This window comes from Neltuma alba, unplaced genomic scaffold (genome assembly GCF_004799145.2).
Source record: "Neltuma alba isolate B1F8T4 unplaced genomic scaffold, ASM479914v2 tig00012919_pilon, whole genome shotgun sequence".
Taxonomy (NCBI): domain Eukaryota; kingdom Viridiplantae; phylum Streptophyta; class Magnoliopsida; order Fabales; family Fabaceae; genus Neltuma; species Neltuma alba.
This window is the reverse complement of record NW_021637286.1, coordinates 1-68349: the sequence shown is the minus strand read 5'-3', so window position 1 is coordinate 68349 and position 68349 is coordinate 1. Positions and strand designations below refer to the sequence as shown.

The 68349-nt window shown below is 38.9% G+C and overlaps 11 protein-coding genes and 2 pseudogenes across 14 annotated transcripts in view; 4 read left to right on the top strand and 9 right to left on the bottom strand.

Moving 5' to 3' along the window:
• LOC114732581 (uncharacterized) overlaps nt 1-1339 on the top strand; it is a 10066-nt gene extending 8727 nt beyond the window's left edge. Inside the window, exon 3 of the mRNA XM_028919877.1 lies at nt 1-1339. This exon is cut by the window's left edge and continues 1010 nt beyond it. Coding sequence (XP_028775710.1) covers nt 1-1063 — 1063 coding nt within the window. The 3' untranslated portion in view covers nt 1064-1339.
• Nucleotides 1340-1568: 229 nt separating this feature from the next.
• Nucleotides 1569-3568, bottom strand: LOC114732578 (uncharacterized). Its single transcript, XM_028919874.1, has 5 exons — nt 3439-3568; nt 3166-3266; nt 2351-2432; nt 2172-2257; nt 1569-1962 (listed from the first exon to the last, which is right to left on the bottom strand). The coding sequence occupies exons 1-5, from the start codon at nt 3478-3480 to the stop codon at nt 1728-1730; spliced, it is 546 nt and encodes a 181-aa protein (XP_028775707.1). The 5' UTR covers nt 3481-3568; the 3' UTR covers nt 1569-1727.
• Nucleotides 3569-7204: 3636 nt separating this feature from the next.
• LOC114732583 (abscisic acid 8'-hydroxylase 2) lies at nt 7205-11061 on the bottom strand. Of its 2 annotated transcripts, XM_028919878.1 has the most exons (8): nt 10827-11061; nt 10412-10730; nt 10160-10309; nt 9812-10060; nt 9621-9710; nt 9359-9544; nt 8790-8908; nt 7205-7564 (listed from the first exon to the last, which is right to left on the bottom strand). In XM_028919878.1, the coding sequence occupies exons 1-8, from the start codon at nt 11003-11005 to the stop codon at nt 7459-7461; spliced, it is 1398 nt and encodes a 465-aa protein (XP_028775711.1). In that variant the 5' UTR covers nt 11006-11061; the 3' UTR covers nt 7205-7458. The 2 variants fall into 2 exon arrangements, with proteins under 2 accessions (XP_028775711.1, XP_028775712.1); XM_028919879.1 differs by lacking the exon at nt 8790-8908.
• Nucleotides 11062-19883: 8822 nt separating this feature from the next.
• Nucleotides 19884-20451, top strand: LOC114732572 (vitellogenin-2-like). Its single transcript, XM_028919869.1, has one exon. It carries the CDS (start codon nt 19965-19967, stop codon nt 20301-20303), a length of 339 nt encoding a protein of 112 aa, XP_028775702.1. The 5' UTR covers nt 19884-19964; the 3' UTR covers nt 20304-20451.
• A 1439-nt stretch (nt 20452-21890) lies between these two features.
• Nucleotides 21891-24509, bottom strand: LOC114732580 (laccase-2). The gene is made up of 5 exons (XM_028919876.1): nt 24366-24509; nt 24088-24239; nt 23577-23950; nt 22491-23456; nt 21891-22360 (listed from the first exon to the last, which is right to left on the bottom strand). Exons 1-5 carry the CDS (start codon nt 24507-24509, stop codon nt 22230-22232), a joined length of 1767 nt encoding a protein of 588 aa, XP_028775709.1. The 3' UTR covers nt 21891-22229.
• Nucleotides 24510-28512: 4003 nt separating this feature from the next.
• LOC114732576 (zinc transporter 1) lies at nt 28513-30459 on the bottom strand. Its single transcript, XM_028919872.1, has 2 exons — nt 29823-30459; nt 28513-29128 (listed from the first exon to the last, which is right to left on the bottom strand). Exons 1-2 carry the CDS (start codon nt 30415-30417, stop codon nt 28737-28739), a joined length of 987 nt encoding a protein of 328 aa, XP_028775705.1. The 5' UTR covers nt 30418-30459; the 3' UTR covers nt 28513-28736.
• A 3348-nt stretch (nt 30460-33807) lies between these two features.
• LOC114732577 (E3 ubiquitin-protein ligase SDIR1-like) lies at nt 33808-37234 on the bottom strand (annotated as a pseudogene).
• A 4376-nt stretch (nt 37235-41610) lies between these two features.
• On the bottom strand, nt 41611-42943 carry LOC114732575 (E3 ubiquitin-protein ligase RDUF2-like). Its single transcript, XM_028919871.1, has one exon. It carries the CDS (start codon nt 42866-42868, stop codon nt 41729-41731), a length of 1140 nt encoding a protein of 379 aa, XP_028775704.1. The 5' UTR covers nt 42869-42943; the 3' UTR covers nt 41611-41728.
• A 4743-nt stretch (nt 42944-47686) lies between these two features.
• LOC114732585 (uncharacterized) lies at nt 47687-48571 on the bottom strand. Its single transcript, XM_028919880.1, has 2 exons — nt 48156-48571; nt 47687-48085 (listed from the first exon to the last, which is right to left on the bottom strand). The coding sequence occupies exons 1-2, from the start codon at nt 48474-48476 to the stop codon at nt 47918-47920; spliced, it is 489 nt and encodes a 162-aa protein (XP_028775713.1). The 5' UTR covers nt 48477-48571; the 3' UTR covers nt 47687-47917.
• A 909-nt stretch (nt 48572-49480) lies between these two features.
• LOC114732586 (transcription factor PCL1-like) lies at nt 49481-52662 on the top strand. 3 transcript variants are annotated; one of them, XR_003739001.1, is made up of 4 exons: nt 49481-50802; nt 51797-52042; nt 52129-52167; nt 52309-52662. XR_003739001.1 is itself a non-coding variant. In XM_028919881.1 (2 exons), exon 1 carries the CDS (start codon nt 49813-49815, stop codon nt 50764-50766), a length of 954 nt encoding a protein of 317 aa, XP_028775714.1. In that variant the 5' UTR covers nt 49481-49812; the 3' UTR covers nt 50767-50802; nt 51797-52240. The 3 variants fall into 3 exon arrangements, 1 of the variants encoding a protein (XP_028775714.1); XR_003739000.1 differs by lacking the exon at nt 52309-52662 and having other exon boundaries at nt 52129-52240; XM_028919881.1 differs by lacking the exon at nt 52309-52662 and having other exon boundaries at nt 51797-52240.
• A 1368-nt stretch (nt 52663-54030) lies between these two features.
• Nucleotides 54031-55916, top strand: LOC114732579 (low-temperature-induced 65 kDa protein-like). The gene is made up of 5 exons (XM_028919875.1): nt 54031-54367; nt 54459-54580; nt 54613-54934; nt 55236-55664; nt 55786-55916. The coding sequence occupies exons 1-5, from the start codon at nt 54292-54294 to the stop codon at nt 55827-55829; spliced, it is 993 nt and encodes a 330-aa protein (XP_028775708.1). The 5' UTR covers nt 54031-54291; the 3' UTR covers nt 55830-55916.
• A 201-nt stretch (nt 55917-56117) lies between these two features.
• LOC114732574 (D-xylose-proton symporter-like 3, chloroplastic) lies at nt 56118-59853 on the bottom strand. The gene is made up of 14 exons (XM_028919870.1): nt 59566-59853; nt 59377-59477; nt 58846-58924; nt 58693-58752; nt 58527-58593; nt 58315-58439; nt 58135-58236; nt 57680-58060; nt 57495-57542; nt 57333-57395; nt 57165-57245; nt 56929-57027; nt 56686-56823; nt 56118-56538 (listed from the first exon to the last, which is right to left on the bottom strand). The coding sequence occupies exons 1-14, from the start codon at nt 59767-59769 to the stop codon at nt 56404-56406; spliced, it is 1683 nt and encodes a 560-aa protein (XP_028775703.1). The 5' UTR covers nt 59770-59853; the 3' UTR covers nt 56118-56403.
• Nucleotides 59854-63253: 3400 nt separating this feature from the next.
• LOC114732582 (transcription initiation factor IIA large subunit-like) lies at nt 63254-68320 on the bottom strand (annotated as a pseudogene).
• Between the last annotated feature and the right edge of the window lie 29 nt (nt 68321-68349).

Here is a 68349-nt window from a genome sequence, read left to right as displayed (position 1 = left end):
CAATGAACTTCTCAAGCAGATCAGGCAGCATTGTTCCCCTTTTGGCGATGGGCTCGAACGGTTGGCTCATTACTTTGCCAATGGTCTTGAGACCCGTTTGGCTGCTGGGACACCATCATATAACCCCCTCAATGGCAACGAAGCAACTGCTGCTGAGATGTTAAAAGCTTACAAACTATACATCACAGCGTCTCCTTTCCTCAGGATCTCAAATTTCTTGGCCAACAGAACAATTCTGCAGCTGGTAGAGGGTGAAAATAACCTTCACATTATTGATTTTGGCATTTGCTATGGTTTTCAATGGCCCTGCCTTATCCAGCGTCTTTCAGAAAGACAAGGTAGTCCTCCCAAGCTTCGTATCACAGGAATTGAGTTTCCTCAATCAGGGTTTCGGCCTGCAGAGAGGATTGAGGAGACAGGACGAAGGTTAGCAAACTACTGCAGGAGGTTCAACGTCCCTTTCGAATACAACTGCTTGGCACAGAATTGGGAAACCATCCGACTGGAGGATCTGAAGATCGACAGAACCGAAATAACTGTGGTTAACTGTTTATACAGATTGAAGAACCTGCCTGATGAAACTGTGTCTGTGAACAGTCCAAGGGATGCTGTCTTGAAGCTGATAAGGAAGATCAATCCAAATATTTTCATACATGGCGTTGTCAATGGCACCTTCAATGCCCCATTTTTTGTCACTCGGTTCAGGGAGGCATTGTTCCACTTCTCATCTTTGTTTGACATGTTTGAAGCCAATGTGCCCCGGGAAGATGCAGAGAGGTTGTGGTTTGAGAAGGGGATCTTTGGAAGGGACGCCATGAATGTTATAGCGTGCGAGGGGACAGAAAGGGTTGAGAGGCCAGAGACTTACAAGCAGTGGCAGGTTAGGAATCGTAGAGCTGGATTCAAGCAACTCCGCATTAACGCGCAACTCGTTAGTAAAGCTCAAGAAATGGTGAGGACCGAATATCACAAGGACTTTGCGCTGGATAAGGATAGCAGGTGGGTTTTGCAGGGATGGAAAGGGCGTATCATTCATGCTCTTTCTATCTGGAAACCTGCTTAGACAATCACGAGAGAGCATCGTAGTGCGCTCTTGACCTGTTTTTCACCTCGTCCATTGGAGCATGGAGTAGATACTAGATGGTGTTTTAGTGTTTCCTAGCTAGTGTAGCATGGCATTCTCTTGATATGTAACGATTTCTCGGGAAGCTTAGAAAACATACATCTGTCGTTAACTTTCCCGCTGGAAGACCTCCAATGTAAAGAGTTATACTTATATCATTGAAACGCTTCATCATCACAAGACGAACTCTATAAAAATAGCCTTGTTTGTACGTAACAATGTAGCATTATGTTACATATTTCTTCGTGTCTACCGTCTCTCGAGCATCTGGTCGCTCTGCTACTTGGTACAATAATTAATAGACCAAAACCACCCATCCCGCTACCCAGAAGACAGCAAATGTTAAAAGGGCCAATACCCCCCGATTATAATGACGAAAAAGAATAACAAACACGCCATAAGGTCTACAGTATCTCATCCATACCGGTCCTAAACACATCACATGTAAAACTGTAAAAGGCAGCACTTGCAACTATAACAAGCTGCTCGATTGAATTACACTCAGAAAATAACTTTTGGATATACAAAATCCAATAACACAAACAATAGAGAACTCAATTAAGCATGATTACACTGCCTTAACAATGAACTCATCTTATTTTGGTTAACATTTGGGTGGTCTAAGAACATTCCAGTCCAACTTATCTCCCTTTGGTTTTTTGAAAGACCCCAAACTGTTTTTTGGCGACGTATGACGATCGCTTTTATCATTCTTGGGTGACTTATTTGGAAATTGTGCCTCAGACATGTCTTCAGGCTGTTTTCTTTTGAGGTCGGCGTTAACCTCATTAATAGTCGGGTTTGCACAACCTGGACCATCTACCGGAGCTCCATTCTCTCTGAATCAAACGTGAAAACATTTGTCAGTTTACCAGAGTCAAAATCTAGAGATGTAATGATTATCCGGATTTCGGAATGAAATCAAAACCACTGGTGGAGAACCATTTGCCCCTAATTTCCCCCAGGCATGGGGTAAAGCACACCAACGCAAGTTAAATACGATAAAAGATCATATATTCACCCAGAATTATTGGAAACGAGAACCAACCTGGTAGAAATATTTACACTATGATTCCTAGAAATAGATGCTTCAGCTGCTGGCTGATGGAGCCTTGGTTCTCGTTCATTCAATCTCTAAAGGCAAGAATTCGCTATTAGAAAATGAAATAGACGAAAAAGACACAAAGTTAAACAGGGGAGCTTCACAATCTTGATCTTCCGACTCACATCAATACGTGGATTAAAACTCTGAAATGACATCCGACCTTTAATTGCTCCTGGATGGGGATCGCCTTCCATTATGACGATACTGCATATATTTTTAGAGAGAAATGTCCAGTTAATAAGCTAAAAACTAAAACAGGATAAGGGAATATGCATAACCTAGCATCAGATCAGAGGCAATTATGTAATCGAGTTGCAAAATTAAACTCGGCATACACAGTGCTTATATCGTTATGCTCTTTGAAACGAGGTATAGGTAAAATGCCACAGCATATTTCACTAGTGATAACAGGATCTCAAATTTCACAAAGAATTTTCAAAGTCACTCATTTGCCAAAGATGATAAGATATAAGGTAAAACAGATGTCCCACAGTTGGTAATAGAAAAACAGAGAAAAAATTAGCCAATGGTAGACACCCGATAGATAAGACTTGGACGACTTAGCAACAGAAGACTAGAATCAGTTCAGTAATTTGTAAAACCTATTATATTCACTCTGCCAACCCTTGATCAGTTTGGATTGTTTTGGTTCGTATGATCAGAAGTAATGGCTGGATCTCTCGACAAGACTGATATTTATTGTTAAGAAGAAAAGCAGATTTAAGACACGTGAAAACCTAATGAGAAATAAGGGGCCCTAATTTGATGTATATACAACAAAGCCCCAGCTGACCATCAATCCAATACCCATTACGCTAATTAAAGAGGTGAAAATTGTATCAGAAAATTTTGATACCATGTCAGCACAATCAACACGTTTTTTGCAAGACTGAAGTTCAAATTAGCATTTGGAAGGATGAAAGAAAATGAAAATTACCATTTTCTACTTATTGTAGCAGTTTCAAAAATATTTCCATCAGGTTTCACTTCATCCTCTTTCTTGAACTTATCATCTCTCAGAGCTGCCCTTTGCATGAACTGTCGAAACAGAAATATTATCCCAGTAACAAGTCAAAAAAAGAATGCAAATATGAAATCTTGAACCGAAAAATAATCAGGAGAAGCCGAAGAAATAAATCTCATCAGAATCTAATTTGAACAATTATACATGAAAAGCCAAAAGGAGCGCGTTAAATTCCTAGTTTCTTACCTTCAAGTTCTTGAGTGTGCTGGAAAGCTCTCGCTTTGCCATTATGATTTCCGAACCTCCACCAGACTGGCCAAGATCGAAGCTTCACCTCCACTCGAAATTATATCTTCTCAGCGGGAACCAAAATTAGGGCTTGTTAAGGGCAATTTTATTTTCAATTTTTTATTTATCTTGCAAGATCATGACTTCATTCTTCAAATTTCCTTAAATGACTATTATGTCCTCGTATCGGATTTGGGTCGGGTGCCCAAGTACAGTTTAGAAGCCCGTGTCACCAAAAAAAATTTCTGCATGGTACAGTTCTTCTATATGCTTTTATAGAAAGGACAAACTTTTTGTGGGGCAGCTACATATAGTAAATTTCTGGTGAAAAAAAAAATTACATATGGTAAATTTTTAGATTTCTTTTTTTTGCCAACAAATTTTTAGAAGTTCTTGAGTTTGCAATATCTACTATGCTATCAGACTTAGGTGTTCATTTATTTCTTGAGCCATCAGACTATTATTGTTTTTTTTTGTAACAAAAAGTTTAGGTGAGTTGAGTCCCGGGACTCACCAGGGCCAAGGCATACCTCCAGATTCAGAAAACACTTACAAAGGTACTTACAGATCGCCCACCAACAAGGTTTTTACATCAGCAGCGGGATTCGAACTCACGACCTTATGAGTTATGAGCCGACTTCTTACTAATTAGACCAACTCTTGTTGGTATCAGACTATTATTGTTAACCTTCGAGCCTGTGGAAACTTCTTGCGAACCCCCTTACAATGGGGTACGTCAACGGGTTATTTCTAGCTTCTCCTTTGCATCTAATGGCGCAATTTAAAAATAAAAAAAGAAAAGAAAAAAATCAGTGATCAATCATTTATAAGTGTTGCAAATAACTTATCTACTCGCAGTTTTCCCTATCCTTGTTGTAATTGTAAAAGTGCCCAGTTTGTAATCTTTTACAATGTAATTTGTTTTGGCTTTGCAGCCTTAAAGATAATTAGGAGCAAACTTGAAACAGATTCATGTCTGGCTGAACTTATGCATATTTTACTTGGATTAAGTATGGCGAGATTGTTCAATAGAGTCATCACTATTAATGGTCAGAATAATGCAGCTTTTCCTCGTGTGTGTATTGAGGCTGGCATTTCCTTGAGTTGTTTTTTGATGCAAACTAGTTTTAACTTCTCCATGTTATCTACAGTACATCTTGAGGAGGGCTATAAAAGCATGTGTGCGAATTCTTAATGTTCTGTTTCTATGATACGAATGTCTATTAAATCTCAATGACTTTGGGTGGCTGTAAATTTGCTTGAGATTTTCTTTTGCCTCCCATCATCATGCCCCCTTCAGCCCTTGATCATTTTGGTAAGCTCATAAATATTTTATCTGGGTTAATATAATTTTTGGTCGTTCAAATTTAATTTAATTTTGATATTGGTTTTTCAAGAAGTAGTCATTGTGAGTGAGAAACATATAAGCCTTTCTAAGGGAAAATATGTGAAACTGCGGCCTCACTCTGAGATATCTTCAATCTTGAAGATCTGTTAGTAATGTTTCACTCATGGTAACTTTGATGATAAATGCTTCTGGTACTGTGACTGTCAATATTTTCTCTCTCTTCCTCAATCGCTTGCAGCTTAGGGACTTTGTAAGGAGCTACACGTTTGCAACCGGTGACACCACAATGGCTGCTTATAGCAACAGGAAGTGTTACACCGATGCAGTTGAAACTAAATCCTCACCTGCAAGAAGAATAATTTAATGTTAAGACAGACTGAGAGTTGATTTTGCCCAATCTTTAGATTACAAAGAATCTGAGAAACCAGCATCATCTGCTTTATTTGACGGAAAACGGAAGTCAGAAGCTTGTCAACCTATTGTTTCGAACATGCTGGTGAAAATTTCCCCAAATTAACACTATCTCCTCTTGAGTTCGTTTGACTTCTATTTTAGATTTAAATATAAAACTCTAATATGTTTTATTTCTCATATTTATCTCACTTTAAATAAAATGAATTGTGATTTTATACCTAGGACTAAAATAAAAATCTAAGTTTTTATATTAGATAATGGAGGTAGTGGTATATTCTAACGCAAGGTTCTATAGGGAGGTATCCATATACTCTGTCTTCCAGCTGAAGCATAGAACATGAAGCAATGGATTATTGACACGCTTTCTGGGACATATTTATCTTTCTGTCTGGAAGGTCATCTAACCTGAACCCTCTGCGTCTCATTAGGCTCTTGTCAAGAGAGTCAGACGTGACGAATGAAGAGTCATATTTTCAAGCTTTCACAGGAAAGAAGTTCTCGTTAAAACATACTACCTCCTGCTCTTAATGTAAGATATTATTTGATTTTTATTTTGATTCTGAATATAAGATTCTAATCTATTTTGTCTCTAATATTTATGTATTTGTTTCTAAGGTAGTCTTTCTAATAATAGTAGTTCTAACCAACACACTTAAATAACAATGATATTTTAGTAAAGAAAACGTCTATTTATTATAAATAACTAATTTAATTTATTTTTTTTTAACATTTTCAAATTAGTCAACTAACTCTTATAATTATAGACGGTTAGTATCTCTTGTCCAGAGTTGTACGTGTTGATTTATTTCTGTTGAATGGCGAAAATCGGCGCAGGATGCCGCAGAGCTTAACCAGTATGCCACTCTTTCTTTTATTTTCCCCCTGTGTCTCATTTATTCTCCCGTGAAACCCGAAATTATTACCGCACGCAACAATTAAAAGGCTTTCTCAATACAAGAATTAGTTATCATTTGACCCCCAATCCAGATCAAAGGCAGGATCAGTCATTTGTGAAAGACAAATGGGGACTAACAAACAAACCCTTGGTGACCTCCACCTTGGAGGGTAGTAAACCTTGGGCGTGATGGTCAGTGTAAGAACAAAATATATAATTCAAATATCGGATTTAGTCAGAAAATGATTATTGAGGAAAAGAGGCGAGCTTGTGGGAAAGGCATGGATCTTTCATTGCTTATCATGATTGTTAGCACGAGACAGAGCACTCCACCTCGTCAGAAAAATGGACAATGATTTGTGACCATACATTATGCTTGTGGGGGGATTGATTTTGGTTGGGAAATATTGACTTTTCCCACCTTCGAGTGACAAGTAATTTTTGGAGATTCCAGGTTTTGTCTTCTATGTTATAAGGATTGACAAAATATGTTAAGTTTTTGTCTTCGATCTCTGCTCGCAACAAATCCAATACGGCATGGTCAGTCAGCCACGTAGGGCTTCATTTGGGTGCTGAAACACTGCCCGCGTGGAGATTTATCATCAACACCCCACTCATGCCACGTGCCATGCAACGGGTTTCCTGGTTGTCAACATTGTGCGGCCATGTCCAGTCTCATTTCTGCTTCATTCAATCAATCAATAAGAAACTATGGATTGAGTTCGCCGTGACAGAAGATATATAGATAAGTTAGACTTGGGTCTCACTAAATTATGTGTACACCATATTATTCCCTTCTTAGGACTTGATGTATCAGTTAATTTCCTGTTTTTTTTTTGGTCAAATCAGTTAATTTCTGTTAAAGAATAAAATCTCTTCCAGCGATACCATGTCTCAGTTATAAAGGTTTCACACACAGGTAGGGCGGTTGAAGGATGTGTACGGACCAGCAGGCTCCCTTATGACCTTACCCATATTAAAATCACCCTCACATTGATCCTTGAGATTCACGAACTTCATTCCACACTCACATATGCTTATTTCCATTTGGTAATTTTTTTTTTTAAAAAAAATTGTATATATTTTTCTTCGGAAACACAGTTTACAATTCTATGTAGATAGGTACGCACTGTAATCAGTGCTAAATCCATCCCAAGAGTCTTTCATGTTGGGAGGACGAAAGAAAATTGAAAAAAAAAAAAAAAGGGAAGAAGATAGATCTTGATTGGGGTGGGAATGCATTGGTTAGGCCCCACCGGTTTGGACGTGTTTGTTGAGTCAAGGTCTTAACTCCCAAGCCTGAAATGAAATCTGCAGCGTCTCAGGTAACTGTCTTGTTCCTCGGGGTTATCCTTACTGGTAATCCATGTTTAGGCACAGGAAAAGGACCATACTGAATACCATCTTCATTTCCCACGACTTGCCACCTAAAGCACCAATCAAAAGAGCGTCAGTACAAAATTGACCAAATCTGTCTGGGAAGAAATTGACATTTTTGGCAAATTAAAACATCCAAACTCCTCGGTTTTCCCCCTACATCACTTGATTATCAGGATACCAAAAATGTATATGCGTCTTGTCAATTTGGGACTAATGGCAGGCACGGGGTATGCTTATCTTTTAAGATAAAGTCCAGGATCCTTTGAAGCAGATTAAAAGGGAAAATTGAGCAGGTGGGGTCGGCTTTCAGAATGAATATCTGAGACAGACGACAGTGTGAAAAAATGGTGTGGTGCCTATTTGTGCAGAGGTACGTGTGGTGTCAAGTAAAGCTTGGTTGTTTCAATTTGACTGCTAACAACATGGGACTTTGTCTTGGTTTTCACAGCTGGCTCTCAACATGTGTTTCTGCCATTTGATCAAGACTCGGCAGCTGGCAATTTGAGTGGACTCATTTTACTGTTATTTCTGCTCCATTCGAAAGTTTTTTAAGTGATATAATTTGTAAATTTTAAGGACCATATTCTGATTCACCAAGATAGTAATACAGATGTCGTCAAACGCCATACGTTGATCAAGTGGCATACACAGTGACATGTCTCGTTCTATTTTAAGCCTCTTGCTCAGGCTGCATGATGTCCATGCATCACAATAATTATCGATATAGACATGTAAATAAGTGAATCTAATTGGTAATGATTGACCCGCCCACTTACAATACTTTTTTATGGATAGAATTGTAAATATCCCAAGTTTACATAACTACAATATATTCTGCATGTTAGCCACGTATACGGATTGAATACAGGAACGTTAAATTCTAAACAGCCTTTCGGTGGTGTTCAGTTGCGATGGAAATCTTATATTGTTTATCACACCTTAACGCGAAGGACCACTTCCAAGGCCCAAGGAACACCATTGCAAGGACCACCATTAACAATCACCTTTACATAGTCAACTAAGATCTAGGGTGGTAGACAAAACTACTTTTGTAAAGCTTCGTAAAAGATCTATTCTCTAGCAATGGACTATGGACCCATCTACATTTAGAACTGATGTTATGGATGGGCAGGGCGAGACTCATCACCAGCCAAGCCTAAGCAGTGAGGGATCAGAGATATCTGTGTGCTTGTTGGTTTCATGAGGCATCGTCGTGTTTAATTTGGCTTGTGAAATCAATTTGGGTTCAGAAAGAGAGGTGAGGAAAAATACCTGTAAGAAATGGCGAGGTGGTGGAGGAGGACGAGAATCTCGAGCTTAGCCAGGTCACTGCCTGGACAAGAGTGGACTCCTTTCCCGAATGGCATGTACGTGTTTGGTCTCGGTGGCACCTTCATCATCACATAAACGTCAAACCCCATTTCTCTGTTGTACTTAATTTCTTAATTACTACTGTACCAGCTAGCTACTCGCGTAAATTAAATGAACAGAAAAGCCACTGTGGGAATTATTTGTACTAGCCTACAAAACTGGATCACGTGCTCTCAAAACCCGAAAGATTTCAACACAAGAATCACCAAAATAGGGGAGAAGATTCATAGAGGACATGAAAAGGACCTCACCACAGGATAATCTAGCCATTGATAACCTTGTGTTTCTGACATAACCAGATAACACATAATAACACTCCCCTATCCCCTGGCTTTATAGCTCTTGGTCACAAATCCTTTTCGCCACTCCCACTCGATATATGTAGAAACAGGTTTTGGGGTTATATTTGGAAATCATCGTTATCGTCTCTCTTGTATACTGTGGTGCATGTAACGTTCATTATTAATTACCTCAAATCTGGAAGGGTCGAATTTGTCGGGTTGAGGGAAGAAATCAGCAGAGTGATGAATGCTTCTGAAGAGGGGAAGCACCTTCCAACCCTTAGGAATTGAATACCCTTCCAGCTCAACATCTCTCACCGCTTCTCTGAATGTGAATGACAGTATGCTTGCACTTCTCAGCGTTTCTTGAATTACCTGAGAATTCCATTCTCATTTCAGCAAACCAAACCACAACCTTTGCTCATATGTTTAAATTAATTAATAAAATTACCCGGCTGGTGAATGGCATGCGCCTGGTATCATCCCACGTAAGGCCCCGATTTTCCTCAACAAGTTTGCTTCTAATCTCTTCCTGTTCTTTCTGAAACATTTGGAAGCATATGCGCTGACAGTGAACACGAAGCATATTTAAGGGGAAAAAATTGGTAAAATTAATGTGGAGGAGATTTGAGATGATTCTACCGTCACGGATTCTAGAAGATGGACATTATCGTGCAGATACTTGAGAACCCATGTTATGGCACTAGCAGTGGTATCGTGGGCAGCAAATATGACGCCTATGAGATTATCAGCTATCTGAGAATCAGTGAGTTGATACATCTTTTGATTCCTCGCTCGCAATAGAATTCCCAATAACCCTCGTTCATGCTTCTCACTTTCCGTTCTCCTACGTATCAGCGTCCTTATGGTCTCATTCAGAAGCTTCCTCGCCTTTATATAATATAAAAGGGATATTATCAGAAAGACAGTGGGAGAGAGATTAGTTAAGATGGGGTAGAAACAGGGCGCAAGTCCAAAACTTGACAGTACCTTCATTGCCTTTCTGTAGGAAGTTCCAGGAAGATCCCAAGGCAAGGAATTGTAGCCTTTCTCCAAGCACCGATACAAGTCTTTGATTTCTGCCATCTCGACTTCCTTGGTTTCGCCGAAGGCCGAGATAACCGCCACCTCGAAAGCATACTAAAACAAACCACAAGAACAACAGAATCCGCTGAGTATGCTGAAGCACATGTTGTTGGTAACCGACCGACATATACAAACGGAAAGGCGAAAGGGACGTACCCTTTTCATTTCTTGGAGGGTGTTGATGGTGGCGTGGTTCCAAGAGGGGAGCAATCTGAGAACGATGTGCTCAATCTCAGAGACAGAGTTCTTAAGAGCAGAGGGTAAAAAAGAGGCCTGAACCAGCTTCTTGAGCATGGAGTGGTAAGCACCCTGCTGAAAGAAGACGGCCTCGGGGCCGATCAATTTCTCTTTGCTTGGGGGGAAGGTGGGCTTAAACAGGTGCGCATGAGTGACGAGCACAGTCCTGGCCGCCTCGGGGCTTGATATCATCACGCATGGACATCCCAATATATGTGTCTTGAATATGTCACCGTACCTGATAAAGTGTTAAGTACACACACACACACATACTGTCATATCAAATCATGGGGCAAAGGCGGGAGAGAATTAATATATATGGGAAAGTGGTTACCGTTTTTGACGGTTGGAGAAGAAGTAGTTCGGGTTCTCCGTGTAGAGCTTGAGGGTCTCGCCTATATAGGGCCAACCAACGGAACCGGGGGGCAAGCGTTTGTGGCGGGAGCGACGCCATTGGACGAAGAGGAGTCGAAGAAGGAAGAAGGAAAGGAAGAGGAGGAGGAAGAGGTGCATGGCCGGAGTACGATAATAAATAGAGAGCGGAAGATAGGAAGAGGGCGGCGTGAAAAGGGGAGGGTTGAGCTCTTTTATAGAGCTCAAGTGCCCCTCCAGAGTCGACTCTGCGCATATGGCTGTGGGGTTCCGTTCTGGGACAGCCGTCACCACCACTGTCATGGAAACGTCTGCCTACATATATTGCCCGTTAAGATGATGCTATACGTCCAAGAAATTAGAAAGTAACAACACGATGAAACAAGCTGACAAGTGCATCTGCATGAAAATGTTTAAAATAAATAAAACATACCGAGTTTGGGAGACGGAGACTAAGATCGGTGATATCGATGTAAAGATGATTAATTACTATGCGCCCCCCTCTTTCTTCGACCTTCACCCTTTAAAAGGTTATTGTGTGAATGTATCCATCATTTATAAGGTGAATACTAACTAGTATTTTGTGACGATAGCGGGGTAAAATAAGACAGCATTAGTGATATGAGTATTTACTTCGTCATTAATCATAGAATTAGAGGTAACATGATAGAGAGAACGAAGTTGGTGGGGTTGAGGACGCGCGGGGCAGAGGGCGTGAGGAAATGGGAGGAGGGAAGCAGACACGTGTGAGCAGGGGAGGAGGCCACAGAGGGAGGAGGGGAGGGTCATCCTCGGAAATCAAACTCGGAATTTTAAAAGAGGAAATGTTAGGGAGGGGAGGAGGGCCACGAAAGAGAAGGCGTTGGGGATATGGGTTCACGACTTGCGAGATGAGAATTGAGATGATGTGAGATGTGGGTGCTTGTGTTGTGTTGCGTTCTCAGTGCTTCTCATGGGGGAGGGCGGCCACGTGTCCCCGAGTTGCCATCACCTCCCCTAGCTTCTTTCCAAATATGTTCAGGGGCCTGTGCTTTCCAAACACCACCTACAGATCTGCATCTCTCTCTCTCTCTCTCTCTCTGGGAATTGCAATGCTTTTAAGTTTTGATTTCCTCTCTGCAGGACACGCGTTCCTTGGGAGGTCTCCCCACCTGAGAATTGCCTTGCCCTCTCCCCTTCCGACTTCATGAGAGCCAAGCAGCATTACTCTGGCACCAATCGTCCGCTCATGGCTTCTTCCCTTTCATCATCACCCCACCTTCATTTTCCCGTTTCTGTTTCATCCTCTTCAGCTCATATTTTGGTTGTTGCTTTCCTCCGCCTTCTCATTTCTTCGTTTTCTGCCACTTTCTATGCTGCCGCCGGCTTCTCATTTCCGGTCAGCTAATCACCTTGCCAAAATTTCAACGCCATGCTGGTCCTGGCTCTCTCTTACTTTAAATATGGCGTCACTGCTCATAATGCTCCCTTCTCGTTTCCATTTTCTTCCATGCGCTCATGGGGCGTCGTAATCCTATGCAGTCATGTCCTTTTTTAATCACGTTTGGATGGGGGTAATAAACATCAATGGGCCCAGGTTTGGGCCTCCATCTTCCCATCCACGACTCGGCATTGTTAAAATAGAAAGATGGCCCGCACTGTTTTATTGGACGGGTCCACCATGAATTGCTCGGTACCCAATCATTCCTCCTATCATTCCTTGTTTGGCCAGGGCAATATATACATGCATACGTATATACACATATACATTATATATATACACACGCACGCGATTTTATCTTCAACCTTATCATATTTCGCTTTTTCTTTTTTTTTTTTGAGCAAAAATCATATTTCGCTTTTCAAACAAGACTTTGAGAATTGGTTTACTGGTTCCGTTGACGTTGACGATCCGAAACACGCCGTAAATCTCAATCCTGACGTCGGTTTAAAACAGTACCTAAATCTTCACGAGATCACGGATTATGATCGTAATATATAGTAACGGTGGGGTTCGTTTGACAAAATGGCGGACAAAAGTTAAAAAGCAATTAGCCATAAATATGTTTAAGTATTTTCTGTCACTTTACACGTCGGCCCGCATGTTGTCATCATTCTATTGCAAGTTATGGACCACTTACTCCAACTTTGCTCACTGCATGTGACTATTATAGCAGGGTACTATTTTTTAGGCCAAATGGCGCAAAATAAATAAACACACATAATTAAAAATAATCTTTTCTTTTTAAATTGAAAAGGAGGCCAAACTGGCCCTGCCGGGGATAGAATAGAATAGAATTCTCCGCCTCCTCTATGCCAGGACCTACTTTGGCATTAGGGCAATGGATCAAGGGCTTGAGTGCTTGACTTATGATCTTAATGGTGAGTTTTGGTGTTTCAGATAAACACAATGGATTTGTCCCTTTTCTAGTCACCTCATCATCATAGCTCAGCATCTGTAATCTAAACGAATCTAAGAAAGAAAAAGCATGATTAACTTCATGTATGATTGAATATGCTCACGAGGACCCGTCCATTATTTCATATATATAAATATGTATGTGTCAAATAATGACTGTGATTCTGATGCTATTTTTTTTAATGCAACTTCTTTAATTTAGAATTATAAAAATGAATCATACTATTGATCATCAGCAAGTTTGATGTATATAAAAAGTAACGAAATCTTTGTTGGATATCCTGCTCTCATGAAATTTCGTCAATCAAGTACTGCTATCTAACTGACCGTCTTTCATTCCCGTATGTGTAGGGCGTTTATGGTTCAATATATTACTCGGGCTCTTTGATGTTATGAACGACACAGCTAACTAATCAAGCTATATTTCCACGGTTTAAATCTCATGACTTCGATCCCACCGATGTTGATAAATTTCGATGCATGCGTTAACATATTTCCTCTGGAAATAAAATGGAATAATAAACTTTTTTCGGTGTAAGGAACATGCGAATTATTTGCATTCATAGGCATATGCCAATGGCGTCGTGACTTGATTAAGAGATTGGGCATATTCTGGGCAGCAATTTTTCGACGAAAAGAAAAATCGTCAAGATTCCTCCACTAATTATATCCTGCTAATTACTCAATTATGTTTAATAGAAGGAAATATATATTAACGGATGGCATACCGCATCATAAAACCTTGCTAGCATGGAAACAACCCAACCCAACGCATTCTTATTCTTTTCTTTACAAATGACACGTATTGCCACCAAACATTTAGTAAGCGATTCGACAAGGGTTGCAGAATTAGGCCTATATATAGAAGAAAACACACACACACACACACACATGTAAATATATGTTAATAAAGAGCGAACTAGAGATCGCTGGTATATATAAAGGCGCACCCACCGTCATCTGAAGTCTCCCAAGAACACGAACCCCGCCAGGCCTCTGTGATTTTTAGGGTATGTATATAGAACTGGCTGCAAGCCAAGGACCACAGTTGAATAAAGGTAGGAACGGTTCTAATTAGCAGCTTTTTACTTGGCTCTGTGTTTGCATGAAGTCAGGTATATGATTATTATATGTTTGGGCGTCTCGTGTTTTCTTCTTCTGGGGATCGCTACGAATACGATCGTTCGAACCAGAATTAAGAACTCTTGCTGACTTGTTTCTAGCTGTTATTAATTTCCCTCATACAAAGCCCTTTTTCTTCACCTGATTCTCACCCCGCAAATCCAATAATCTCAAATTTTCTTCAGAAATCTGAGACTTAATCAACTTTCGGTGCCAGTACGTAACCAATCGAGAAAAGCCTTGTCACCCGGGATGGCAGGTCTTTCATCTTTGAATCTATATCTATGAGGCTGGGTTCATTAATTACCTTTATTGCTTACATTATTTATTAATTAATTATGTTATATCTTCTTTATTTTCCTTCACTTGTAGTAATTTTCTCATCTACACACACATATATATAATGGCGCGGCATCATCAATTGATCAGGATAGAGAAGAAGACTGACAAGACCACAGTCTGATCTGCGAGTGCGGCATCATTAAGATTCACACTGCTCTTATGGTAGTGGGAATCTTGATGATGCTGCACTGGCAAATCTATGACTATTTGCTTCCCGCTGAGTTTTGGATCTTAACCGATCTCAATCGGAATTCTTAATTTCCTGATATCAAGGTAAGCTTTGGGCCGGCCTGTGTGTGTAATCACAGGCACACATACTTGTCATGCATGCTTCTCTATCATCTTTCTGTTTGTTAACTTGCTGAAGGCCTGAAAAGTAAAAATTTCGACATAATATACATCCATCAAGCCCTCATTACATTGAGATTTCAGAGATTTAAAAAGCATTATCTCTATTGTTTATTGATGCCTTCTCTTTTAATATGTACTGTATTTTCGTCAAGAGCCACTCCTGTCCAAGTGCATCACGTGGAGGTTAATTATAATTCATGTTCAGAAAAAATCAAAGTCTGAGTCTGAGCTTACAAAACATTATAGTTTGTAAGGTATAGTTTAATTTCTCAGGAAATCACTGACCTCTTTGTGGTGGGATTCCAATGAGAGTACATGTTTTATAAAAGAAAATGTCCATCTAGCTGGATGATAACAAGTACAAGATTCTCCATGTATATATACAACTGCTCAAACATATATGTTTGAATTTTATAAATCTCTTACATAAAGGAACCAAAAAGTAGACATGAATCACCAAGGTGTCAATTGAGAAACTCACTCTACCCAGTATAGCTTATCGGAGAGAAAAAGTAGGGCTTTAACCCCTGACCGAGGTGCCTCAATTAATTAAGAATCACTGCTGGAGCACCATTTCATATGGTAGCGCCATCCCTTGTTAAGTGATTCATCAAAGGAGGATCTATGAAGCGCACTTGGAAAGTTGTGGGTCGTAGAACATCAAAAAAGCTGGGTTTTTTTTTTTTTTTGGGTGTCGCCGATATGGATAATGGGCATTTTATATACTTTGAGGATATCGATGGATAGAACCAGGTTCGACAAACCTTTTTTTATTAGAATAAAAATTGAAGTACCGTATGTTAATAGAGATCTTGCGCATATGTTAGGTGTTAATTACCTCAGTATCTATTTGATTTATATGTATGATGCTAGCTGAAGCTTTTGCTGATTGTAAAAGATCCATATATAGTGATGAAGGTGCTGGGCTTCCGAGTTTACGTGGACTTCAAATTAAATTGGTACATCCTTGCCAGAAAGACAGATTAAAGAAACGATTTTTCTTTTCAATAAGAATTAAATACTTGTACCCAAATTGAACTCCTTTGGAAGATTTCGATATGATCAGAAAAATCCCTGTGATTGGTTTCACTCTATTTAGTTTTTATATTAGCTCTTCTCCCTTGCCCTCTCCTCTCCATCGCGCGCCCATTCACCTCCGTAGAATCAAATTCATAGACCGACACTGCAGAATGATTTTCCCCCTCAAAACATTTTATTATTTTTTCTGAATCTTAGAAAGTTAGAAATATATAGATTTGTATTCATTATTCATGATGATTAATAGCAAGCCATAATCTATTCAGGTTTATGTGCTTGACTTATTTCTTATGTATATACTCCTCCGGTCCTTAATATAAGACCTAATTGTTGAGTTGGTTTTGATCCTAAATATAAGACTCGTTTATCATATTTATCAATTTTTTCTAAATTACCTCTATGGATACTTTCTCAACCATAATCAAGTAGAAGAGGAAGATGGAGTATTAAGAAAGATGATTATAGTATTTTAAGAAAAATATGTCACATTTCTTATAATTAACTAATTTACCTAACTTCTTTAATCTAATTAAATTGGTTAAATGGTCCTTATATTAAGGATCGGAGGAGTATATTATATCGTGATATATTTTTCAAGAATCAAAATCTTCATAAAGTTGAGGCTCTATCGCATAGCTATGGACGAAGGTGCCCATTTAGAATATTTTAGATTGAGAATGAAACATTAGGAACAATAATTTACTGTATTTGAATATTTTAATCAATTTCTAAAACACGGGGAGCGTGGAAATTCCTGTCCTAAATGATCGTTCGAGATTTGATGAAGCCGAATCATTGACAGATATCCATGTTGAACATTTGTGGACTGCTTTGCCAACATGATGGTGAGAAACTTTAAAACCCTATATTTGTTTTTTTTTTTATAATTATTATTGCTTGGATTGAAGTTTGACCCCTTATGACCTGCTTTCACATGCATGAATGTTATGGGGGAATTAATGAATCAGTGAAGAGTCCCCATGGTTTGGAAGGAAGAGTCCATCCAACATGTCGTGTGCTCGCGATCTGATAATGTTGGGTGTCGGATATGCTCTCAATGGCCCGGGATATTTAATAAGGCTATTTAGCTTAAAAAACATTAAATTAATTTATAATTTAATTTAATTTCGGTTAACTTAGTTTGGATGGGTAGTAACACACTGAGAAATATGATGAGTGATACTGGTTACTACAACTCTTTCCCTTGTGAGGTACATTAACCTTTAGCAGTGATTTTTTTCTTCTATATTCTTGTTTGAAATGCACCTGATACTCTGATAATCATTAGAGAACTCAGCTTAAAAAAAAAAAGAAAGATAATAATTGGAGAACATCATGCAAGTATAGAAGTCATGGAGGACTGAATTTTTAATTTCATTCACATTCTGTGTTTTGCTTTAAGGGGAGACAGTAGCATGAACATATGTAGCTGACAGCAACATAAATTAAAATATCAAGGGCATCAGTTGAAATCTAATTTGGAGTGTCACACACACACACACGCTTTAATATGAACGTGCGATTGCATTGCGGACACAAATTTCATTTTATCATTGTTATTACTATTGTGTCCTTTTATATATGTTTACGTAATTTTTATTATCTAGTTAATATGCTCAATAGCAAGGATCATCCTAGCAATAGCTATATACATTCTTAAGATTCAAGTCGGTAAAGACTTCGAAGAAGAACTGTAAAGTAAAAATCATTAAGAAAAGTGGATATATGGATGGATCCATCGCTAAAATTCAACAATATAATGAAATGAAAGAGGATGTTTGCGTTTGATTAATAGGAAATCCTCAAAATGAAAGCTGTAGGCCAACATCTTAGAGTTATCCTTTATGATGATGTGAAAATGCAGCACAGTGCAATAGCTTCCTTTTGTTTTATAAGGAAGCGTGCCGGTTGAGTTCCTATATTTCCACCCCCTTTGGTTTCCCCTCTTTAGCTTTTTCACTTTAACTCCGATGTTAGAGGGTTTCTTGTTTTTCTGTACAAATTTGTTTTTGTGTTGTGGATATGCAAGATCTTGACGATATATGAAAGTATGAGTATTTTAATTTCTGATGGCGAACAGAAAAGCTGGGGGCCAATATGCGTAATGGCGTACTGTGCAGCAGAATCTGTCCCTTGTAAGATTTGAAAAAGTAGAACGTATAATAACCCTTCCAACAATATCACAGTCAAACTAATAAAATTATTAGTTAAGAATAAAAACACAAACAGACTTGGTGAGATCAGTGAAAAGATAATCACAGCTGCAGGAGAATAATCTGTCCCTTCCAAATTCAAATTATAACGTCTTAAGGTTCAAGAGTAGCTTGTAAGTTGTAAGCCTCCCATCATATCCATCACAGTTAAGCTGTTAAAGTGGGAATAAAGGGAAAACACAAACAGATTTGTGTTGAAGGGCCATCTCCTATACATTTACCATTCTGAGCCGTCCGCCCCCACCCTGACCATCCCACGTGCACCTCACATGTCTGCACGTGCCGCTCTTCCCCCGGCGCCAAACAAAAAATTCTGAAACATGTTGAGGATTTTCATTTGCGCCAACCGCAACACACCACGTGACTTGATTTTGACCATTCCTCATTCATGCTTCCTGCTGATTGTTTCTCATCATATATTCACTTTGTTTTTGCCCCCTGCGTTTCTCTGGTTGTGGGCGCCTCAGAATTTCACGACCTTTGTGCATTTCTGCTGTTCTTATTGCAACACACTCCTCACAAAAAGCCCTCCTCTGGGCTCCATCGGTCAGCCTCCTCAAAAATCTCTCTCTGTTTTACTCTGCTTTTGAGTTTTGATTACCCCGTCAAATTAATTAGCATGACTTGCACATGCATGCTCCGCAAAATTTTTGACCGGTCAAATGATAATCTTCATAACGAAAGGTTTTTCTTTCAATATATAAAAACGCTTCAGATCAAAATCCTTCACATGTCAAGTTCAGCAGCAGCCAGAAGCACACTTAATTAGTTGAGAATATTCAAATCAAAATGTACAGCTTCATCACTGCGGAAGGCTTCTAACTACTGCTCTTCTCACATAAGTGCCATGTGCTTGTGAATCCAGGACTCTCTAGATTAATCCCTAAGGAAGAACTAGCAATATAGTAATATATATACGCCGCTGCTAATAATTTTATAATGAGCATAGGAATGGATTCTAGTTTTATAGGGGAAGCAAATGTAGATGCACAACCCAACAAACAGCACCGACTCCATGCATATGATGCAGAAGGAGGAGTGAAGATGGAATATTATTGGAGCGATGACCATATCTACCGCTTCTCTGTTTTACCACGAATAATGCTTTACCATGATTATTATTATGATGCAGCTCATGCCATATTTTATTTCATTTTTAAACCTGAGAATTAAAGGGAAAAGCGAAGCCAGATTATTTAGAGTGGGAATTGACAAACAAGAGTCATGTTCCTTGGAAAACGGGAGGGATTCATGAACATAATTAAATCATTAATTGTTATGTGAAGTGAAGCCCTCTTTTTGACTATCAAGGAAGGATGCAGAGTGATGTCAGGGGCGCATTCATCCATGTGCACATTTTCTGCTATAGCAAGAGGCATCTTGACCGAACGCACAGCTTGAACCTTGTCGAATCACTTAATCATCATCGCCTCATTCTAACCATTGCGCCCCCTCGCAACAAAAACCTTGGGATATATGCTCCTTATTGCTTCTTTAAATTCACCACGAAACAGTACAAGTTTCCCTTTTTTTCCTTGAAAAAGAAAAGAAGAATAAATAGACCACAGAAACAAAGAGGGAGGCACAAGGTGGGTGATAGCCATAGGCGTTGCTGTTATAAGTTGGCGTGTGGGTGATGGACGACAAGTGGAAGGTATCAAAGAAGGAAAGAGGCTCGAGTTCAAGCGGCCAAGCGTGGAGCTCTAGTGACAGCAAGTCAGTATTCGCCAGGAGTGCCTCAGCAAAAAGCTCCTCTACTTCTAACTCTCCTCTGCTTCGAAGCTTTTCTCACAAGGCTCCTTCCTCTGCATCGTCCTCCAGCTCCAAGTCCAATCTTCCCAGGAGTTTCTCCCAAAAGAATTCCACCTCCATAGGTAAAAAATGCACCGATTTGGCCAAGGAACAGAAAGCCAGGTTTTACATAATGAGGCGGTGTGTTGCCATGTTAGTTTGCTGGCACAAGCATAGAGATTAATTCTTGAAGCAAGTATATAGCAGAACAGAACACCCTAGCTAGGCCTACTTTACATTCTGTGGCTTTAACTGATACAGATCCAACCTTTTTTCTTTCTCATTTTTCAATATAGATTCGATTGTAATGACGACTAAGTTGAGTTGAAGGTTTTAATTACACTACACATTGATTTATCGTCATGCCTCTTGTTCTATCTCATCATCTGTCGATATCCCGTCTCTGTCTCTGTGGTTCTCTCAGTCTCTATGTTTTGGTTTAGAAGGGAAAGTCTTCCTTTTTGGTGGAGGAGAGATAGATTCTCTATAGCTTCTTGAGGGTGTTGGAGACAGCAAATATATAAACAAAAAAAAAAAAAAAGTATGTAGATATGCCTAGGAAATGCAAGCCACATTCCTTTTTTCCCACACACCCGATCGACGTGTTCCGTCCAAAATGTTGCGACGTCGACTTACATGACTTCGTTTATACTTTATTGTTCTTTTCCCTGACTTCAATGACACCCTCAAGGGGGATTTTGCTATTTGAAGCTACTTCACCTCGTAGCAATTCATTTTTGAAGTTGGTGGGAATGTGATCATCGATTTGAAATCTTCATTCCCTGTTCTCTTCTCACTAACCACTCCATCTTTTTCTCGCAAAATGGCTTTTATCAGGCGTTACAATTTTACTATTGCAAGGCTCAACTGAAAAAATGCAAGTCCACTGATTAAGTTGATCTTTTGGTCATATAGAAGCTCCGTGACCAGGAAAGGAAGAATGAAGAGAAAGCGAATAGCAAAAATTGACCCGAAATCTCGACTTCGCCTGAGATGAGAATTCAAGATTAACGCTAATAATATCTCACCTGTCAGTTTTTTTTTTTTTTGGCCAGAAGCTTATTTTTGTTTATTATTTACATTTCCTTCCATAATAACAGGTCTTTACGTTTACATTTGTGAAGCAGCTCTCCCTTCATCTCTCACATTTACATGGAAATCATGATGAAAGAATATACTCCTCCGGTCCTAATTATAAGACCCAATTGACTTATTTGAGAAGATTAAGGAAGTAAGTTAAGTTGGTTATTTATAATAATAAGTGTTGTCATTCTTAAAATATCCTTGCTAATTAAGTATATTGGCTAAAACTATCATTATTAGAAGGATTATCTTGGAAAAAATGCATAAATATAAGAGAAAAAATGAATTGGGTCTTATAATTAGGACCAAATAAAAAGTCAAATTGGGTCTTATAATAAGGACCGGAGGAGTACCATCAAACTCTTCCCCTATGCAATGGGCTTCTTGTTTTTCTTTTTGTGTGTTGTTTTTTGTGTTCTTTTTTGGGGGGCGGGGGAATAATGACATATCAAGAGTAAGTATTCGATTCAAGAGTCAAGGAAGAGCAACCTACTGAACGTAAACCTCGCGGCTTCAGTATTTTTACTGGCATCAGAATTAGATTTAGAATGGTCAACACTCGAGTCAAAACGTTCGAGGTGATTTATGGTGAGGCGGGTCAGCGAGAATGCTGCAAGTATATTTGATTTATGTTCACGTGAAACTTGCAGGGGAAAAGCCGAAAAGGTGAGCGCACCGAAGACAACAATGGAAAGAAGAAATATCATATTCAATTAATCTCATATATTATTCATCAGTTCTTTTGGAAAAAGATGGACGTACATTCCTGGAGACACAATCCAGTAAAACACGTACCCGAAATTTCCTTCAATAGTTTAGTGCAAGGACAGAGTCTCAGAACATCAAACTGCCACAACCCAAAAACACAAGTTAGACACCAATTTTCGTTTTCTCTTCACCCTTATTGACCACGCCGAGAAGAGGGGAAAAAGATCTCGGCAAAATCCTATAGCTTAAACCAAAGTAGAGAAAGAAAAGAAGGGTAAGAGATGGAGAAATTTGTCGGAGGATCAAGAAACAAAAGAAATCAGCACTTGGGGAGATCACGCGGAGGCGGAGGCAGCTTTTGATCAGGGAGCTTCCCATCTTCCACAATCCAAGCCATCCTCAGTCCCCAACTCAGGTGTACATCGAAGTGGCAGTGCATGAGCCACACCCCTGTTTCATTCATTCCCCGCATACCAAATCAAATAAATCTCATCCCATAACTTCTAATTCTAATCATGAATTATGGACTCCGAATTAAATAAATTTTATTCACGGTGAACAGAGATAGAACAGTACTCACCTGGGTTGTCTGCCAAGAAACGTATCGCAGCCCATCCCCCAGAAGGCACACCCACAGTGTTCCTTTCAACAGGGTCCAAAAGGTTAAACTTTTGTGGGTCTGTCATAGGGTTGAAGTTCCCAAAACCTTGACCCACAACGTAAAAATTGTACCCATGGAGATGCAAGGGATGGCTCTCAGCTCCCAAAATGCTTGTGCCCTGCAATACTACCTCCACGCTGGTATTAAAGGGTATGACTAAAACCTTAGTTCCGTTGCTAACCCCGGTGTTATTGGGAGGCGTACCCGTATAGTTAAATGGTGTGAGTGGGAAAGCCGGGAAATCAGGGGTGTAATTTTCAGCCAGCCCGAAGAAATGCTGTTGCAGGATGGCCACGGAAGGCAGAGCAGAAGATATGTTATTCATGGAAGCCTGAAATTTGGATGTATTAGTGGGCCCTTGACAGGTTTGGTTTTTTGGGCATGGGCTGCTCCCAAGGCCCACGGTGAAGAAGAAGTGCCTGTCCACTATCCGGGGCACGTTGGCTGGGTACTCGGGACTATTCAAACTACGAAATTTGCTGCTGAAATTGGCGACGGAAGAAGTGTCGTTGATGGCAGGAAGGGCGGGTTTCGAGAGGCGAAGACTATTCAAACCAACATGGTTGGTGTTGGAGGGGGCTTGATATTGAAGAATGCCAGCAACAGTGGAATTGTCGAAAGTGCCCATTCCAGTGAAGTAGGGTCGGGCCAGAATGAAGAAAGTGGCGTTAGGGTAAAAGGGTTTTGTTCGGAGAAGAACGTTTGTGGTTTGTCCGGGTGTGACGAGGATGGTGTCGGAAGTGAAGGGCTTGACATAAGATGCATCGGCTTCCACCACAGTGAGGCTGTGGCTCGCTATTCGGAAGAAGAGCTCGTCGTTGAGTGCAGCGTTGATCAGTCGGAGCAGGTACGTCTTTCCCGCTCTCACCTTTATCCGGAGCGTGTCTGCCCATCATCATAATGACCATCAAATGCTTAATAAACTGTGGCGAACAAATAATGAGGAGGAGGAGGAGGAGGAAGAAATTAAGAATTGTGTTTGTGTTTGAAGTTGAAGTACTATACCATGAGCAGAGCAATTGTAGAGGGGCCCAGGGAGTCCGTTAAAGGTGTAGGCATCGGAGACATTGGGACCCGCACCTGTCCGAAGAGCTTGTGAAATAACAGCCTCTGGATCCTCATTCCACCACTCTCCCAAGAGGATGGTGTGTTCCTTGTAGGGTTTGGGAAAAGGATAAGATTGGTTACGCCTGGGCAGAATAATGAGGGGACCATAGACGGATGCCCTCAACCAGGAGATGTGAGCATGCCAGAACAAGGTTCCCCTTTGCCCCACAATGGTGAAGTTATACACATAGCTTCCCCCGGTTTGAATCGGACATTGGGTTATGTACGATGGCCCATCCGACCACCCGCTCCTCACTTGTCTCACTCCGTGCCTGCAGTTGTTTCACCCATCATTAATACTATAAGCATTCATTCATGCATGCTTCTATCTATACATTTTCTTATCTGTTCACGTTACATATATAAGTGATAAGAATATGGAAGCTCATCATGCCCAATATTACATTACCAGTGGATGGTGATATTGTTTGCAACGTGATTGACCACCTTGACCAATAATCTGTCCCCTTCTCTGGCGACAACGCGAGGCCCTGGAAACTTTCCATTCACCGTCACCATGCTCTTTGTGTGGCATAGCCTTGTAACGTTAATCAACTTTACCTGTAGGAAACAAAATGGAATCAAATTCACTAGCCATCCAGGAGAGTATAAAATTAAAGTTACTTCTAACGAGCTAGTATTATATATATATATATATATGCATGCATAGAGTGTGATTATTCGTACATCGAACTTGTAGTGCCTTGTGATGCCTCCTGCATGGCTTGAAGCAGCGACAGCAGCGTCAGAGATGGTCCAAAGGAAGCAGGTGAGCAGAAGCAAAAGACTCAATACTGAAAGAAGTGAGGTAGGGATCACTTTGTTGAACATGGTCAAGTTTTGCTGCCTCCACCACAAGTGGTAATGATAATTATTGGATATTAGTTGCGAGAAAAGTGATGAGAGACTTGGGGTTATATATAGCTAAATTATCGAGCAGCGTTTGGTCGGTTAGGTATCTCGTAAATTTCCGGGTTTAAGAACGAAGCATTCCAAAGGATCGGGACTCTGAGTCTCCAAGAAAAGATTTTTACCTACTCCTCGTCATGGTCCCATGTATATTCCAGTTTTGGAGTGTCGTTAACGTTATTTTTCATTTTTAGTCCTTCATTCTTGTCATCTTTGAATTTTACTTCTCTGGAATATTTTAATGTGAAAACTGAAACTGAAGCTATTGACACGTTTGAAATAACGGTTAAACCATCCATATCAGAAGTTCAGAACCATTATTGAAATTCCAAAACTATGCGATTAATTCTTCCATTATTAAACTTTTTTCTTGTCAAAGACAATTTTTTGCTTTCAGGCAATCGAGCATCAAAGCGCAGCCTTTTTTCCTTTTATCTTTTTTGCTGGCGCCGTGTGTATATATACAATGGAGATTTCTCTTATATATTGAATGTTTGGCGTGTATGCTAGATTAATTTCAGCCAACTTTACGTTTGGGAAGGATGCTACCACCTGGTGATGTCCATGGGTCAAACTCAAGCCCACAAAATAAATCAATATAAGGACACGATCGAGAAAGGAGGTGTTCGAAAGTCGCTAGCCAGAAAATTTAGAAAGGATAGATGTGGTTCCAACTATATAATTAATTGACGCTACAAGCTAGAAGCCTAAATATTACTAGCTATTGTTGGAACTGCTATCTGCATGAAAGGTTTCTTCCATGCACGATAATGCTTCTGCGAAACACCCAACAAGTGCGCGAGTGTATCTGTTTTCGGGTTTTGAAGAGATATAATGGAGTAATTTTTGAAGGATATGACCTGATTTATACTAATTAATCTTACTCGACCTTTTTAATGGTCATTGATGTGTCTTTTAAGTTTGGGGTATTTTAATTGTTGATTAATGATTATTATGTCTTTATCATCGTTTCGAATGGGGAGCTTTTTTTTTGGGGGGGGGGGGAGAGGATTAATAGTTTACGGAACTTCAGGTGAAATGTTATTTTCTAACAAGAGTTTGTAAGTGCTATGCAATATAAGTCAAATTGAGCATATATATATATATATATATATATCTAGCTGCACTTGATTTTGTTCAGAAAATTAAAGAAATAATAGTTAAGTCAAAAAATCGACATATAATTATTCAGTTTAATTAAGGATAATGCATGATTATGCAATGAATTGCGCCGCGCTAGCTTAAAAGTTGATGAAACAAGTAATGAAGGATATATAGTTATATATTGCTAGCTAATGGCAAATAAATAATCCCAATGGAAATTAGTGAGCGTAGATATGGAGAGGTGTATGGGTCATATTTTGATGGCTTTTCTTATTGGATGGCTTGTGTAAGGAATCCGTCAACTGCACCTATCTACCACTGCTATCTAGCTATACTTAGACTCTTTAAGCAAGGGAAAAACAGGCATCAAGCATATATATTTAGACTTGCTAAGCAAGGCAGATATGCATATTATCTTTGAGGGATCATATGAGGCTGAGGCAGAGTCAGGAGTTAATGACATCTCGTTGTCAAGAAGGACTGAAATTGGGTGCGAGACTGGTTGGTGATGGCACCATTCTCAACCAAACAGCACGTTAAGGAAGTGATTCAGAGGTAAAACTTCAAAAGAAATTAAAGGAGAAGGACACTTTGCCAACCTTTTCTTCAACTGACAAAAGCTTCTTCAAGTCTCTGTCATTCCCCTCAACTTTCACTCTCACATCTCTTACTTAATCTCCAGGATCAACTAACTAAAGAGCCATCGACAACAATCTGTGTATGGATTATGATATCATGAGTCAAGCCACTTCTGAATCATTTCTCTTTTGGATCGACACGAATACTCTCCTTTGGTAAGGAGAGAGGAAGAAGGTTTTTATTTTATCATATTTATAAGTCATTTTATCAAATTTTTAATATTAATGTATTATTTTATTTTTCATTTATTATTATGCAGATCATTTTATTTTTACAAAAGTGTATATATCAAATAGAAATAAAGTTTAAAAGATGTTAAATTTTGAGGCAAAGGTAATGAGATTTAAGATAGAATAACATCTTATCCTACCTCTAGTGCTTTTTATGAGATATAATTAATCATAAATTTGTTAATATTATGAACAGTAATAAACATCTAAAGAATTTTTTAAAATAAGAAGGTAAAAGAGAGACAGAGTATTAAAAAAATGAAAGAAAATATATTTAAAAAAAGATGATGCAATAATAAGTTAAAAATAAAATTCGTAATAATGTATTAATTTAATGTTCACAAAACTCTAAAGTCCAAACTAAATCTTATAAAAATAATCGGATCAATTCAAAAGTTTTTTCTCTTGGGTACAGCTAGCAATTGAAAAGTTTAGATGATCTTATAAGAAAGAGCGGAGGAATATTAATCAGTAGCAGACCCAATTAACCACGTATGCATGTACCCGCTGGTGCATCTTTGAGTTAAAACTTAAAACTGAACAAGCTCGAGATGGCGAGGGGGAAATTTGTGGCTGCTTGTGCTAAACAAGGATCTCAGCGACCAGTCTCTCACAAACACAGGCTATTTAGTTTGAAGTTGTGACTTGTGAGTGCCCTGAATTCTCTGAATGAAAGCACTGAGAGATTGAGGTATGATATAAAATCCCTCTGTCTGATGAGTGATGAGTCAGTGGAATTGAGCACACTGTATTTATTTATTTGAAACTAAACTCCTTCCCTATGAGGGATGTGTTCTGCTTCCTCACAGCACTAATTATGACAAAAGCAAGCCTCCCTGTGAGCAGCAATTAATGCTCATTGATTGTCCAAAAATATCTATCGCTGATTTACTATTTGTGTCTTCATTCTCTTGAAATCCAGTGAGGCGAAGCCCACCGTCAGTCTCAATGGATCCTATCATATACTACCTCTATACGAGACTCTCTTTGATTTTTATACTGATCTTATATATAAGACTCCAATCTATTTTGTTTATTATATTTACTCAAATTTTTTAAGATAGTCTTTCTAATAATTATAGTTTTAACCAACATACTTGATTAGTAAAGATGTTTTAGGAAAGACAACACCTATTTATTACAAATAACTAACTTAACTTTTTTTTAATTTTTTTAAATTAATTAATTAACTCTTATAATTATTACGAAAAGGTAGAATTATTCATATCTCATTCCTCCCCCCGGGGGGTTAGGTTATTCCTCGAGGATTCACCTCAGGCCCTTGTCACTATATTGGAAGATAGTACGTTCTTCGCCATCTTTACAAAATTCTGTTTTATTTTTGGTAGCTCTCTTATAAATAGTCTTTCCGGTAGATCAGTAACCAATTGACTACCGAATTTTTTATGCGATTGGTCTAGAATAAGTACTTTTTACTTTGTAAGAACAAAATAATTAAAATTTTACATATATAGAACAAAATAATTAAACTTTTATACATATACAAGGTTAGTATAATGCTATAGTACTATAGAGAATTATATATGATCCTTGTGTTGTGACTAATTATAGCGGTCACTTCGTTATTTTTCTAACGCACAGAAAATGATTAGATAACCTGCATTACGGTACGTAACTACTAAATGATGATGAAATAATGAATTATTGAAATTCTGAAAGTAACAATCATTTTGGAAAAGTATAAACATTTCAAAATGACTAACATTTTTTTTTAAAATTTGGTGAAAAAAGTGACTAACAATTTGAATAAGATGAAACAACACAAAATTCCATGTGTCAGCCCAAAAAAGATAATAATATTAGTATATGGCAGTGCCTCAAATATTGTGTCAAGAGCATTAAAGTTTTTATATATTTTATTTTTTTGTTTCCAAGAAAATACTGTCTGAGCCGTGGAGTGATTGAAGCTAATTAACAAGCGGAGACGACAATAAAAATGAGGAGATCATTACGATTCTTGTTGCGGACACAGAAAATTATGGTACATGGCCTTTACAATTATTCAGTCCCAGAGAAATAACCTCAAACATCTGATGACTCGGGCATGTTAACAAAGCATCACACACACATACCCACACATATACAGCAATACAGAACATGAAGCCACAGAATTGCAAGAGAATCGGAATGATATTAGTGGGCGAATATATATAAATCAGTCCCAAATCATGACAAGGGCTATAATAGCGACCCCAGAAAGAACAGCAAGAAACCTAAACCAAGGAGAGTTGAAACGGGTGGTTGTTGTGGGTTTGAAGCCCTTGGATATCAAGTGATTGATGGCAACATATATGAAAACCCCACAAGCAAGACCCATGGAGATTGAGTATATCCAATCTGCTGTGCGTCCCTCTGCTGTGGCGTCGATGGCGATTCCTATTCCCACGCCTACTGGGCTTGAGACTGCAAACGCTAAGGAATACGCCACCGTTGTCGCAAACGGTCTCTTGGGCAGCATCCTCAGCAGGGCGATCCCCATTCCTATCGCTGCAAATATCTTGTGCAGCGATATTGTCCACAAGTTTCTCCATGCTTCCCCCTTGCTCCCTATTTCATTCATTCATTCATTCACTGTTTTCAGACAACAATTAACAATCTATGTATATGAAGGGCGATTTCTCGATCGTCAACTAACCATACTGTGTTTCTGTTGCACCCGTGTGTCACGTATATTTCATACGTTTCCTAGTTCGTATATATACACATCTTAATTGGATCTTTTACAAGATATCAATTCAGGTTTAATTCTGAATATGATCCTAGGCTGGCTGAGTCGACTGACTGAACTCATCAAATTAAAGGGAGTCTCCTAAGAAAAACAATAGCTAACTGATTATTCATATGCGTTACTTTTGTTGAGGATATTCTTCTTTTCAACATACGGTACTGTTTTCCTCTTTAATTTAGCCCTAAAGTTTCAGTTATATATGGAAGCTAGCTGACTTAACTGTTCGAAGGTTACATTATTGCAAGGCTAGCTAGACTAGCAGTTCATTCGCCACTTTTGTAAAAGACCAGTGCTAAATGCCTAAATCGATGCCAGCAAACTTACATTCTCAAGATGCTCTTATTTCGTAAATTGAAAATTGTTGTTGTGAAAATAGTATGATAGTGGGATTCCATGAATTTTTGGTTAAAATCATGCATCAGTATGATAGGCTTCCTGCAGGAGGAAATCAACAAGGTAATTTCCATAAATATAAGAAACACACACACGCACACATATTGATTATTGAAATACCTGAAACTCCGACGGCAATACCCTCAAACACCGAGTGAAAACACAAGGCAACGATGAGAAGGATGGTGTCTCCCACGTTAGTAGTCTTCACAAATATGGGGTTAACCTCCAATCCAACCTCTTGGGCATGTTCTTGGGGTGTTCTTCCTCCTTCCAGTTCCAACACCTTGGCTTCCCTCTCCTTATGGCTGGTCACATAAATCACTACACAATCACCAAGCATGGTGAGGAGATAGCCCGCACAAGCCAGCATGAAAGCGAAAGGGTATGTTTTGGTGGTGAGATCACCGAAGGTCTCATTCGCATCGCTCAAGAAATGTATCATAGAGGTTCCCAAGAAAACTCCACCCGCGAATTGAGTTCCCAGAAGAATAAACGTCTCGTTCCAACGGAAAAAGTACGGTGACATGCCGCCGGCGAAGGTGCTTACTAGTAAAATTATCAAACACCATATTTTTACTAAGATCAGGCCCCTTGAACGCAAATCTACCGTCTCTCCGTCGCTGTGATGGTCGCTGCCTCCGTGGGCTTCGATCGGACTCAGGTGCCAGCCAATGAGGCACAGCAATAGAAGCGTTGACCTTAGGGCAGCCATGGAAACCTACAAATGTTGTATACCTGGATGGCTAACGTACGTGTTTTGCAGATATCACATGTATGGTTTTGTACTATATATGGAGCTTGTACTGCAATTTGACTTTTCTGGGTTATGTACTACACCACACCCGATGGGCAAGGCTTTTTTTCCCCCGCTTGGGGACTGACACCATAACGATAATAATAATGTTTTGAGATTGATCCCTCCGTTTACTACAACAGATTAAGCTTATAAGGCTTAATATTGTCGTCTGGTGTAGTACTGTAGACAACGATGACTGATCATATATAAGGGTAAAAAATTGGTTCAGTTTTATTATAAATTTTTTCTTCAAGATTTTGACCTTTAATTTTTGAGTTCCGTTTAATATGAAGTATTGAAAATGAAGAATATAAACTAGGATTGTAATTAAAAAAATTTATTAAAAACTCTTTAACATGAGTAATTGCTTATTATATAGTATTAGACAAACCTATAAAAATATGATTGGGGAATATCATTTCTCTTCGTGGTATTCGTTAATCCTATATACGAGGATTTGTTTAATCCTATGTAATAAGTAATTTCTCATACTAAACACTCTTGTAATATATTTTTTCAATCTCAATCCCCATCTCTGTTTCTCATTTTTAATACTTCTTATCAAACAAGGTGTTACAAGTTAAGCATTTTATTAATTATGTTCAATAATTATTGCCAAGTTCAATTTGTAACCACTCATTTTTATAATCACACCCGTACCAGCTGTTCTCCGCGTCCTTTTCTGTCTCGGGAGATGATGACATGAATGACGACATACGTGGATTAGAGAAATAAGTTCTTGAATATAATGCTTAGAAGATAAAATTGAGTGTTTGCTAGTAGGATTGCTCAAAAGCAGTCTTTTCATACATTATAACTAGGAAAGACGCCAGTGTTCTATTTAGCGGGTAAAATAGTAGTAATAGTAATATAATACTATTTCCTGTCTTTAATATAAGATCCCGTTTAAATTTTAGTTTGGTCCTAATTATAAGACCCCAATCTATTTTATCTCTCATATTTATACATTTTTTTCCAAGATAAGCCTTCTAATGATGATAGTTCTAGCCAATACATTTAATCAATAAGGATATTTTAGGAATAACAACACTTATTTATTACAAATAACTAACTTAACTTACTTCTTTAATCTCCTCAAATTAGTCAACTAGGTCTTATAATTAGGACTGGAGGTAGTAATAATGAAGATGATGACAATGATAATAATACAACTATCATATATTTAAACTAATTTACAGTGGCAGGTAACATTATTATTACACAAAAATTTGGGAAAATATGTCAACACAAACAAGAAGGAAGGAGACAAATAATCCCTCCCAGATACCTGCCTCTTTTTATATATGCTTAGTAATCACCACTTTTTTAATCTTATGTTTAGTATCTAGTTGAATTTTCTTATATCCAAATAAAAAATCAAAACTATTAATTGAATATATTAATATGGTATGATATTGAAATTCGAAAACAATGACATAACTGTAGTGCTTCAATCAATATATATAATAAAATTAAAATTAGTTGAACTATAATTTTACTATTATACTTCGAAATTTATGTTCATTTAAAAAGCAAGTTGCATTACCCTTACATGAGCCACCGTTTATTTTTCTTTCGGCCAAACAGCTGAAGATTTTTACATCATACGATAAAGATTTTTTTTTTTTTTTAAAAAAAAAACTTTCCTATCATCATGCGTTTGCAAGCATCCCTCTTTTGTGGTGGAAAAGGGCCCAAAATTACGGCCCAGACTGAAAGGGGTTTATCTAATACGCAGAAAGGGTTAAAAAAGGAAAATCAAACGAAAATTTTTCCATAATTGAAATGTATTTTAGACTAATTTCATAATACCACACTTCTCTAGTCCTATTTATAGAGTAGAGAAAGAAGACATTTTTTATTCTATTTATAGGGCACTAAGAGAAATTTTTTTGTATAGATATACAATTTTACGCTCCATTTATTATTGTGTTGATTTGTTTAGATAAGGTATAATGTATATTAAATAGGGCTAAGGTTGGAAAGTTATTGAATTTTAAATGAAAGTTAATGAAGTTTAAGATTTTCTTTGATCTATATAAAATATGTTTGAAGTGACTTAAAAATAAAACCAGAGAAGTATATAATACTCCCTTCAACTATTTTTACGAGTTTCAATTAATCACTTTACGTGTATTAAAAATTAATTAAAATTAGTTTTTCTTGTAAAGTTTTAAAATTATCCTCGACAAAAATTAGGAGCTAGAGGTATTACGTTAATTATTCATACTTTTTATAAGAACCAATTTAGATCAAGTTAGTTAGGTCAGGTATATCCAAATGAGAAATAAGGTTTTGCCATGTGTTTTAATTAGACATATAATCATTTAATCTCATTTAGCTCTGCTAACGACGATAGACTAGTGGCCAAGGAAAGAATGGTCGATTGTTTTCATTTCAATTCCAAAACCTTTGAACCATACATGCCTATCAACAAAGCTCAAAAAATGGTGGTAAGGACTCAATTCTTGAGGTTTGCCTTTGGGTGCAAGAACAAGAAATTCAATTGGTTTCTTCTTGTTCTTTTAAAAACGCACAACATGTCCCCATTAAATGAGTGTTTTAATTTCTTTGATCTCACTCTCTTTTATTAGTCTTCATTTTCTCTATCTCTATCCTACAATGAAGTTCATCATTAGGCTTCTCTGCCTCTAAGTCACAATAGGCATAAAAATTTTTCATAACTTTAAGTTATGTGCTAACCCTTCAATTTTAATTTGTTCAATCACGTTCGAGGGTGTGAGTAGTGGTGAAGGTGATCTCTAGATAATTTTCACATGTAAGGGTTCTTGAGTTTTCCAACTCTTGATTAATTTCGACTGTTATTGATTGGTACAGTGCAAGTCTCTGGACTTATTATGAAACAAACCATATACGAAACAATCATCACGTCATTGAATTTTCAATCAAGTCCTTGGGTTCTTTATATTTCCCACTTTGAATTTTTGGGCACGCAAGGATTATTAAGTTTTAGGGATGAAAACAATACAGATATAAAACAATCAACTGCCGTCTGATTTCTTTGGTGCAGGTCTTCAATGGCGGTCTCCTTAGAGAACCGTGAGTGACGGAGTTGAGCAGGGCTAAGTCATGAATGTCTAATTAAAACACGTGGCAAAAACTAATTTACTATTTAGACATACCTGACCTAACTAACTTAATCTAAGTTTAATCCTTTTTATAACTAGTTAGGAATATTAAGTAAAAAAATTAATACTTTAAAACAGAATGCATTATATTATGAATCATAAAAAAAATATCTTTACAATAGGGATGAGGTTATGGGAAGGAGCATGTTACATTTTGAACAAATGAAGAATTAGAAATTTTACAACCATTTTATTGGAAAAATTAATAGTTGCGTCAACAAACTCGCTCAATACGCTCATAACGTGAACATTAGAGTATTAACTTTTCATCAAGGCCCCAAAAAAAAAAAAAAGAGTAATAACTTTTCATGAAACCCTATTTTCTATTCAGGACGCCAATATTTCAAGATTTATGAGCATGAGACCCTAATAAAACTCATTCATGCAAATGCTCAAAACAGAATTGTGCACAATATTCATGCGTTTGAAGAACCCTACACAGTATCTGCGCCTTCAGACTCATTGTCCCCACTATTTCCCTGCCATCCAGACCCCATTCTAAATTTACACACAGGGCATTTTGCTTGCTGTCGCAGCCATGGATCGATGCAGTTCGTGTGAAACTGAGTCAAAGGCCAAGAAACAAAGCAATGTGAATAATAAATCGCTTATATATATGCAAATCACACACACACACACACAGATTCATGTAACCACCATTTGAAAGCGCGCTAAGATCCTCTTCAAATCAAACGCGTTATGCAGCAACAAGAGAGGCAAAACAAATTCAGAATAGAGAAAGTAGCAAGGGGCCGAACCTGATGCAAACATGGCAAGCTACGAACTAGCTCCCCTCTCTTAACTTGTTCCAAACATATAGTACACGTTAGCTCATCTTCTGGACCCTTCGCATTTCCTCGGTCCCGCCGTTATCTTGCCTAACCTGTGCTTTAACATGACATCATTCTAAATTTACTACTCAACATTACAAGCAAGCTCAGTTTGTAAAGATCCAAAACAAAACAGAAAAAATGGCCTCAAGACTAGCTATAGTATCGGAAAAGCAAGCTACATATATGATATCATAGTTGAAAAACGTCACAGGTCCAGTTTTGAGACTTCCATAGAAAGTTCGACTGTTTTTCCTGTCTCGCTGAAAATTCTGTTAGGCAATAACATAACCTTAGAGTGAATGAAGCTTGCAACCAGGAGTTAAATTAAAGTAAGTGATTACACCATCATTGCTGAAAATTGTAAGAATCAATAAATTAACCAAAAGAAAGACAGGCGATAGAGGTATCGACCTCGGTTGCGCGTGAAGAGGAAGCCAACCCAGCTGAGCCATCCCTATTGACAGAAAAACAAAGTTTGGGCCGCATCAGTTTCATGAGTCAGCACTTCTTATACAAACATGGCATAGACGATGCGGGGAAATTGTACTTTCTATGAGAATTTTGACATGCTGTCCCTTTCTTTATACATCTGAACATATTATCTTTTAGAACCTTCTATTTATACTCCTTTTCTGACTGATCCTCAAGTAAACGATCAGCTACTACTTCAAGACCAAATTATCACCCACCGATTTTGTTGCTTTTGCATATCATTTAATTGAACATGAAGACTACGCCAGGGATTAACACCAGATCTTGTTTTTCTAGCAACACACCAGTAACAATTGGGGACATAAAGTCAAAACCGCACGCAATGACAAATTTTGCAACTTCAGTGAGGCATTTCTGTTCAGCCTGAAAAATAATTAATTGAACGAATAAGCTTCTCCAGGACAAGGGGAGCTCATGCTTTTATTTTAGACCTCCCACTTGATTTGAATCTAAATTAAACCTACCCTAATGCTCCAGTTTACTGAATACAAACATACCCTAAAAGAATAATGAATTTGGATAGCTTGGCAATCACCAACATGTTCAGAACCAAAAAAGCTACACAAACACAAGAAAGAAGGGAGGCCTTCCTCTGCGGAATTCACAATTATTTTCTTGAAAAGACTAACACAACTCACTTTGTTGGGACAGGAACTTTGTATGTGTGAACAGGTAAGGCATTTATCTCTTCATCAGTCATTGAAGTAGTAGTAGAAGCAGTGTCAGATTCCAGAGTCCTCAGTGTCTCATAATCTGCCCCGGTATGAAGGAAGAACAAACAGAATTACATGAACCTTCATGCCCTAGTATGCGACCTTTAAAAGCACCTTGATCTTAAAAAGAACGCTAAATCACACAGAAGTTAAAGTAAAAATTCAAAGGCATAATACCAAGCTCATCAAATTCACGGTCAAGAAGCGCAAGCTGAAGTCTGAGTCCTTGCAAGCGTCCTCTAGCTGCAATTGCTATGGACGGCGGCATGTGAAGTTGTAATTCAGCTGCTGCGGCATGAGCCCTTGCTTGAGCTTGAAGCTGTTGCCAAGTTACATACATCCTCAGGCTTGTGGCCATCACAAACACAATCAGCATAAGCCACATCTACAATCAATTGCATCCATGGTCATGACATTGTGAATGATGTATACTACTCAACTATCAACATTTTCGCATAAAATGCCTAGTGATTTCTTACCAAAAATGTGACATTTGGGGAGAATTCAATATCATAAACAGCATGATAACTGCAGACCAAACACGTCAGATATGAATTGACGATGCATTCTTAAAGAGTAGAAAGGCATTATATACAGAGGCTACTAAATCACCTGTGATGAGAAAAGCCAGAGCATTGCTATTTACTGGCCGGGCTGGATGGACACGCTGATTGGGAGAAGGAGAAGACCAGAAGAGCTTGGTCAAATAATCTATTAATAAAATATGAGCTTGTTGGAAGTAAACCAGCACGAAGACTAATGTTCAAAGGAACAATATATACCATCGTGGTTCTTTCAGGAACATATTCTGAAAATCCACTTTCCACATCTCCTCTGCTCCCTCGGAAGACGAAACTCATGATTGCTACTCTTTCAACCAACAAGTCACAAAGACACTATGCCTGCTAGGATAGCACAAGAGAGAGTTAATTTTATCAATGCACTTGCTTTTAGTGATCGATCAACATGGTGAAAATGCCAATCCCGAGTCTCGGAACTGACTGTGAAGAATGACCAAGTTATAAGTAATTATGCAATCAAGCACCAGCAAGAGCACATAAACAGAGATCAAAGCGAGAGACGTGATTTAGCAATCACACTCGTGGATTCCTTATCAGTATCACCAATTTTTCTACCAAAAAAAAAAAAAAGAAGAGTTCAAGGCTATTAGAGTTTATCATTAATCACCCGGGGAAAACAAGTTGATTATAGTGTAAACAATAATCTCTAAAACTGACAGTTTATTCAGTGAAATTGAAAGAAATAATACTATCGCACTGTGAGGGATAACAGGTTAGAAATGCGATTACCGGAAGACCCACAAATATCGCTCTTCTCTCTTTTTCGAGAAAACTAATAGGACTGGCTGAATTTAGGAACGCACCAATTTAAGAATTAATCATCAACGGGAAAAAGGACACCTGCGAGCTCCAATACGACCCCAGTTTATTATTATTAAGGAGAGGGAGAGAAAGGATGGAGATGATTACGGGATTTTCCAGAATGCTCTCCGACATTACGTTTTATATAAAAAGCATAAGATTGCTTCCCTTTCCTGTTGGTTTCCTGGTGATCCTTTCTCGGCAGCCAACGAGATATCAATGCAGAAAATACCAAAAAACAAAGCTTAGAGATGGTGATGGTACTCACGAGGAGTCTGGTTGGAGGTAAATGAAGTGAGAGTGGATCTTCAACTGTGAGGCTCCTCTGTTACTTTCAGTGTTGCTGGCGGTGATGTACTTCTCTTCCCAACTATTACTTATAGATGCAATTACTTGTTCACCACCTACTTACTTTTTCCGAAAAACACTCGCGAGAATTTAGTTTGGATAATGGACAGAGGAGAAATCTAGAGTCCAAGAGCTGACACCTCGAGTGCTCTCCATCCAACCGCTGCCACGCCCTCTTGGCATGCAAGAAGGTTGAGCCTGCGTCGTTGGATTGAAGCTCCCCATAGGATGCCTCATATTGCGCCCAAAAGCAACACACGGTCGTATACACTACCGCATTGCATTAAGCGGTGGATGACGGCGTTTTCCTTTTTTCTAGGATGTCGTTTGCTTGTTTTAGCTGGCTAATAATGTTGCATCCTCATTCCTGTTGAGGCGCCATATATTAAAAAAGGGTTAAGCTGCGCTCAGCATCCTGAACTATTTATCCAGGTGTGTCCAACAGCCTAAAGTAATTTTGAGTGCATCCAGTGTCCTAAACTAATTAAAATGGTGCGTCCATATCCCAAGCTAATAGAAATGTTATGTTTAACTGTTACTTTCCTGACTTAGCTTAAAAGTTGACCCCAGATATTCTACATGGTAAACACATGGGCACCTGATGTGTATTATTCTTACTCAAAAGTCAATTTATTTAGAAGAAGAGGAAGGAAATAAATTCAATTTTGAGTAAGAATAATACATATCAAATGTCCATATGTCTACCATTTAGAATATCTGGGTCAACTTTAAACTGAGTCAGGAAAGTAACAGTTAAACATAACATTTTTGTTAGCCTGGGATATGGACGCACTATTTTAATTAGTTTAGGATACTGAATGCACCCAAATTACTTTAAGCCACTGGACGCACCTGGGTAAATAGTTCAGGGTGCTGGACGCACCATAGCCCATTAAAAAATTGAAAAAGAAACAAAGTCTTGTTTGTGAAACCATGTATATAATATATATTATGAGGCTTTGCTCTTTCGTGGAACCTATCTTAGAACGGGCGAATCCCTCCATTACAATTAGACTAGATGTCCAAATACGAGCCAATCTAGTCCAGATTTCCGTGACCCGTCCTGTCACATTTTTTTATTTATTTTTTTAATTTTTTGATTGAAATATCAAAGTGAGACATGGCTCTATTTTTAGAACAAGATGAATTTCATGCACATTAACTTTTTCCCCAGGAAATTTCATGTACATAACACACCAAATGACAATAAAAAAAAAATTCGACAGTTCATCTAATTCTCTCCAAAAATCACAATTATAATTCACATTTCACAGAGAATGAAGAGGGAGGGAGACAAAAATAAGGATGGCGGTTAAGAAAATTAGGACGAGGAACTCACCTGGGGGCTTGAAAAGATTGATTCTATATTAAAATATCGCATTAAATATAAATCCCTATTTAATATGAACAATATAAATAAATTGGGATTATTATCGTTGGCCAAAAAAAATTGGAATTATCATAATAAAATAGAATTTGCATCCCATGCTTTACAAAGTTTGAAAATGAACTCATCTTTCATAAATTAATTCAAATCTCATATTCACGGAAACAATTATATCAATATTAAGGGCCCGTTTGGTTCAATTACCAGTGCTTATAAATAATAATGCATTGCGATACAATGGGGTGTGATGTAAATTTCCTTACCATCAATATGTTTGGTAAGTTATTAATAAGATTTGGCAAAAAAAAAAAAATCTTTTACATTTAATCAAATAAAATAAGATTAAAAGTCTAGAATATCCCCAATCATAGGCAAAGACAGAGATGCTCCTACACCTCCTTCTGCAATTGCCGATCCCCTCTGTCAAATCCTTGCAAGTCACAACACCTCTTCAACAACTCATAGTCCACCTCCATTTTTGCTTCAGCTTTGTCTTGAATTTTCCAATTTGAAACATTTTCAGTTTTCTTCTCTCCATAATTAGACTACAGTGAACAAGAAAGAAAGAACCAAATTAACATTGCTTTTCTCTATACAGATGCCTTCAGCGTCTTCAGCTCTTAGACGCAATACAGTTCTTATATGTCATTTCAACATCCATTGTCTCTCACTGTGATGATCCTTGTGCATTGCCCATCTTGCACGACTTTGTGCTTTAGTTACATTTGAGTTCTCTCACTGCTGGCAACAATTCCCTTTCTCCATCAACTGTGTTTACATGTGATGCACCCAAAACAACACAGATCTAGAGAGAGGAGACAAAGATCAACAAATTTGGAAGTAAAGGTGAAGTAGTATGAGGAGGTGACGATAATAAAGAAAGAACAAGGGAGAAGGAGAGGCAGTGATGGTGGTAATGGAGGGAGGGAGGTGAAGATAAAGTTTGGAGAGGGATAACATTTAAGCGCAAATATTATATTTTCACATTGATTACGAAGGATAAAATGGACATTTATGAGAGATTGCAGCCTTACAATGATCATTCGTAGCTCCTCCCATAGAAATAAATATTATCCAAAAAGTACAATTGATATTGCCATTGTAATCTTTTTTTACCATTAGCAAGTCAAACCAAACATATCATTTATGGTAATACAATAAGTATTATCGTTGCAAGCTTGCAATGAGGTTGAACCAAACAGGTCCTAAGTTTTATAATAAATTTCAATATCAAAGCACTGCTGATAATGTAAATTATGGTCATCTAGGAAAATGCGAGTCGAAGAAGATAAGGCAGATCCAGCGTCTGTTATATCATAAACTGTGATCCAAGAGGGAAAAAATCGAATTGAATTATGACAACGGATGAAGGCCTCGAAATCCATGTTTTGTTATTATACTACCAAAATTACTCCGCTTTGCAGTAAACATTAAGCACAACACTGCGGTTGACACTTGACACAGCACAATAATTTCATGGATCGGATCGGACGTCAGTTTTCAGATGAGTGGCTCGGCCAGTTGTCCCCTGACTGTTGGGTGTAGCTATTGTTAATACTCGAGTATGAGACTTAGGCGGTTTGGTATTTGACAAGCTATTGGTAACCGTTTTTCAAGCTAAATACTGCCTCAGGCATGTGATGCATTTTGTAATGCTAGAAGTCGGATTTTATAAATTACAATTTTAACTCATAATCCAGCAATACGTTACATCACTAGAGACTGCTTTTTTGCCTGACTCCATTTTTTTGCTGTGTATAAAATATAGCTTTCAATTGTACATTCAAATTGGAATTTCGAGAAATGATTTTGATTAAAATTGCAAGATACAATTTTCCCCCTTTTTAATCGATATTTAAATTCTTCTCAATTAAAATTTACTTTCGAGTGTTTTATACTTTGCCAAGCTTCTGTTCAGTTCATAAAAGTATCATTTAGGGGGCAAAAAAAACAAAAAAGAATGCGATATGGTGGTTTAAAAAACGTATGTGATAGTAGTTTCAAAATGCATGTTTTGATCAGAATAAATGATCGAAGAAGAGCGTGCACAAGATATTGTTTGGATGGGGGTGCGTGTGAAGCGAATGGGAGAGAATATATATTAAAAAGGGAAAGGATAGAAGGAGTAGAAGTGGTGAAGAAGGTGCGACGTAGGCAGTTTACCAGAAACAGCAAGAGGAAGGGTGAAGCAGCTGGGATGGGGGTCAAGAAAATGCCGCGTGGAACGTTTCTGCCAGCCAAATGAGGCCCCAACACCCCATCCCTGACCCTGTCACAGGAATACGAAGGCCGACCGGGTCAACTCAACCCTGAACTGAAAGTACACCCATCCTGAAATGTATGCATCATCTACTGCCCAGGGTCGGAGCTCTGCAGCTGGTTGCCCCGCCACCCAATCCCATCCATCACCTAACTCCTACGCACACCATCCATATCAACAATTGCAGTTATTTTATTCTCCGCAATTTGTCACAACCATTCTATACTGCAAACTGGAAGCGGCATCTTATGCCAAGAAATTAAAAAACATAATCTATCTTGAACGAATGATTACAATGACTATACGACGGGATAAACTTGGCATGGGCGATTGGGCGAATCAATAATTTAGAGCACGGGGTCATAAGCATCGCTTTCGCTTCTTCTTTGAATCCATAGCTGTGTGCTCCGTCGGTTCTCTCAGCTACCAACAACCATCACTGCCAGCTAGCAATGTGAAGTAGCGCACGTTTCTTTCCCACAAAAATTGCAATCTACCGAATCAAGTCGTCAGACCCATTTCGTAATCTTTCACAGATCCGCTAATTGATGCAGAATTAAAAATTTATACTTGATAGTTCTATGCTATGTACAGAATGAATCTCTTCCCTGAAAATGGTGTCCCAAATCAATAATTTTCTTCCCAAAATTGCTATTTCCAAATTCAATCTTCCAAGACCCAAGTTCTGCTGCGCCTCCTCGAGTTCCTACCGAATAATGAGATCGAATGGCTACGACTTATGCTCATGGACTCGCGCTCAGAACCAGCTGATGAACTTGAACTTGAACTTGACCTTGACCGGCGCCTCCCAAAGAATGACAAGAAGTTGCGAACGATTCTGCCAAAGCCACGACTTTCTCTGACTCTGGTGCTTCTCGCTGCTCGGGAAACTGTTCTCGGAGCTCCGTTTGCATTGAGTCCTCCGTCCATTTCTGTGTATACAACAGGGAAATGACTCTCACCGGCTCTGCGACCACCAGAGAACCTCCCAACCGCGAAGCCCCCGCCAGGCAGCCTCCAAATCGTCAATCCTACTGTTTCGTCATCGATTTGCCCCGACATTCTACTGTCCACTGTGTTCCGATCTGACGGCAGCTCATGGCGGCACACGGGGCACGAATTGCGCATTGAAAGCCACGGGAGGATGCAGTCTGAGTGGTATATGTGCTTGCAGGGCATCTCACGCGCCTCCGTACCCAGTTCAAACGCCTCCTTGCACACGGCACAGTGGGCATCGGAACCCACATGGGTCCCCTCAATAACGACCGTGGGCATCGACTCTACGGCTGCTTTGGAAGCGGGCGGGTTCTCGGAACGCCCGAACCCATTCATTTCGATCTGAGCAAACTGCTCCAGAAGCCGTTCGAACCCTGACCCTAACAAGAACTCAGACATGGTCGGCGGCAAGGGTCGGAGACCAGAGCCGTCCCCGTCATCGTAGTACAACTCGAAGCTGCTTTCCTCCTGGTCACCACCGACACCGTTCTGTCCGGCGGTTGCGTCGACGGGTCCACGAAGAACAATTACAGGGTTAAAGGGCGATCTGTTGCCGGCGTTGCGGCGTCTTTGACGGAACCCTTGTCGGCTGAAATCGTAGGAAGTAGGAGCTGAATCGGGGAAGATGGGAGGAGGAAAGGGGCTCAGGTGGTGATGATCGGAGGAAGGGTGGTCGTGGATCTCTTCAACGAAGCCGCTTTGGCAGTGAGGGCAGGCGACATCACCCCGATCGGAGAGGCGGACAAAGCGGGTGCAGCTGTAGCACCAGTAGGAGGCCGGGAGGGGTGCCGTGTCGGAGTTCATCATCGGTGATTATGGTAGAGGTCCAGAGTTGACTGGGGGGAGAGAAGAGAGAATACGATGAATCTGCTAGGAGGAGCAAGAGGGGGAGCGTGGTTATAAGAGACAGAAGAACGGGAAAGACGAATTGAAGAGAGAAACGTTTGCGTGTGGGCCACGCGTTTATGGTGAAAATACTTGGAAATTTCTAGCCATCAGAAATTAGACTAGTGGCGATGGGCTGGGGGTGACGGCATCGGTGAGTTGGGCTCCTCGGATTAAGTGATTAAATAATTAATTGCACGATTAAAAGATGAGATCAGGAGCCTGTTTTACTTCATACTTAAGTATTTGTAAGCATCCTCTAAAATAAATAAATAAATGACTGGAATTCTTTTTTTCTGTTAATTTCAGAAGTGTTCAAAAATGATACTGAAATATAAAATATTGCACTGTACAAGCCTTAATATTAATAGTATAAAACCATATAAATAATCCTATTAAATTAAAGTAGAGAAATATAGGATCCCCGGCGAGCACTTGGGAGTAATTGTTAATCTAAGAAGACCACGACTGAAAAGTTAGTGAAATTGAAAAACAAAAAACAAAAAAGGGGTGAGAAGAAAAAGAATAAAAAGGAAGATATTGACCGCGTGGATTCAATGGAGAGACGCCGAGTTTGAAATTCAAATAGTGCCCCGAGAGAGAGAGAGAGAGAAGATTCCTTAAACGAGGCATCCGGCCATCGCCCATCCCCCGCCAAAATACCCACACTGCCATCTTTCTCCTGCAAGGTTGAAATTAGTAATCATGGAAAATAATAAAGTCAAACAAGCGAACTCGCTCTATTTACAGGTTGGATTATTGGTGAATCCGCAAGTTTAATGAAAAAAAGAAAAAGAAAAAATTACAAAAAAAAGGAAACTTCAAAATTAAAAAATCACATACAAAGAGTGGTTCGCAAAAATTGTTATCAATTATTTATTAATTATTGTTAAGACTAATATTAATATTATAATGGATCCTTATTTACAATTTTTTGATTTCAAAATTTTTTTTCGTGATTTTCTCATTAAAAAGAAAAAGATTTCAAAGGAGTGTCTCACAACTTAAATTCCGTCTTCGTTCCCACCTCCCACTCAATGAACCTTAGTTGACCCGATTATGGATGACGTGGTTGTTTTAATTAGCAAACAGCTTAAAAATAATAAATATACTAATGCTGTTTAAAAAAAATCTAGGACCCCATTGAATTAGCAAATACACATGATATGAAGCATTCAGAATCAGCGACAGCGAAGATAGAAGCGCGGTCAACAAAAGGACATACAGAGGGAGAAGCAAAAGCATGAGAAATAGGAAGAGCCGAAGGGGCATGGTTTTTCTGAATGCCGCCAGTTGTTGCCTTTGTACAGTACACTGTGCAATATGCATTCACAACTCACAACTAACTGGCCCCGCGGCCCCGGCCCCCATCTCCATGAGAATCAGCCCCGCCCCCTCACAATCCAGCACGGCCTTCCTTATAATTTCTTTCATCTCTGTTTTTTCCCCCCAGCGGCCTTGCTTATAATTTCACTTATTTCTTTTTTTTTGTTGGGTGATTTTAAATAAATAATGAAAGAAAGACAAGTGCTACTCAATCATCCATAAATCAATAAGCATGTATAACTTAAAATCCATCCTGAGTATTACTCCCTCTCGTCCTATATATGTAAAAAGGTATAGCCCATTTCATAAACTTTAATTTTTTTTTTTAAAATCAATTCCCCCTGCATTTGATGTACGTTGCGGGAGGTAAAAGCTAATTTCTGTCAAATTAATTTTTACAATAAAATTAAGAGAGAATTACAATCAAGTCCCATAGAAGAGAAATAATTACAAAAAGATCCTAATAACAACCTCAACAACCTATAATGACAAATTGACAAGTCCTATAATGAGAATAACAACCTCTGGAATTTGTTTTTCAATTGTTTTCATTGCTTTGAACTTCATCGTAATTCTCCCTAAAATTAATATGTATTTTGCATTAATTAATTTTTTTATCACGCCAGCAAGTTTAAATTTTGAACATGTTCCCATATCCCATCCCACCATTTTAAATTAATTATTAATAAAAATGACTTGAAAAAAAAAAGTATCATGCTTCTCTTCTTGATCTTGAAAGTTGAAACACTATTCCTCTTCTTCTCTTTCTTTTCCCCATGAGCAGTCTTAAAACACCTTCCTTCCTATTAATCTCAATAAAAAAATTTAGTCTGTATTTTTTTTTTGCGAACTAATTTGTATTTTAATGGAAACTATTAAACTATAAATCAGTTCTTGTATTAAAAATGAGAGGCAGTACTTATAATTTTTCCCACCGAACATTTCCATGATTTTCAGTCTGATTTCTTCTAAGATGCCCAACGTGTGCTAAAATGATGGTGGCTGAATGGAATGGATATAAAGATTGAAGGTTGTAACAAGCCCTAAAAAAACAAGTAAAATCACAATATTTTGTCAAACAGCAGGACAAGCGGAACTTACACGGAGGATGTACGCGTTTTGATGATTTCAAATCAGGGTAGCTCGAGATCGTTATCTACCATCATTAAATTAGTGCGACTTGGCGTCAAATTAAAACACTACTACTCCTACATAAATAGATATAGATAATATGACAAACAGAACAAAGAATGTCATTATATGATGCCCAATCAGCTGAAGCCACAGTTTAGGCATACCCCGAACAAACCCTCCATTCCCTCGCCTGACTTTCTGTAAAGGACGACATGCGCGTAGCTTCTTACAAATTAAAATAAAAATAAAAAGGTATATATGCGGGTGTATTCTTGTCAAACCCGCGGCTACCAAAACGCAACGACTATTGTCTACTGCTCGTCCGTCCGACAGAAAATACTCCTCGATCGACCTTTTTCTATAAGGAAAAAAAAAAACAGAGAGTTAGGCATCGTACGTTCACACTATTTGTTTACGGTCTCTCTTAAAAAGAGAGAGAGAGAAAAGAAAGCAGGAAAACACTGTAAAACCAAGAGAGGGAAAAAAAAAGTAAAAAACGGGCGCACATCTCTAGTTGCCCACTGTACTCGATTTGCAAAGACAAAAACCAAAGAGGAAAAAACGGTCCTATATCATCTCGAAGATCTGTCCACCATCTCTTTGAGCTGCGGGAGAAGAATTCGGCCAGGTGAGCTTTTGAAATCAGATTTGAGTTGAGCGTGTTAGAGTCGGGAAAACGGGCCGAACCCGTCGGGCCGGTCCTTTTAGGCCCTGAAATTATGAAGGCCGGGCTTGATATTTTTCTCTTAAAATGAAACATAAGCCCTGGAGGGCCGAGGGCTTAAAAGGGCCGGCCCTGGAGGGCCACGGGCCGGCCCTTTTAAGCCCTTTTATTTTTTTTATTTTTAAAATTTTTTTATATAGTATTAATGTTATTAATTTTTTACATTGTTAATAATATTTCAAATATTTAGTTATTATTATCATTTTAAAAGTAAATTTAGTTTTAGATAATAATTTATTCAATTAAATTTTTAAAAAATGGGTTAATTTAGACTTTAATAATGAGTTGATTTATATTATATGCGTTGATATTTTTAAACTATATATATATTTGATAATAGAATATTTTTATACTTATATAACTTGTGATTCTATAATTTGAATTAGAAATTCATGAGTTTCAACAGCAATGTTTCTCACATTAAAGTAAAATAATAGTTAGATTGCAAAATTTAAAAATAAAATTCTTATAAAGAAGAAAAACTTGATATTTTTGTTACGAAAGAAAAGTATACTTATGAAAAAAAGTAATTAATTATAGTGATGATGAAGTTTCAAAAGATTAATAATAGTGTTTATTTATTGTACAATTGCATTATAGATAAAACTTTTAGATGTTATTATCTTGTTAATGAATGTTTTAGATGTTCTTAGATGTTGATGAATATTTATATATGATGATATTTTATATGTGACTTAATTTTATTCATATTTATCTTTTATTAATAATTTCATTGATTTATTTTTATAAAAAATATGATAAATATAAAAAATAGTATTTTTTCTTAAACGGGCCAAAAGCCCGCGGGCCAGCCCTGACCCTGTAGCTTAAGGGCCGGGCCTAACAAATTGGGATATTTTTAAAATTCCAGTCCTGGAGGGCCGGCCCTTTTAAGCCCGCCAGCCCTGAAGGGCCGGCCCTGATTCCCGACTCTAGAGCGTGTCCATTTCTTCCCTCACCACAACCTCCAACTTTCTTGCATTGGAGATTAAAGGTTCTGGCTTGTTTGCTGTTACCCAAGATTATCAAAGATACGAGTTTGACTCCTTTGTTAGGAAGCTTTGCTTCTTCTCTGTTACAGCAGTTCACTGAAAGCAATAGAAACACGAGTGTTCGGCATCAGAATTTGTTCTGTAAAGCTAACATTTAATCTGTTTTCCTTTTCCGGACGGTCTTTTGATGTTGCTCTCGGGCAAAAACATTTAGCTGGCCGAGGATTTATTTCCATGATCTCGTTGCCCATTAAGAAATTGAACCTTCTGCAGCGGAAACTCAATGACTGTGCTAACTTCAATTTCGCAAAACTTGTCAAATGGTGAGATCGAGTAAGTTTGTTGCGCTGGCCGCTGATTTTGAGTTTCAGTTTTTAGGTACCATATCCAATATTTAATATAATCTTGTCTAAAATGCGTGTGTTTTTCAAACGCCAAATCGAAGACGAACTTGTGCACATCACACTCATTTTCTTATAGTTTATTTTATTTTAAAAGTTATATTCTGTTTTTATCAAGAAAAAGATTACTGCTATAATCTTACCTCCGCTGAACACTAACAGCGCAGTTAAAAATGAATCTGTTATCTGATCAAAAAAGGAAAAGGGAAGAATCTACTATGGAAATGTGGCAGTATTTTGATGTAATACAGGACTTCGATTCACAAAAAGCACAAAATGAATGTTCTTGCGATAGAGATGTGAAGACAAGCAATCCGGCAATTGAGGAAAATGGGAAGGCCAAGGAATCTAGGATTCTAGTGGATGGGAAGATTTCGATAGGCGATGATATGACTTAATCATCGCCGTCGTCGTCAATAATCTTCTGGCCAAATCCTTTAGGGCCAGCCCTAACTCTGACCTTTTTCTTCTTCTTTTGCTTGCCAGTATTAGCAGCTTCTTCCTTCTCGAATTTATCTTTCTCTCTCTTCTGCAGGAAATCCGTGACTCCTAAATAGATGACCTGCACAGGAAAGGGCGTGCCAGAATGAGGAGGAGGGAATTGAAAGGAAAGAGGAGAACAGAGTGTTTACCCCGAGAGTGAGGATGGAGAGGCCAATGAAAGCAGCGAAGAGAAGAGCGGAGATGACGGAGGAAACGCCGTCATCAGAATCGGTGGCGGAGACAATGTCCTGGGCAGTCTGAACGACGGTGGATTCGGAAGGCGCAGCACATGGAGGAGAGGCACGAATTCTGCGGAGGTTCGTGCTGGGATGAGAAATTGGAAGGAAAGGGTGATTGAGAGTGAGGAGCGTGCGGAAGGGGAGAGCCGGGAGAGTTGCAGAGATGGGGGATGAAGGGAGAGAGGTGGGAATTGGGGGAGAGAAGGATGCTACTGCTAATGCGGGAACCATGGCTCCTCTGCGCCCAACCCATCCTCCACACACCTTTTGGGGACTTCTACTCCATCATGGGCTGGGCCTTCTGCTCCATTTTGGGCTCACTCTTATAACCATGCATTCTCATTCGTCGCTCCCTATCATTTCTTCACTCTTGACAAACATTTGTGTGAATCTTGAAAATTACCTGTAATGCTCATCACTTATAAATAACGCTGTCTTTTACTAATACTACTACATTATATATATATATATATATTGGTCTCCGCTCAGTTGGGAGACCCACGATTTACTAACATTGCTTATTCTATACGTGTTGGGCGGTGCACAGGTTTTTTTTTTTTTTAGGTAAAGGTTGCACTGATTATTTTTATTACGTGTTGTTGAATATTCAGCACTGAAAAAGAAAAAATAATACAATTAGACACAAGTATTTTAAATCTCTAATAGAGTATAACATCAAAGGCAAGTAACATCACAGCATGATCTGAATTTTATCCTGTTGGAACCCATAATTTGTTTATTTTTTTAAAAAATAATTTTTCCGGGTCAAAAATCACCATATGGGGGAACCAGTTCCTTATATCGCCTGCCTGACCCGCGCATTTGGGGTTCGGTTAGCGTGGCACTCCTTTGCTTGCAGCCCTAAAGTCGGCATCGCACGCCTTTGTCGTTGAAGTTTTCCTGTCGTTCCCTTGTTGCCCTCTATATTTTTTATAGTAGTATATGAAAAGAAATAAACGAGAACTGCTTCAAATATTGACCAAACCCCGGGCTTGCAAGGGTGAGGGAGCTCCTCCAAAGTCCAAACCGGAAGAGAGAGAAGGGAAGGGTCCAGCGGAGCCGGAAATGAATGTGGGTTGGCTCCTTTGATTCGGGTGACGCGGGACAAGATGATTGGAGGGTACAGGTGGCAGGGACGCGAATCTTGTGTATTCGGCCACTGGTAAACAAATAATAAGAAGGAAATGCATATGCACAGAGGAGGGAGGAAGATGGATGAAATAGATATTTAGCGGATCTAAAATATCTGGCTCAGCCCTCCACCTCGGCACCTTTAACATTGCGATATTTCACTTTTTTCTCCGCTTCTCCTTTCTCATCAAAAGTGAAAAAGTGCAAAATTTATATTGCCTCCCTCTCCCCTCCTCCTCCCCTTTCCCGTTTCCCAAACAAATATCTTCACTCAATTTCATTTCTTCTTCTCCTTCTTCTGCTCCCGCCTCCCTCCCCCTTCGATCCCATATCCATAATCTTTTCCCCCCTTTTCCATATCATATGACTTCATCCTCACCCCTCCGTATCCCCGCCTGCCAATCTTGATTTTCCCTCGATACTTTTCTTTCTATTAATGGGGGAGGAGGTCAAGATGACCGATTACGACGGCGCTGTCCCCGATGATGATGAGAGAGTCCTCGAATGGGAGTTGGGCCTCCCTACTGCCGATGATCTCACTCCCCTCTCTCAGCCTCTGATCCCGCCGGAGCTCGCCTCCGCCTTCAGCATATCGCCGGAGCCCAGCCGGAGTCTCCTCGACGTTAATCGTGCCTCCCGGAATACTCTCACCAATCTTCGCGGCGGAAGCTCTCAGGCCTTTTCCTCCAATAATTTCAAGTCGCTCAATGATGACGGGTGTCAGGACCCCATCGTGGTGGAGGCCGATGAAGAGGGCGATCGACATGGGTCGGGGTCCGATTCTCGGAAACTCAGGAAGATCGACTGCACCGAAGAAGCTGATTCGGCTCTGCGGACTGAGAATTCCACGGATGATCCGTCTGCTCGGACCTTGAAGCGGCCTCGGCTTGTGTGGACTCCGCAGTTGCACAAGCGGTTTGTGGATGTGGTGGCTCATCTGGGAATCAAGAACGCGGTGCCGAAGACGATTATGCAATTGATGAACGTCGAAGGATTGACCCGAGAAAATGTCGCCAGCCATCTTCAGAAGTATCGGCTTTACTTGAAGAGGATGCAGGGTTTATCCAACGAGGGTCCTTCATCATCGGACCAGCTCTTCGCTTCCACTCCGGTGCCGCAAAGCCTACACGATTCTGGTGGAAGTGGGCACTCTCATGGAAACGGGCATCTTCCGGTCCCGATTCCGATGCTATATCCACCGCCAATGATGCCCATGCCGGTTCTTGGAATGCCCCATGGTCAGGGTCATCCGCATGCTCACATGGGAATGCCGGTGGCCAATCATGGGTTCGACTCACATCCATATAATCTGTTGCAGCCAAGGGATTGGTCTGGCAAGAAATTTGCTTCGGTTGTATCAGACCCTCACGTTGCTACTAACGATAAATGAGCTTTCATTCAGAAATTTGTCAACAACTCAGTAACGGTGAGCATAGTTGAATTTTCTTCGTTATTTCTCATCAATCTTGTCCGTCTACCTGACCTTGTGATATGAGACAGTATAAAGGGAACCGATCAGGGATTTCATAACTGTTGTCTAATTCACTTGGAACAATAATGCAATTGGTGTTATTCAATTCAAATCTAATAAGATGTTACAGCTTATCTTTCCTTAAATGGCATTTTTTTCCAACCAAACCTTAAATGACATATTAGTTGGACATAATTTACATGTGATTAATTGAAGTGGCTTGTAGAAAATCTGGGTTCCACAACAAATATTCAGAACTGAGAACCACACAGAGATAAAGGTCATTGGTCATATGGCCTAAAGTAAGGCCCCTTTCAGGTACACTATGGTTGCAACAGCTCGGTCTCCCCTTAAACTTAGTAGATGACTATGAGAGACTCTGCATGTGATATATCGAAGCAGAGCGTATAATATACCCTGCTTGTCATTTCTATATCCATCTAGCCGGCATATGATTATAAAGGAGGACGTGCAATAAGCAGGTTATATTATATTGCTGTTCATTATAATCTGATGAGAGTGCGCGTGATTGACTGATGAACTTAAAGGAAATTATTAGTGGGTCATTTTGTGTCTTTTTTCACAGCTTCGTTTCGTTCTACTTAAATCAACTAATCGACCTCTCTGGAGTGATGAATGATGAATTAATTTGATGTTGTCATCAGTTGCAAGACTCCATTTTTATGATTGACTATTTTTATGATGTACGATGGGATCTTTTGCTGTCCAATGTATAGAACATATGGTTTTATGGAGCTTCATGTGACATATTTATTTATTTTTTTATTGTTACAGATATAGGTACGGATATGTTCTTCTGAATTTACGCCAACACTTCTCTGATTTTGCAAGATTATCTGTGTTTCCAATTAATAAATTGATTATGCCTTCAGACTTCCGATTTTGTGGCTTCAGAAAAATGATGCATCTTATGCTTATTATTTTGTAGATTCAAAAGTTTAACCAAAGGCCATCACTAGGAAGTGTGGGATGCAGCTCTATTGGTGGCCCTGGATTTCATTTACACGCATTCTTAAAGAAGTAATTGCAGGTTCTGAAGCCAAATGGAGTCTGAGGTATTATGTACCGCTTCAGCAAATTCGCGGACCTTCTCTTGACAAACATATCTCATAATTGTAGGAGGAGATAACTGGCATGATGCTTGTGGTCTATCTAGATTACTGCAGCTTCTGAAGTACATTCTTATATCTTAACTGGTTCTCCGATTCATTAGTGTTACTGTGTTTTGTGTTTCCTGAATTTGTTAACTCTCTTTTTCAGCACCAATGCAAAACTGAATAAGAGAAGGACCGAGCAAAAGTTAGCAACCTTAACTTGTAGCTCCTCATTATTATTGCATTCGAAATATGCGTTCCATTTGCTCTTGGGATAATTCGGTTCGGTGGTACAAATTAATCTGACATTCGTAGCGCGCTTCGTTGTCTGTTGGTGTGTATATAGGGGTAGACGAGTTCAAGTGACAATGTTGACTTTCACCCTACGGTATAGATGCAGACCGTAAGCGGTGTTGATGGGAAGGATCAGAAAGATGCAGAGCATGAGGAGATAAGCTGGGTGGTTGGAGGGAAATCAAAGGAGATTTAGGAACGGATGAAAGAGATAAGCACTCAATGACAGTGTTCTATTTGAAAGAATGATGTGGGGTTTGGGGATAAGGTGCCAGCAAGTGGCTGGTATTATTATAATCAGGGGATTAGGTCTGTGGGTTAAAATATGGAAAGAAGCTTCTAGGTTGGGAAATAAATTATTGATTACAGTGACTGGACCATAAATCCGTTTCTTTTCTTCAAGAATTAGAAAAAGTTTGGTTAAAAAAATGAAGAAAGCCTATTGTGATGATAATATAATCTCATAGCCAGTCATCGTGATAAAAGATAGGCCCCCAAAAGGATACTTTATTGAAAATAGGCAATCGGTAGCTTTGTCTTGGGGCAACATGTGCACTCAAACAACCGATCTTCAGAGGACGCTGATTAATTAATGGCAAACAGGATGATTTAAAATAGGCAAGTGGGAAATAAGGCATCAGATGAGATGTATCAAATATATACATGTATAATTTGAATTATTTAGATTGGTTGGGAGCAATTTATTATTATTTTTCACCGAAGAAGGAGGCTTCTCATCTTTCTTCGTGTGGCAATTAAAATAGACTACACAAGAGGGAAAAAATAGAAAAAGAAAATAAGTAAACTAATAAGTATTGTGCATAATGTGATACTAAAACCTATTTAACTAATTTAATTGGATTAAGAAAAGTAGATAAGTTAGTTAATTATAAAAAATATAATTTTTTTTAAAGTATTATAATTATTTTCTTTAATGTTCTTCCTTCTTCTCCTATTTTATTATAATTGATAGAATATGAATGGAAGTAATTTAGAAAAAATTAATAAATGTAAAAAATAGGTTTTATATTTAATATCAATATTAACTTAGCAATTAGGTAGCATGCGTGAAATCTGCAAGCATTAGAGTTGGATCCAGATCTATAATCACCGGCAGATGTAATGATGTATAATGGACAAAAAAAGAAGAAGAAGAAGAAATGAAGCAATGATTGGGCATTCAAGTCTGATGCGGCTCTGCGTCCTGGCCGGTGTAGTTGGATGGCGCCCGCTTTGTTGTCAGTTTGCATCTTCACTTGGACAAATCCTAGCTGCCGACATATTGCTACGCTGTGGGGCGATTGCTTGCTCCCTTTTAATTTCAACAGCTTATCTCAAATGTACACTCTTTTTTATATAATGACATCCTAATATGCAGCACTGCATCCACGTCCACTTCTCACACCTTCCTCTTCATTTTGTTCCACACAAACACATCCACACCTCAGGCTGCAATCACAAATACAGCCAATTTCACTGATTACAGCACTTTACTAACAAAATATCCTTGCGTCAACCTTTATTTTAAAATTTTTAACTAAAAAAAGAGAGAGAGAGAGAGTTAATGTTGGTCCTCTTAAAATACCGTTCTTCATCACGTATACGCCCATAAATAACACGCATTACCGATCAATTTGATAAAAGAAATTAAATTAGGTTATATGAATGAAATGTTGGGGATTAGTTTCACAATAGACGAAAAATAGGCAGTCATCTTGAACAGCACTACCACTTTTTATTTTTCATGGCATCTCAAGCATAAAAATGTTATTGTTGAGAAATAGTAAGTAAAGGTAAGTGTAATTTGGAAGGGGGAGGGGAGACGACCTGGTCAAATTACTATTTCATGAAACCCGTAATCGTGAGGCATAGCAGGAAGGAAACAGAATGGCTAGCCATGCCCACGAGTTGATCTCTTTATCATTCAACACTGCATTAACTCCGGATCCTCTTCCTTCATCTCCCTCCCTCCATCTCTTCAATTTTGTCAATTTTATCACCCATCACCAAAGCTGAGCTTCTCGTCTCGGCAAAAATGGCGCAACTCCACAGATATGCTCCTGCTGATACTTCCAAATCTCCTGCTCCCACCGTCGAACAACTCCTCCGAGGTAATTAATATTCTTTCATGTGCCCACGCTTCTAGTCTTTTACATTAGTTACAACCATGACTCACCACCGCTCTACGTGGTGTATGTATAGGAGGAGAAGCCTCTAAGGGCTCACCGTCCTCCTCGTCGTCCGAGAGGTCCAAGCACTGGGACGCCCACGAAGATCATAGCCACCATCACAAGAAATCAGTTCTCACTAAAGTCAAAGAGAAGGCCAAGAAATTGCGCCACAAGTCAAAGAGAAGGCCAAGAAATTGCGCCACAGTCTCAGCAAGAAGAAGCACGATGATAACGTCATTCCCTCCCCGGTCGAAGATGAGGATGATGACGATACTGAATACCTCGGAGCCCCCAGTAATGTCATCTCCTCGTCGTCCGAGAGGTCCAAGCACTGGGACGCCCACGAAGATCATAGCCACCATCACAAGAAATCAGTTCTCACTAAAGTCAAAGAGAAGGCCAAGAAATTGCGCCACAGTCTCAGCAAGAAGAAGCACGATGATAACGTCATTCCCTCCCCGGTCGAAGATGAGGATGATGACGATACTGAATACCTCGGAGCCCCCAGTAATGTCATTCAGTCACTCTTTATTTTTGCAGAGATTCTTTCCTTATTTTCCTATGTGAATTCCAGTAATCCGTGTTGGGGAAAAAGATGGAGTAACATTTAAGGAAAAAAAAAAAAAAGTTTTGAAACGCATTAATATCAAGTATTGTTCTTTTAATATACTCCTCCACTATTTTTATAATATAATTTATATTGTAAAATAAATAGATCTGGTCCCAGCAAGAGTGCGCCTGATTACACAGTAAACCCATTCCTTCCCCTCCAAGTTTTCTGGGCCTTTCAGTTGAACCCCCGAGCAAGCAACTCCATCGGCCCCTACAACGTCTCGCAAAGTTTCTTCGGCCGTGTCTTCTCCGAAAACTCCCAGATCCAAGGCTGCCTCCAAAGCGTCTTATGACCCCTCAACGCCTCGGCATGCTTCATCTGCTCCAGTGACCCCACAAGCTTCGGCGCGTAATGGCTACAGTGACCATATATGGGATAAGGGTGTTTCAGTGAAAGAGTATTTGATGAATAAGTTTGAGCCCGGAGAAGATGACAGGGCCTTGTCTGAGGTGATATCTGAAGCAATGAGTCCTAAAACAGCTCCTGAAGATAAAGGTGTGATGGAAAAGTTCAGAGACGCCGTCACTTCTTTGCTCCGAAATGATGAACCCTCACAATCTACAGCCCAAACTCCTGTCACGCAAACTTCATCTGAAATCCCAGTATCCACCAACGCTTATGAAGGTATTGGAGTTGTTCCTCTGATTATCCACCCTTCTCTAATTGCTCTATCTATAGAATCCCTCGACACATATAGAATGCTTTCTTGTAGTGTCATGATAATTGTTTTGTCGCATCATTGCAGTTGGTCAGGAGGAGGACCATGGCAGAATTCTTCAAGCCAACTGAATGTTCACACAAGATTTCTTTTCCGCATTTTTGTGTATGTATTCGGCATTCTTTATTGGCATTGTTGAGGATGTATCAAATACTTAGATCCTACTCTTCTGGTCCCAAAGATCCTATATTTAGGACCGGAGGAGTAATTCCTAAAGATCATTCATTAATGTGTCTTTTTTTTTTTTTTACGTACAGTAATTAGTGTGGAATATTATCTGTGCATTTCACCACTACGGATAATCCAGCATATGAAAACTAAACCAAACCCAAACTAGATACTTTGGCATGGGCCCAGTGTACTAATAAAAAAATAACACTCCGCAATCCCATCAATTAGTTGGCAAAACTCGATTATTATCTATTAGTTATCACTGCATATTAGAATAAATCTATACAGTGATTCTTGCACTGTCTGCGATGAGTCATGAGCCCTATAAAGGATTAGTGCGTCATCATGAATACTAAACCATGAGTCAATGCCTTCGAGCAATTCGGGTATCTTCACATGCTACACTGTACAGCACATAACGCGACGCTCACCAAGTGGTAATGAGTTGTGATCATCCGGAGCTAGTTTAAGCCGTCACTTCAAGATTTTGGATTCAATATCTTCTAGGCTCAGACCTTTTGTCTCAGGAACAGAAGATACAACGAACAGGAGTGATAATAAAGCAATAGCACCAAAAAGGAGAAAAAGGTTCTCTGCTCCTAGAATCTCCTGCATGATTAACACAAGGCAATACAAGATAAGGATAAACTAAATCCCAATAGTGGCCAGGACAATATTAGAAATGATTAAAATGGATAAGCAAATAAGAATTACGAAATAAACACCAAAATAAAGAATGAAAAAAAAAAAAAAAACCTTTAGTGGATAGAATGCAAAGGTCACAATAGCATTTGACGCAAAGTTGGTCAGAACTGCAAGACTAATCCCCCTTCCTCTTGTCCGAAGTGGGAAAATTTCTGAAACCATAAGCCAGCTTATCGGCCCAAAGGATATCTGCAGAACACGCGCAAAATTGTTATTAATGAGGATATTCTTTTTCTATTTGTTTTTTTTTTTTTTACGTGAGGATATCAGCAGGGCTAACGGCCCAAAGGCTACCTGGTAGCAACCAACATAGAGAAGTAAAGCAGCTACAGCAATAACTGGGAACCCCCCAAGAAATCTGTAATACGCTGACAGAAGAACCAGAGAAAGGGCCTACAAAACCAAGGAAAAGTAGAATAAAAATTGCATTGGACAAGTTTCTGTCAAAAATACTGCAAGAATCTCTTCTTTTTTCCCCCTTTTGTTATTCTGAGAATCTGTTATCTTAAATATGAAAATAGGATGCGTACAATGCCACTGACACCTCCAATCAGGAGAGGTCTTCTTCCCAAATCATCGACTTTCAAGACAGCAATCCAAGTCATCAGTAACTACAGGTGTTGATGGACAAGAAACAATGATCAGTGTCACATAACAAGCACCATCTCCAATTTTAAATGAAAAGTAAAATGGCATACCTTGAATAAGCCAATAACAACTGAAACTTTTGTGGCATCAGATGCAGCCGAAAATCCAGCATTCTGTATATTAATAACAGAAGTCAATCAAAAGTGAACAAGATGGAAATGAAAAAATTTAATTTTACAAGACTGGGGAAATGGAGTTAGAGGTAAAAGTACCTGAAGAATTGGACCTGCATAATATAGAACACTTGGTTGGCCTGTTATCTGTTTTAATAATCTAATCAGACAAATCACAAAAAGATGTCTCCACTTACCCTTAAATATGTCATTACTAAAATGAAGAGGTTACGGACAATCAAAATAATAATGTAATATACTCATGTGCACCAAGTAGAACTAACCTGTTGGAATAAGACTAGACCCCCACCAATTATGAAGGCTTTAAGACTGGGGCCCTGAAATACCTCCAAGAAACTCCCCTCCTCCGATTTCTCTTCTTCATAGGCAGACTTCAATGAGACAAGGGTCTCCTCTACTTGCCTCTCAGAAACTTTGTCACCTGGCGGCCGGCCCCTTAATTTGCTGAGGGAAAATATTGCCTTTTCCTTCAACTCTTGAAATGAACCTTTCCCTTGAACTGCCCTTAGAAGCAACCACCGTGGAGATGAGGGAAGAAGCCACATTCCAAGCCCCATAAGCACAGCGATTGGAGCACTTATTCCATACATGAACCGCCATCCCCCAACTGTGTTGATCTGAAAGCTTCCCACAAAATAACCCAGCTGCATAGAGGTTCGGTGTCCAACTAAGTCAGGTCTATAGTGGATAAAATAAAGATAAGATAATCATATGATACCAGAATGCCCAGGACAATGAAGAGTTCTTTTAATGATACTAGAGTTCCACGGATCTGTGATGGGCAAGTTTCTGCAATATATAAAGGAGCACCATGCATGGCCTGTAATGCAATCCGTTTGTAAGATTACAAAGTTGTCAGCTATATTGCAGAAAACACAAACAGGTCAGAGGAGCTCACCAAACCTATGCCTAGGCCATAAAGTAGCCTTCCCACTAATAGGACACCAAGTTCTGGTGCATAGGCAGTGATTGAACCCCCAAGCAAATATAAAGAGGCTGCAGTCATGAGTTCTCGCTTCCTTCCTAATGTCAGCCAATTGAATAGAATGAATAAGAAATATAACCCTAAAAATAGATTTCAATTTCAGTATGATAAGCAAAGGAATTTACCAAGGAAATCAGCAACAGCGAATGCAAGAAGGGAGCCTAGAAGAGCTCCGTACAGGGAACCGCTGACCTATGTTAGATGTTAGAGGTAAGACTGTAATCAGTATAGACAACAATAAGTTTTTCAGGACTATACAAGAAGTTTTCCAAACATGACACTGATTTATACCACAAGTCCAAGCTGAATGGCAGAGAGGTTGAACCATGTTATGCCGCTAAGCTCAGGTGACTGAATTCCAGCAAGGCAACAAGAATAGATTGCTTACTTTATACAGAATGATACAGCCAAATGCAACAAAAATATAACCATTGACAAATTCACCTGCAGTGAAATCGTAGCACCAGAGGTAGCTCCAATATCATACCCAAATAATAAGCCACCCAACGCAGGGAACAAAAACCTAAAATTTGGAAATAAGGTACTGATTAATTGAAATCAAAATGATAAGGGGCCTATGCGTTACAAAATTTGCCACTTTCATCACTTCTCTCTAAACTTTCAATCACAAAGGAAGCACAAAACTTAGGATTTGGGAATGGGGAAAGGAAAGGGGCAGGATTGACTCCTGACACTAATTTTGTTGGCAGCTGTCACTTGACTCTTTGCATGATTGGCGTTTTTTGGCTGAAAATAGTTGTTGTCGTCCATATAATAGAGGCATAATTTCGACAAATCAGTGCGTCTTGTTTTATAAGCGAAGTTTTAGTTCTAAAGTAACAATGAGCGAGTGAAGCCAGCTTTTCCAGTGAAGTTGCTGTGAAAAAGCCTTCACACCCAGCCAAGCTTCCTATTTGTCTGACTTTAACATGAGATTGACATAGTCGGAATGAAGGAGGAGTGACAGAAACGTACGGAAAAATTACAGAAGACCAAGAAAATTCTTCTCGGGATGTTGCGTCAGACGCAAGCGACTCGGGTGGTTCCCCCGAAGAAAAATCCCTCTGCGCTCCAGCCTGCCCAGAAGACAAAAGTGCATGATTAAATGATTATATTATAAAAAGCATGAAACTTTGATAAGATTGTAGGCTTTCGGGTTCTCACATAGAATCTGAGTCTGCGACCAGAGTAGGAAGGAGCAATCGGGTAATAGGCGCAGCTGGGAGCGAGAAGATCGTTATATGATGAAGCCAGACGATGATTAATATGAGTGTTGGAAAATGGAGCCTTCGGCAGTTTTGTTGTCCGGTGATGGAGCGACAGGTTGATCAAGTTGAGGGGCGGAGGAGTGGAGGCAGAGCAAGCCATGCGATCCCCAAAAGACAGGAATCAGTGAGTGGAATCAGTTGCTTGATAGCTATGGTTTCGTTATCTCTTTGTCCGCACTGTTTGCAAATTTATGAGTTTACGCTAACTCATCAATTTTCTACCTATCCATTTGCTTAAAGAATCATTTTGTAAGGGGGGAAAAAAAATGAGTTATGCATCTTCCTCTCTTTCCCCGCCCACGAGTTCGCGGAAAATCTTTTTTTTTTTTTTGGTAAAGAGGAGGGCTTAGCCCATTACAAAGAAAAGCTACACATGAGGGGATAGAGATCCCATATAATCTTGGTGCACAAGGGCCCTCAGCGAGTCTGGGACCGTATCAATAAAAACAAAACTATGTACCCTACTGAGGCCATCCTTCGCAAGCCTATCAGCAACTTTGTTGGTATCTCTTGGTGTATATTGAAACTGTATACTCCAGTTCCTTTTCCTCATCTCGACAATCAAAGTCCAAACCGAAGAGAAGTTCCCTCTTTCAACTGGGTGTTTGATGATCCTCTCAATCAACTCCTTAGAATCAGATTCAACAATGATCTTCCGTAGCCCCATAGGATCAATCAATTAATAAAAATCTTTTGTTGAGGCCATCGCATCTATCATTTTTACATATCAACCCATAGGATCAATCAATTAATAAAAAAACAGGCCCATACATTCACCACAAAAAAGTAAAAAACAGGCCCATACATGATCAGGCCACATCAATGAATTTAAAAGCATGCAATAGCACCGGGTCATAAATAAAGCCATTGACCGAGTAAGCATTTTGTTACGTTTGTTAATTTTTAATTTTTTTTGTTTTATTTTCATTTTTCATATGTATATTTTTAGTTCTTGAGATGCATCTCAAAAAAAAAAAAGGAAAAAAAGTATTTTAGAACTGAAGAATATGAAAGAAAAAAAGAAAGAAAATTACTAGTGAAGTTGTTTGAACATGGATAAAGAAGAATTAATTAATAAATGTACAAATCGGTAAAACGAGAAAACCATAATTGGAGCAGGAAACGTTTATACACTTATGTTTGCTCCTCTCATGGCGGAAAGAAGTGGATGCAAATAAAAGAGAATCTTATTATTGGCATGCTCTGACTTGCAGTAAACCTGGCATTAACTGACAGGTCCTCCTACAAACCCTATTAACCAACCAAACGTACGATCATTTCTGTAAAACCCCTTGATTGTTCAGTAATGGACCGTCAAACATAACTCCTACCCCTCTTTTCCGCAGCACCCTTTAGATCCGATACGGTCCATAACACAGCAGAGCAACATTAAACATCGATGCTCCGTATAAGGCTCCTGCAAAATCCCAGGATTGGATTTGATTGAGGAAATGGAAGAAAACAAGGGCACAACAAAAGCAGGGGGAAATGCCACCAGGTTACAGAAGCGTGCTCCCGGTTCACTTGAGCTTGATAAGATCAGCAGTGGCTTCCCTTTTGGAGCTTCTAATGAATCTTCCGATGCAATCCCATTACTATCCCCACTCATCTTATCTCCGCCGCCATCATTGATAGAGACTCCACACAGTGGAAATGACAACAAACGGTGTGGCAGTGTACAAGGTGGTCTGGCTTCATCCTCCGGGTGGCAGCATCCAGCTATGATGACTCCATTTCCTGAGCCTTCGTCTTTGTTTATCTTTTTCCAGAAACAATGTGTGATTGTTAATCAAGCGCAGTGAAGTGAGAATCGCCCCTTGCTTTTGATGCCTCTCCATGTCTGCACCTTATGGGTTCCAGTTAGGAGAAATCTAGTATTTTTCTTACCTGTTGTAACCGGGTTGGATTGGAGGGATGCCTCTTTTCCCCATCCTTCTGTGTCCTTTTTCATTTCTTTTTTCTTTGTGAGATTATAATTTATCTTCTTCAGGATCAGCTTGCACATCAATTGCAATCCTTTCAATTTCAGCGGCAACGCAGACGCAAATTGTGTTTGTAGAGCAATCTCCTGCCTCTCCTAAATAGAGGTCTGTATTAATGATACTAATTTCAAGAGTTGAGCCTAAGGATATTTAAAAGGACATTAGCCCTTTTATAAATTAAAGGGCCAATAATTGAGATCTGAGAAATAGATATCAAGTGTGCTTCTTGTCGTTGTTTATTAGATGTTTTGACAAATCCTCCGATCATCAGGCATTAGGAGCAAACCAACATATGAGGTAGACAAAGGGGAAAGGGGAAGTACCTAATATCATGGTTTGTTTTTTAAATTAAATGACTTGAAAAATCCTGAATTGGGAAGGGTTGTGAGCCCAACGTCGTATCATATATATGAAAACGAAAGGTCCAGGCGAACAGAAAAGGTTTTTGTCCCCCTTAACCTTTTTTCTTTTTTCTGGGAGGGGGGGAGGAGGGGTTGCTTGTAAAGGGCAAGACTCGTACCAACGAAAACATAGCACCAGAAGCAACGCAGAAAGCTATTGCGATAAAGGCTAACAAAGGCCAGAAATTCTTATTATGTTTTGAACCAGCAACAGCGAAGTTGGAGGAGACAAGTGGAAGAAAATTCGGAGCCTCAAAAGTTGGAGGCCGCGGCATCTGTTACAAAGAACGGTACGTTCATAAGCGGAGGAGCAGTGTGGGATGCAAAGAGCGCATGGAGATATGGCTTCTCTAGGAAGGTAAAAAATCGCCCCACACTACATAGCGAAACTGAAAGCCATAGCTTTGGTTCTGGAATACTGTTGGGAAAGGATATGCGACGTGAAGTTTTCACAGGCAATGCTCAAAATTAAAATGCTTTCTTTAAGGACTTATCTGACTTTCAGAGTCATCAAGATATTATTGACGAAGTCAGAAGGTTTTTATCAAGATTGGTCTGGGTCTGTTATTTTTTATCACATTCATAGCGACAGGATGCTTCGGTCAAGGGGGGAAAAAAAATCCTTCAAGCTATTATTAGTATTGATGGCGATCATTTTCGAGCTTTGATCAACCACTGCTTCTTATGTGAAAGATTAAAGATGGTGGATGATGAAAGATTCAACCACCTCAAGTCCCTAATATAAACACTAAATAACTAATTTAAAGATATTAAAAAAATTAATTAAATTAATTATTTATCACAAATATGTGTTTATCTCTCTACAATATGTATTTCAATCATGTGTATTAGACGATTAAAATTATCTTTCAATGGATATTTGTTTTACAAAAAAAAAAAAAGAGAGAAAATAAATTAAAATCTTACATTTAAAAGCAAATCAAATCCCCAACTAACCCTTATGACGGAAAGTAACATTTTAGTAGTAAATATATTCGGTTTCCACTCAAAAAGAAAATGTACAACAGAAGCCCAGGCCAAAACGAAAACATCGCGCTTGCTACAAAGCATTCCCCAAATGCTATGGCCAAGGTTTTAGAATCCAACTCCGAATAATCGCTCTCGAGCCAAAAAAGTAAAAAGTCGGTTCCAAAGCGTGGCATTACATGATCCCATTCGTAATTTCAACTCAGGGACTCCCTTCCTGCTTTATTCAAAGCTCAAATCCAAAGATTAATTAACATTATTGCGTATAACTACATGAAAGATGACCGAGATGACATAAATAATATCGTTATCATACAAAGCGATTCTCAATTAACCAAAATGTCCGAGTATACAGCGCTAACGGAACTAAGTACATCGCACTTGACAAATGGTAACCTTCAGAAAATATGCCTCAGAATACCATCTATTCATGTAAAGGCCCAACACCAATAACAGTCTCGAAAGCCGAAAGTATTAAGGATATCTCTCCTCCTTAAGCTTTCACTTAATATTAAGGATATCTCCCCTCCTTAAGCTTTCACTTAATATTTTTATAATCAAACAAGAAGACTTGAAACACCCCATGACACCCTGCCTTATGCTTCACATACATCCACCAAATCGTGATAAATGACAAAAATCAGAAGTCAAATTCTCCTGTCGCCTGCAAAAAAAAAAAGTGCATAATAACCGGCAAATCAAATAAACATGTCAAACTGATAACTGAAATAATGAGGTAAGACCAATCTCCTCAATCGTGAGCAACACACCTTATTGAAGAGAACGTCCCTATTGTTTATGCGCATGATCCCATCCTTTAATGTGCATTTCCACCTGCTCTTGGTACGCGTCACCTACATTAGGGGCAAGACTACCATTAGTTCTCAAAAAGTGGAGATATTCAGAATGCAACCATATAACATATAGCACTACAGTGCACTTCGTGTTGTTACCTTGTCAAACTGAGCCAGAACAAGATGCTGGGTATTGTGATCCTCTCCTTGATCCACATCATCCACATCATCCAACTCATCATCATCATTTTCATTCAATGGGGGTTCTTCATCATCATCATCTCCAGCCTCATTTTGAGCAACAAGAGCAGGGGTACTTGCCGGTACTACTTCTAAAAATTGAGAAAACAAATGATGCACCATTAAAATTAGAGACGGATGCACATGTGGTGAGCAGTAGATATCACCAAAATATAGTAACATCATGCCCATTTTTTACCAGGAGGAGCTGGTGTATTTGCAATGTTGTAGTCTTCATTGAACACTCCTCCATAATTGTATATCTGAAATAAACAGGAAGATGGTGGAATGCAAGACATGAGAAGACTGTTATGTATACTTAAAAAATAAAAAAATAAAAAAAAATTTTGAGGGGGGGTGGTTGGGGAGGGAGGGATGGGATCAGTCAGAAGTATCATACTTAAAAGGTCCTATAAGGCTCTGTTACAGTTAGAACCAGTAAAAAAAAATAATCCATTTCTCCATTCAACATCCCCTTTCATTTTCCTTGTTAATTTTTCCCAAGGAAAGTCATCGTTTAAATCATTATCATCTCCCATCCTCCTTTCTTTCTCTCTTTATCCTAACAATTCCTTCCCTTATCCCCCCCCCCCCAAAAAAAACAACCAATAAACCCTCAGCGATTAGCAAGAATAAAATAATTGATAGAACTAACATTATTAATATAACCTAGTTCATTTACCAAATCATGTGAAAATGAAAACACTACTCTTGACATGAACCCAACACGGAATTAAACAGATAACTAGCCAACATGAGTACAAAAATCTTGAATTTACTGGCCAATTACCAAAATGACCCCACATGTTTAGAGGTCCTTTTCTTTTAAACTAAGCAACAAGAAATAATTCAAATTACAAATGAAATGCCAACAAAACAGAACTAATAATATTATGAACGAGTTGATGAAAAAATCTGCACAAATATAGCATAAGCCCCAACAAACATCAGATGGTTAAAAGAAAAGACATCGAAGGAAAAATACATTAATAATAAACCAGAACGGAAGATGAGCAAATACTCTGTGCATGGGGAAATAAGAAAATAAGGTCTCCACATGCTTTAAAAAGAAAGGAAAAAAAGTATCGGTATCACTACTCACATTTGGAGTAGAAAGCACATCATCATCATAAGAATTGGTCCATCAAGTTGAGGAATCCTTGAAGCTGGCCTCTCGGAACACACTGCTAACTTCCCTTTAGAGTACTGTGAGATGCACCAACAGAGATGCTCCCTCCATGCACCTGAAAAGCGTGATGTTAACCAGTTTCAAAGCTAAATAAACCCTCTGTCAATTCAAGCAAGTCAGTCAGTGGGACCAACAGACAGAAATGCATGTATGATACGTATTATAAAAACCTAGAGAGCAACTTAAAAGAGTGAAGCTACATGGGTTTGTTGACAGAAAACCTGCGTAGTTTACAGTAATGTTCGTCAACAGCAATAACCATCATAGAGAAGTCAAGGTTATTTTAGAGAGAGAGAGAGAGAGGTAAAGATTCTGGTTTCTTGAAGTAAGAATCACAGGGTATCCGATAAATACCACTAAAGTGTTCTGTAACTGAAATTTTTAATCAATGGTCAGCGTCAACTCATGCATGAAAGCCACTATACAATAATGATGAATAAATGATAACAACAACAACATCATGGAACATATTAATGTGATACAACATCCAAGTTGCAAATTCACAAGTGAGCACCAAACTATTTGAAATCCTTTTCTACTTGGGCTGATTGTATTAAAAAAAAAAAAAAAAAGTATACCTCAACTTGAAAAACTCCAGATGCAGCATCTCCAGCTCCATCTTGCTGAGGTATATACCACCAGAATTATACTGTGAAGAAAATCATCACGTTTTCGCTTTCCTGAAGATGCCGTGAAGAAGTCCTGGATGTTTCTCACAAGTCAATAACAAGTAAAATTCCAAATGTGATTTTGGTCCCGTGTTACTCATTTATGGGATAGGAGTGAATGTTTCAGGAATAAGCATCAATAAAATGTTGCAACAAGAAAGAAATCTGCTTGATGTCTTAATAACAAGCAATGTTAATTGAACCAAACTAGACCAGCCAATTCAACTGGGAAACCAGCCTCGTCTGGTCCAGAAGAAGACTGTAAATTACTGTATCATATAACCAATTAAAATTGATTAAAAAAGGGTTGAACTGTGCCGTTTTTATGAAAACCTGCGCTGATTCAAGCCCTGGGGTGGTCCCCACTAAAACTTTTCCTCTTAGCTTCAAAAATAGCTAATGTGCAATTCAAGCTTGAGGCCTCCGACGTATACGTCCAGTGCCTCATCTAAACAACCAGAATGTGTTCTTCTTGCTTAGTGGCCATAATTAAACTTACAAACATAGCTTCTGTTTGGTATGAAGCATTAAAATGAGAGGCAAGTGTTGAGATAAGAATTGAGAAAACCTATTAAAAGAGTGTTTACTATGAGGGATTGCTTGTTACTTAAAATTAGGCAAACTCATGCAGGTGGAATTGAAGAATACCATAGTTTTCTCAATCCCAATCTTAATCTTTACTTACTTCTCATTCCAATGCTTCATACTAAACAGGACCTTAGTGTAACAACCTTACATTGCCTATCCTACAGTGTGCATCTATCAAGTATTATTAACCCAAAGACCAATTAATTTTTCTTATCCATTAAAGAGTTTTTTATGGAAAATTAAACGATTGATTCTCATATAACCTTGCCTTCTCTTACATTGATAAAAGAATACCCAATGGTTATAATTACAGGCGGATAAATCATTTAAATTTCAAACTTAGATATTATGTCACGGTTGCCTTTGTTTTAATACTTTATCATTTGTAAAATATTTAATTTAAAGATTAATCATCAATTTTGTTTGTTGTATAGTTATTTAATAAATTTAGCATAAAAAATAATGTATGTTTAACTGATAATCAACGGTTGTTTATAAAATTATCCATAGCAACAACATCACGAGACAACTTCAAGTTATGCAACAGACACCAAAATACCTCACGGACTTGCTTACCTGTGTCAGAGGTTGATTAGAATTTCCTCTGTCTGCTTCTTCCCGTCCTTCGACATAAGCTAGAGCAATATATACCGTAATTAATATCAATGTAAAGTCATTCACCAAAATATATATATATATATATATATCAATGTAAAGTCATTTTTATTAGACAGGGTTTCAAAATAAACAGGGCCTCACAATATTGACATCAAGTGGAGGCCTCTGTTCATCCAAGGAGAAGAAGGTTGCTACAAAAAAATACATGAATCAGATCGTTGGTCACCCTCAAGGGAAAACATTTCAGCAACCGTACACGTGTTTTATATAGAAGGAGAATAAAATATGAACCAGCGATCTTACAGTAGCATAATTCATTGATGAATCATCATCAAGTTGGCCGACAAAATGAGCTTACCATGTATGGGCCAGGTCTTCCACCTTTCACCTCAGTATTTCCGCTAGAATCATTTCCAGGGGTTGAGTAGTCACTAGGTCCAGTAGGAATGTTATACATGGAGTTATCAGCGGTTCCCGGTAAAGTGTCTGAATTGGAGTTTGCAAAGGCGTCTGTACAAACAAAATCCCGCAACAACAAACAATACCATGATTGACAGTAAAAATGTAATAAATGAGTTTAAGACAATCACTAAACGCAAATTTACAAATATGGAATAAATCTCACAGGAGGGAAAAGTACTCAGAGCGTAGGAGTTTCATATTCCTCAGTCCCCTCATATGGGACGTTTAGATCGTGAACCGGAGTTATTGGACCACCGGGCGTAGGCTTAGCTGCACTGGACCTTTCTATTGGCCCGAGAATAACACACAGCGTGGATCATTTTTGTTTCCCACGTCTAGGTGACCAACAAAGGCAAAACGAAAGAGCGTAAGCATAAAACCATGGAGCTTTGGTAAGAATATAAATCCAATAAATGGTCAGATCAGATCCGAGCCCTAAGTCAATCAGCCGATAAGGAAAATACATTCCCAAACAAATCCACGCAGATTTCATGGTATATCTATGAACACAATACTACCAATCAGTCAATACATGAAGAATAGCAAGAGGAAATGAATAAAATTGGAGCGCGAAGAGAAATGAAGAATATTACAGCTTGAAGCTCCTTGAGAACTTCCTCGCCAGGACCACCGTTGTTGATGAACTCATCGCGAACCTTGTTCATGACATCTTCGATTACCTGAACATAGACCTGGCTTGTGGTGGAAGCGGCCATCGCCGACAATTTCCGAAGCGTGGCGTATCTCCAAA

Excerpts from the sequence above, each read along its gene's own strand:
- LOC114732575 (XM_028919871.1), bottom strand. The coding sequence starts at position 42,868 with ATGATGAACTCCGACACGGCACCCCTCCCGGCCTCCTACTGGTGCTAC.
- LOC114732578 (XM_028919874.1), bottom strand. The coding sequence starts at position 3,480 with ATGGCAAAGCGAGAGCTTTCCAGCACACTCAAGAACTTGAAG. Across the intron at positions 2,258-2,350 it reads GTTTTAATCCACGTATTGAT|AGATTGAATGAACGAGAACC; the intron begins GTGAGTCGGAAG and ends TCTTGCCTTTAG. Across the intron at positions 1,963-2,171 it reads AGTGTAAATATTTCTACCAG|AGAGAATGGAGCTCCGGTAG; the intron begins GTTGGTTCTCGT and ends CGTTTGATTCAG.
- LOC114732574 (XM_028919870.1), bottom strand. The coding sequence starts at position 59,769 with ATGGCTTGCTCTGCCTCCACTCCTCCGCCCCTCAACTTGATCAACCTG. Across the intron at positions 58,440-58,526 it reads CGCTGTTGCTGATTTCCTTG|GAAGGAAGCGAGAACTCATG; the intron begins GTAAATTCCTTT and ends GGCTGACATTAG. Across the intron at positions 57,028-57,164 it reads TTGGAGGTGTCAGTGGCATT|GCCCTTTCTCTGGTTCTTCT; the intron begins GTACGCATCCTA and ends TTGGTTTTGTAG.
- LOC114732580 (XM_028919876.1), bottom strand. The coding sequence starts at position 24,509 with ATGTTCAACAAAGTGATCCCTACCTCACTTCTTTCAGTATTGAGTCTT. Across the intron at positions 23,951-24,087 it reads AACAATATCACCATCCACTG|GCACGGAGTGAGACAAGTGA; the intron begins GTAATGTAATAT and ends AAACAACTGCAG. Across the intron at positions 23,457-23,576 it reads CTACAATTGCTCTGCTCATG|ACACGCTCCGGATAAAGGTG; the intron begins GTATAGTACTTC and ends GATGATGGGCAG.
- LOC114732583 (XM_028919878.1), bottom strand. The coding sequence starts at position 11,005 with ATGCACCTCTTCCTCCTCCTCTTCCTTTCCTTCTTCCTTCTTCGACTC. Across the intron at positions 10,061-10,159 it reads CCTACAGAAAGGCAATGAAG|GCGAGGAAGCTTCTGAATGA; the intron begins GTACTGTCAAGT and ends TATTATATAAAG. Across the intron at positions 9,711-9,811 it reads ATCTTCTAGAATCCGTGACG|AAAGAACAGGAAGAGATTAG; the intron begins GTAGAATCATCT and ends CAAATGTTTCAG.
- LOC114732576 (XM_028919872.1), bottom strand. The coding sequence starts at position 30,417 with ATGGCTGCCCTAAGGTCAACGCTTCTATTGCTGTGCCTCATTGGCTGG. Across the intron at positions 29,129-29,822 it reads TATTGCCGTCGGAGTTTCAG|GGAGCAAGGGGGAAGCATGG; the intron begins GTATTTCAATAA and ends TGAATGAAATAG.
- LOC114732572 (XM_028919869.1), top strand. The coding sequence starts at position 19,965 with ATGGACGACAAGTGGAAGGTATCAAAGAAGGAAAGAGGCTCGAGTTCA.
- LOC114732586 (XM_028919881.1), top strand. The coding sequence starts at position 49,813 with ATGGGGGAGGAGGTCAAGATGACCGATTACGACGGCGCTGTCCCCGAT.
- LOC114732579 (XM_028919875.1), top strand. The coding sequence starts at position 54,292 with ATGGCGCAACTCCACAGATATGCTCCTGCTGATACTTCCAAATCTCCT. Across the intron at positions 54,368-54,458 it reads CGTCGAACAACTCCTCCGAG|GAGGAGAAGCCTCTAAGGGC; the intron begins GTAATTAATATT and ends GTGTATGTATAG. Across the intron at positions 55,665-55,785 it reads ATCCACCAACGCTTATGAAG|TTGGTCAGGAGGAGGACCAT; the intron begins GTATTGGAGTTG and ends GCATCATTGCAG.
- LOC114732585 (XM_028919880.1), bottom strand. The coding sequence starts at position 48,476 with ATGGTTCCCGCATTAGCAGTAGCATCCTTCTCTCCCCCAATTCCCACC. Across the intron at positions 48,086-48,155 it reads TCTCCATCCTCACTCTCGGG|GTCATCTATTTAGGAGTCAC; the intron begins GTAAACACTCTG and ends TTTCCTGTGCAG.